The 72,089-nt window shown below is 37.9% G+C and overlaps 1 protein-coding gene and 1 long non-coding RNA gene across 3 annotated transcripts in view; both read right to left on the bottom strand.

Annotated features, from left to right (window-relative positions):
- Positions 1–3,100, bottom strand: part of LOC148127741 (uncharacterized) — a 13,745-nt gene extending 10,645 nt beyond the window's left edge. The window contains exons 1-3 of the long non-coding RNA XR_015741073.1: positions 2,996–3,100; positions 1,006–1,118; positions 561–638 (exon numbers count right to left, since the gene is read on the bottom strand). This is a non-coding gene — a long non-coding RNA (uncharacterized LOC148127741). The remainder of the gene's footprint in view (positions 1–560; positions 639–1,005; positions 1,119–2,995) is intronic.
- A 24,314-nt stretch (positions 3,101–27,414) lies between these two features.
- Positions 27,415–70,321, bottom strand: SEC63 (SEC63 protein translocation regulator). Of its 2 annotated transcripts, none has more exons than XM_026726648.2 (21): positions 70,173–70,321; positions 61,467–61,566; positions 60,139–60,253; positions 52,303–52,415; positions 51,683–51,744; positions 50,435–50,493; positions 49,260–49,310; positions 48,232–48,340; positions 46,901–46,995; positions 44,481–44,613; positions 43,392–43,484; positions 41,340–41,494; positions 39,768–39,915; positions 37,635–37,717; positions 35,975–36,034; positions 35,150–35,320; positions 34,275–34,430; positions 33,375–33,476; positions 31,636–31,734; positions 30,858–30,962; positions 27,415–27,820 (listed from the first exon to the last, which is right to left on the bottom strand). In XM_026726648.2, exons 1-21 carry the CDS (start codon positions 70,294–70,296, stop codon positions 27,677–27,679), a joined length of 2,277 nt encoding a protein of 758 aa, XP_026582433.1. In that variant the 5' UTR covers positions 70,297–70,321; the 3' UTR covers positions 27,415–27,676. The 2 variants fall into 2 exon arrangements, with proteins under 2 accessions (XP_026582433.1, XP_087769578.1); XM_087913452.1 differs by lacking the exon at positions 70,173–70,321 and adding an exon at positions 69,750–69,957.
- Positions 70,322–72,089: the final 1,768 nt, after the last annotated feature.

The raw sequence follows: 72,089 nt of genomic DNA, 5'->3' as shown, positions 1-72,089 counted from the left end.
CTCCGGTCCGTGTTTCCAGCGGGAACACGGACCGTTCCTATTGGCTGATGCCGTTTGACAGCTGGCTATAAAAGGGAGCTGTCAAATGGCATCAGCTGTTGTCTGCTGGCTGGCTACCTTGTTAGCATGGCAGCCGTGGCAACCCTTTATTGCTACAATAAAGTAAAATAAATAAATACAATAAATACAATAAAGTAAAAGCTGAAGTTCGCTCCGTGTTTGCCTCAGGTTATTCCGCTGCTCCACAACAGCCTGATAGAAGTATGATCTGCAAGTTACACCAAATCCTTTGGAAACTATATTTAGATCAATATCCGAGAAACTTGTATTGCAGTACATGAGTATTCATGTATGCATGCATGCATGCATGTTTGTGTGTGTGTGTGTGTGTGTGTGTGTGTGTTTACACCATCTTCATTGCACAGTTCACTTTCAAGGTAAGTCCTATTAGGCAAAGCATAAAGATCAGTATGCAAAGAAGTATGAAATAGCATGCTAAAGAAATTAAGGCACAAGGAAGAAAAAGAACTTTATCCATGAGGACTTTCTTTTAATCCTACCTGTAATTAATGATAACGGTGATTGATGATGATGATGAAGATGATGATGATGAAGATGATGATTGGTATCATAAATACCTAGGTAGGTTGAAGGAAGGTATTCAGAAGCTAAAAATCTTAGTATCTTTATCTTTCAAGTCCAATATATTCAAAAGTTGGGGTGTTGGCAGTTTAAATTATTGAGAAACACCCATTTTCAAGCATGACTGATTAGGAAGGAGAGACTTTTGCATCATTTCATTTTGAACATAAGCTCAGTAAGCCCCATCTCTAAGAGGAAAAGAAAAGGATTTGCAAAGGACATCATGCTATTACACTTTCAATCATCTATTTTGTCTACACAGAGACAGAACAAGCAAAGAAAAACAAGGGTGAAAATTAACTGGGAACTGTCTCTGGGGAAATGTATTAGTTAAACTAGGAAGTGGCTCAGAGAAATTCTCACTTTTATGCTGGGTAGTCATTGTTTGCTCAATCACAATATAAACTCTTGCTGTAGGCTGCTCAAACTCACATATATCCATTTGAAGTTTTTATTCTGTTCTCCATGGCGTCCATCTGTGTAGTAAAAAGTGATCTGCTTACAAATGTTTCAAACAAGTTTCTGAAAATACCAAATACATCCAGCTGCTACCTTCATACAAAGCTCTGTCTTAGAATCGATTCTGGTGGGAGATTCAGTTTGATTTTTTTTATCTAATTCAGACATATTTGTTTCTTTTTTTTTGCTCCAGTTATGGAAATTAAACTCCTGTCCTAGCAATGAATAAATAAATATAAAAAGATATTTAAGGAAAGTCAAATCTCCAAAAAAATATTCTTTAAAATAGATGCACACTCAAATAAATAGAACAGAAATATATTACAAGCATCTATCAAAGCAGATATTTTAAATGTCAGTCTTTGAGTCACAGACAGGTGATACCAAAATAATTTGGAGGAAAATCAATGAATAAAATATTAATTAACTGGATCTAAATCCAAATCATGTACTACAACTGCCCTTTATATGATATTTACCTCCAAGGGCTTCTCTAACACTAGAAATAGCCCTGACTAGGAACAGTAGAAATATTTTAATCCAGTTTCTTTCAGGATTGCCTCTGTACACTACAACTCACTACATGAGAATGTTGTTTATGTCTTTCCCAGCCTTGCTTTTCCTCCAAATTCAGCCTGAGAAATTAAAGATAGATTTCTCTCTCACACACACACATACCTTTTAAAGCATCTGCTTCTCCAGACTATTTGATTACGAATCTAAAAGCATTTTGTTCAAAAATGAAATCTGCATTTCCAGAAAAACGTCACACACAAAGAGAGAGAGAAAAATCCATACTGACACCTAAAACCCATTCATGGGTGCTTATTTACAAACTATTGTGACAAGGGGGTGGAAGAGAAAGGAAAACCAACTTCTAAAGATGCTCATTGTTCAATTATTCACATTATCTCCTCGGTATAAGTAATAGAATAATAATATGCTTTATTAAACAACAGAGGCTTTTCACTGGTCACAAAAGAAAACTGTTAAAAGCTATTTTCATTTCAAGATGTAAAATGAAATGGTTGCTAAACATACGTTGTGATAAACATTTTCAAAAGACAAAAAAAAAAAAAGAACACACAGGCAAGCACATCATTTGCTAAATCACAGATATTTTTTTTAATAAGTTCTAAGCTTCACATTCTCTGAAGCGAAAACCACCAAGCTTTAAAACAGCACAAATTCACAGAGCTTCTCACAAATTTCCGGCAAAATTTGTAAACCCGGCACCCAATGCTCAGGTATAAATAGCTCAGAGAGAACAGCTCCAAGAAATCAGTCTTAGGAGGAAATCAATTATGAGAACGTACTATATATTTTCTGCATTAAACAGCTGTCTCAAGAGATGTATACACCTCTCCGCTCATCAGAAATGGGGAAAGTGCACTTCCACGGACATGCGAAATCTTTAAAGCACTCATCTTTAAGGCGTTCAAAAAAACAAAACAACAACAACAACAACAACAACACTGAACTCACCACACACCCACAGAGTGTCAGTCTCACGGACACGTATTTTTTTAAAAAAAAAACCCGCGAAAGGGATTTTTTTTTCTTTTTTCTTTTGCCTTCGACACGGAACAGTTCCAAAGAAGATCCTATGAATTAGCTTGAAGCTGGATAAACTTAAGCTGCGGCTCGAAGCGCCTGTGAACAGAGTGAGTGCCGTGCCAGAGATGCCTGCGTGCACACAACACACATGCATGTATACATATATATATATATGCACATGCACCCTAGCCGAAGCTGAGCGCGCGAGGAATATGACAGGCGAGCCGTGCACGCCGCTCGAGTCTCAGCTGATTTTTCAAGAGCAGAGCAAGGCAATCCAACCGCCGCACCGAGCCAGCGGAGAGGGAGCTGCATGCCGTCGCCTGCCTCCCCTTACCTAGTGCTTAACGTTTTAATGCTGGATCAGCTCCTTTTACAAGCAGGTCTGTTGGCCCAAAGAGTAAAGGACTTGTAGCACGTGTACAGCCACCTTTCCACAAGCCATTCCCCCGCCCGTTAGCACGCCGAGCTTCCCCAGTTGCAAACATCTCATTAGACTAATGCATTCAGCACGGGCAGAAAACTCGATTTACCATAGCTACAGCAATGAATTTCCATTACGATGACAGCTTCTACCACATCATGTCCGGAAAAACCAGCCAACCACTGCCTTTTAAAGAAAATACACACACACACACACACACACACACACACACACACACACACACTTTACATGCAGAAAGGGAGGCCTGCGCGTAGGTTCTGCATACTCGTTGCTCTACTGCTGCTGCTAAACTAAATGGAGAAATTGTGGCGATTGACAGGCTGCATAAACGCATTTTGCACGTTGGGAATTTTTTTTAAAAAAAACAACGTTTCTTACACACCGTGACAGCAATTTGACAAGGGACGGAGTGAGCGTTTGGAAGCCCTCCTCTTTTCCTTTTTCTTTTTTCTTTCTTTTTCTTTTTTTTATTAAAAGAAAAAAGAACTATTCCTCTATGTTGTTGCCATAGTAACCAGACTGGATCCTCGTCTCTTTGTCCCAGCCATCCAGCAATGTGGCCCAGGATTGCGCTTTAGTTTTTAGACCACGACCCCAGAGAGGCAGGCGGAAGCGAAGCCGCCGCTTGACTTGGGAAAAGAAGCTCCAGCAGCCGCTCCGCAAAACTTGGGAGTCCCCGACTGGGCGGCTTCGGCAGGCCGAGCCTTCTGCGCCCCGCCCCGGTCCCACAGCTTGGGGAAGGAAGGGCGCCTCCCCCGTGTAACAGCCAAGGGACAGATCGCGCTTAAGGACTGAATCGGTGCAAACGGCGGCAGACGAGACAAGCCAGGGGGGAAATATAAACGGTGAGAGACGGCGGAGAACCTCTTCGCCTTGCCAGCCCCCTCGCTCGCTGAAGGGAAGGGCTTCCCTGGATGGTGACGAAGTCTGGAACAATTTGAGATTTAACTAGACTGTGGTTCTGTGAAAAGTGCCAGGGAGCAGCCCTGTCTGTTGCACGAGGAGAGAGAATCCCCAAAACTTCAAAGACTTCAGCTGGGCTAGTACCGGTTTCTCCTTGGATAGGCTGCCACCTGAAAATCCCAAGCTTGTGGGCTAAAAGGCTGAGGATGAAACTCTCAAAGGTGCTTTTTTTTTTTAAGAGGCAACTGGACTTTCTGGTTTTTCACTGAAGACGTTTCGCTTCTCATCCAAGAAGCTTCTTCGGCTCTGCAGCTTCTTGGATGAGAAGAGAAGAAAAAAAACCCAGAAAGTCCAGTTGCCTCTTGAAAAAACACCTTTGGGACAACAACCATGACCTGGGTGACTGAGAATCTCCATAGATAGTGAGGATGAAAGTGCATTCAAAAGAAAGCACTTCTGTATGGTGGTCACGAAAAGTCCATGGATGAACTCACAAAGCCATCAAAAATCAGGAACTGAATTGAAAGTACACACCTACACAAACTATGTATTTATGATACAGTCCTTTGGATAAAATGCTCAGCAAATGTAGGGAACCTATGGTATCCTGGATATGTAACTCCAACGCCCTAGAAAGCATCCACAGTGAGGGAAAGTTACAGGGAACAGAACTCAGCAACCTCTGGAGAATTATAGGTTCCATATCCTAGTCTTAAGCCATGGTAAGAACTGCCTCGTTGGTTCAAACCAAATCCACAATTTGTTAGGCTCCTTGAGACATGATTGATGATGGTGATGATGATAGCAATGTTTGCGCTTGTCCTCCCATCGTCAAGCAAGAAAAGGAAAGCTGGAATTGAATCCAGAAGCTCTAGAGTTGTCCTCTAGAACATCTGTCCCCATGCAACTCTGAAGCTCAACTACTTCAAACAGAGCTGGCTGGCAATTCTGAAGATAGGAAGCGTGTTGATGTTTTTGAATGCTGGTATTGGAGAATAGAATAGAATAGAATTCTTTATTGGCCAAGTGTGATTGGACACACAAGGAATTTGTCTTGGTGCAAATGCTCTCAGTGTACATAAAAGAAAAGATACATTTGTTAAGAATCAAGAATCATAACGTACAACACTTAATGATAGTCATAGGGTACAATAAGCAAACAAATCATACTAGGAAACAGTCAATATAAATCATAAGGATACAAGCGACAAAGTTACAGCCATATAGTCACAAGTGGGAGGGGATGGGTGATAAGAAGTGATGAGAAGGCTTCTGAGAATACTGTGGAGAGCCAAGATGAATCATCAAATAACTCAGAGTTCTGATTCATGGCACAAATGACCAGGCTTCTCAAAGTATCCTATTGTGACATCTCATGCAAAGACCTAACTCCCTGCAGAAGATTCTAATGCAAAAAATGGAAGGAAAAAGAAAATGACCAACAGCAAGTTGGGTGGACTTCAGCTATTGTGGCAATCAATGGACCATTGGAATATCTGACACACCAGATTAGGGTCAAATCATCATGAAGAAAATGTATATATGTGATTGTTAAGAGTTGACAATGACTTGACAGCACATAATCAAGTCCCAATCTGTCTGTTGGCAGTATCTTCAAGAAGGTTGATTACATGCTGATAAATTAAATTAAATGCCCTTTCCTGCAGAAGGAAATGGTTCATTGCCTGAAAACATAATTGGGAGTTGCAACCAAACACTCAAAATCATGCTGATTTTCCCTGTGAAGCTATCTCTTTTTCCTCCTTCTCTACCTCCTCCTCCTTCCATTTGAAATGTAACTATTTAAATTATTGCCAAGGAAATAACAATCTATATGTTTTAAAATAGGGAAATATTTAATGAGAATACTTTATTCAACATATTATCAATAAATATGTCTGTATTATTAAGTCATAATAGATAATCATTTTTCAAATGTGCACAAACTGTCATTAGCTTTGCAACAGGATAATCTGTTTTATTAAACAATTAATACTTAGCAATCTATGTACTCTTAGAAACGAGATCAAATCATTTCATTATGCTATTATAAATGAATCGTATCAGTTAATATCCATGTTATACCTAATTTTCTTAAACTGAATGAAAAGATTCCAATTGTCATAACATTTCCTTTTCAGTTCCATCTCTTAATTTAATATGTACAGTAATTTAGCCAATAATTGCTAACTGTGTTTTAATGCTGGTATGAGATTATTACTTCCAAAGCAACTTTTTTTAGTATTTCAAAAAAAAATAGACCAATTTATGGAATGTCACGTTGGCATAAGATTAAACTTTCCAGTATTATGGAAGTGTTTTAACCAAACTGCAGTAGCCACAGTCAGGAAAATCAGAATAACACAATTTCCTCCTTTTATACATACAATATGTCATGATATTACACATCCAAGCTTACAGTACTGCTTTTATTACTTTTTTTGGGGGGGGGGGGAGAAACCCATGATACAGAAATAGTCAGATTGAATGTTCAAAGTTATGTAGATTTCCAAGACCCATCAGCCTGAGTCAATAGAAATAGATAATGCAAAATATAGTCCCAAACTTTTCAAGACCACCAAAATCCTTTATATTCTTTTTTAAAAAAATCATATGCTAAAAAGTAGTTTCATTGAACCATTTAAGAAAACGTCATTTCTGATGTTATCACTACTGACAAAAATCTGTAGATGTGCCCTTGTAATGTTGATGTAGTCCATGTTTATACATTTTGTACCACTTTGCTGAAGTTTGATGCCACTGATAAAGAATTCTTTCTTTTATTAAAGCAAGTAGATTATTGCTGGACAATGAATAAAGAGAAAATGTTAATTTTGATTTGAGGTTTTCATTCTCCACACAGCGCCATTTGTCATGATTCTCCCTTGTATATTTTCTTCCTAGGAATGCTGATACTGAGTTCTTTCAGATACATAATCAAAATGAGAAAAAGAGAAATAAAAAAACTACCTGTATGATTAGAAGAGGCACACAAAAAAGATACAACAGAGCCACCCACAAACACAACACTCTACCCAATACTGAGGACAAGATGCTCATTAACCACCATGTGCTCAGGGCCATCTTAACAGCATTATGGGCTGTGATGCGTTTCCAAATTTTTTCCTACCAGTTTGCAGAGTGTGTTTCCAGAATGGTAGTAAACAAATTTGAATCCCACCACTGGTCATGAGTCACTTTTTCCAGTGCCATTGTAACTTTGAACAGTCACTACCTGTAGTAGGCATATTCAAAAAAATGAGCCAGATTTCTTACATGAATTCTGAACAACATTGTTTTTCAAGACTGGTTAGAAGTCTCCCCACATCTCCCACCCCCCAAAAAATAATTACTCAGATTTTTTTGAGATCTTTCCTTTTCCCCTAAGCTTTGCTGAAGATGCTATCTAGCCAGGTAACAAAATGTTTGGAAACCAACCCACAAGCCCGGAGAACAAACCTTCACCTTCATTCTACCATCTGAGCTACAGATATTCACCACTATTACAAATCTTTCCTATTCACAGCAGGTTTTTCTTACATAGTATAGGATAAAGATACCAAATATGACAACGTCTGCTGTATGATACAATGGACATTCCATTTGTATCATACAACCGTGATTAGTGCTAGGACAACCTACTTTACAGCCGGCCCTCAATTTTGTTAACCAAATATAGTGGAATATTTTGATTAGGTCTGATTTGTGCCCTAATTTATACAAAAGTAAATTGTGCCCCCCCAAAAATTGTCATTTTAACATTTTTGAATGGGATTTGCTTTTCCCACCTGCCTTTCAGCTTCATTTCACCAAGAGCTCTCCTCCTAATTCATTCTAGCTTCTCCATACCCCTTTTAAAGAGTGTTGCTCTTAATGAGATACAATTAATGCATAATACAATGCAACTCTTAACTCTTATGATCTGCATGCTTTGTTTCACACTTCTGGTGAATGTTCAACTGGAATCCCTAAATCCTCTTCATGTGAGTGGTCATTTGACCAAGTAGCCTCTATCTTGCATATGTACATTTGATATTTTTTTTTCTACTGAGGAAATTTCCCTGATCAGAGTTGTACTTCATCCTTTTACATGGGGCCGATTGTTCAAATGTGCCAAAATCTTTTTGAATTATAATTTTTGTGTCCAGAGTTGTGTCCAGCCAAGTTTCATAGTTCAGTGTCAGAAATGATGAACAATCCTTCAATTCCATCCTTTAGGTCACTTATAAAGATGTAGAATAGTACTGGCTAAAGGATGGAGCCCTGGGCCTCTCCATTTGATGCTCTAGGTCAGGGGTGTCCAACCTTGGCAACTTTAAGACTTGTGGACTTCAACTCCCAGAATTCCTCAGCCAGCAAAGCTGACTCTGGGAGTTGAAGTCCACAAGTCTTAAAGTTGCCAAGATTGGACACCCCTGCTCTAGGTTAACTGGACAACCATCTATGATCATACTTTGAATATGATTGTTCAACTGATTGCACATTTACTTGATTATAGTCTCCTTTAGCCCACATTTAATTTGTTTGCAAGAATATCATGAATGACTTTACCAATCATTTACCTGAGATCAACATTTATTACTTTCAAGTTATATCGATCAAGTCAGGTGATGTTGACAGTGATATCTAATATATGTTGGTGGACACAGAAGCTGTATGGCATGGCATATGCAGTTATTTTATTTTAATGGAGAAGAAAAATAACATTTTTCTGAAACATTTCCCCACCCACATATGTAGATATAATTGAATATCTAATTCCTAACCAGGTATTTATTTCCATAATTTCATAGATGACTTGCTGGCTCATGGAAGAGGGATTTGAATTAAAGATATATTAATTTAGATCATTGAATATTTAGATTTAAATCACTGAAAGCTTAGTCTGAATTTTAACAGTTTAGTCAGGTGATACACTGAAATAACTTCCTAAAGGAATAATGTCAGGAAAAGGCAGAAGACATTACAGTAAAGAGAAGGTATAGAGGCAAAAAAAGCATACTGACTTGAATTCATGTGAAACAGTAGAGACTTTTTTTTTTCTGTCAAGATTTATATTTCTTGTTGAGAAAAAATATGCCAGAACTAGACAGTGCCAAATCCAAAAATGGGATCAGACAAACCTTAAAGTGGGCAGAATTATTTGTCTTTCCTTCTATTCCTTTGTGGGCTGCTGGAGAAAGAACTATCACAATTTACTGAAAGCCTGAATGGATGCAGAGCTTCTACAGTCAAGCCAAGACGACAACAAGATGGGATGTGTAAATTAGTATTTTTTTAAAATCCCGACAGTCACAGATTTCTGCATCAAGAACTTTAGGAAGATAAAGTATAGGGGGAAAGTAAAGAAAATAGATTCTATTCCACACCCATTTTTATTCCACCCCATCCTATGGGACTCTTAACACAAAGGAAGGAAGGGGGAAAGACTATGGAAATATAATCTGATTTTTAAAAGTAGCAGAAAGTATTCCTTTCTTTCTGGTTTTTCCACCATATGTTGCTTTCCTGAAATCTTTCCTTGAACACAAAAAGTAGAGGTTACTTTAAAAACAATAATTTGCCTGTCGCACCTAGTTTGGGCCTATCATGAGCTCTACGTTTTGGATCCGTCTGTATCCAGCAGAAACTTAGGTGAATAGTTCTCAAAAAAAGGCCAGCATGCTCCATATTCAGGGGAGTATGGATATATCACCATTCTTGACTCAGACAGCTCTCCAGGTTTGCAAACCATGCTTAAGCAAATGAGTGCCTTTATCAATCCCACCAGTTTCTCCAGAACAGTTCAATCAACCATATTAGAAAACTAACTACTTACTGTATTTGAAGTTCTGACTGGGGGACAATTTAGACATTTGGTCACCTTACTTGTGGGAATTTACATGTTTGTAAATTCTCTTTTCAGATAAATTGGAATAAAAGTAAACAAATTGTGGCCAGTAAGATGAAATATGCATAGGAGACTAATTGAATAATCTATGAGTGATGAATATCCATGCAGGTCCTTTTTGTGTGTTGTTTTTCTTTTTATAAATGAAAATGTTTTTCATATGAGATCCTACCTGTTCAAATAAAATTTCATTTAGCTTTCCAGTATTGTACAGAGGCAGTAGCTGCATCACCGAATTATACTAAAAAACCAATCGGCTGCAATCTAGTCTCACTGCAAGAAGTGAAAATCCTGTTTTCCCAGGTCTCGGGCATCAGAAGAATATTTGGAGCTGTCTAAGGTCCTGTTTTCTACTTCCCTTTTCAGACATTATGGGAGAGCTGGGCTGGTTTATGGTGGCAAAAAAATTAAATCTTTTTCTACTAAGAATTTTTATTAAAATATCTGTTTTCATGATCTTTCTTTCTTTTTATTATATATTACATTACACTACAGTATATGTCACTTTCTGGGTTGTCTTCTGTTTTTATTGTCCAAATACTTGATTGGATCAAGCCTTTTTTCCTTATTCATTGGAATATCATGGCATACTGCAGTCTTGGATTCCCCTTCCCAACCCTCTTTATAGTGAGTATCCATCAAAGAACAGTTTTAGGTCCTAATTTGCTTATCTTTTATTCTCTTTGAGTGCCCTGATTTATGATCAGAGGTTTTCAGTGTTATCATTGATACTGAGGTTGATGCTCCTCAGTTCTACTGGTCTTTTGTTATCCTTGGTGACAACTTAGACTTTATCTTAGATGACTGCTCATCACACAAAGATGAAGATAAAATGGAGAATGTTGTCCTTTGGACTGATCATTTTCCCCAGCCTCCGTTGTGTTTTATACTACATATCTCCTGAACTCTTGGTTTATCTTGGTTTCCTAAACTCAGGATCTTCATAAGTGATCCACTGATTTTGCTCCCATTTACTGATCTTATGGCAAGGACTTTCATTTGATGAGCATTCTTAAGATTAGTGAACTAATTCAGGTCCTTAAAAGTTTGGAGATCATGATCTGGATTCATATCAGGATCAGGTAGACAAATTTAGAACATTTATCAGGGAACTATTGCTATCATGTAAGCATGAAATAGCCAAATCATCCATAAACCCCTTCTCCTCCATCAGCCACCACTAGATCTTGTTGTTTTCTTCTTACCTTGTGTAGTAGTATTTCTTTGAAGATGTTATTGATTATTTCATGTAACTTTTCTATTTTTCCTTTTTTATTTTGACAGTGCTGTCTACATACCAGATCCCTAGTTTTGGATGCATGTGAGGGAGTGCATAGTTTGTAAGATGCTGCATTATGGCCTCAGAGTCCTGATAATGGTGATTCCATGAGTATTTCTGTGATTTGTTGGTATACCAGACCATCAAACTAAAATAGGTAATGATGCAGAGGTTGATGAGGTCCATAATTCTGGGAATTTTAATCTCAAAATATTTGGCCAAATCTAACCATCCATTTTTGCTCACAGATTAACATAACTACCCTTTGGAAATAATCAGTATTTTATGACATTTGTATTAGTTCAAATAAAGATAGTGTCCTGTTGTAGTTTTTAGCATTTTCTCAATAAGTTGATCTGCTTCAAAAAAGGAAGAAGGTGGCAGAAATTATGAAAATAATATAAATATAATTTTCCTACAATCCCTAGTAACACTTGCTTCCCCCCACCCCCGTTAATTCATTACTTCATTTTATTTTTAACATCCTTTTTTTCCATTGAAAAAATGAAAAAAAGCATGCTGTGCCTTTAAACAATTGAATAGTAGCTACTCAATTTATTTCAATATGTTGTGGTTGGATATAGAGCATAACATTATCCTCTGCATTGACATTTATAGGTCAGGCTTTCTCAAGAACCTCCAAATCAGCTTGGTCTTTTAAACATTCAATACTGATATATTTGTGATTACATGACTTAGACTTTTTCACAACATCCAAAACTGTCATCCTTTTTTCAAATATGCTGTGTAAATAAAATGCAAAGAGGAGGAAGGTGGAAGGAAGAGGAGGAAGAAAGAGGAAGAATCTTGCAATACTTTAAAGGTTTGTAGCTTTACGGTAACATGGCTCTTCATAGATATAACTGTTAGTAAGGAAGCATTTGAGATAAGACTAAGTAATTGGCCTCAGATCACTGTGGAGCTCTGTAACCAAATGCTATTCAATGTTTACACCAATATTAATCATGGTAACAACTGACACAGTTTCAGTTTCTAACACGATAATGTTCTTTATATAGTTCCGTCACAGAAACAATAATCAACATAACATTTTAAAATCCCATTAGTTTGGCAATATGAAAGTAAGATTATTAGTTGTCTTTCATTTTAGGTTTTAAATCTGCTTGCATTTGGTATATTGTGAACCGCTGAGAGTCTCTGGATTGGATCAGAGGAAAGGAGGGAGGAGGGAGGGAGGGAGGAAGGAAGGAAGGAAGGAAGGAAGGAAGGAAGGAAGGAAGGAAGGAAGGAAGGAAGGAAGGAAGGGAAAAAGGACTGCACAGTGTGGAATTTCTTGGAATCTCACAGGGGACGTTCACACCTATTGTTTGGTCTCGGACTGTGGGGCATTGGATTGAAGAAATTGCAGAGAGATGCTATGCTTGCATCTCTGCTCCAAAACCTTTTTTTTTTTTTTTTTTGCCTTTGATATTGTAATGCTCGCACACACATGGATGTGTTTTTTACCAATTGTAGTTATTTTGCAATTCATACATTATAGTGATATTCAGCTATTTGTTTATTAACATTTAATTTATCTTTATAGTCATGTGTGGTTTTATTGGTGTTCCCGCTGATTTTGACTGGAAACCCAGCTGCTGTTCTAATCCATACAGGGTTTGTGCTTCTCGTTCAATACTCATGAAATAATGAGTTTTTTTACTCCAAAGAATCTCACCCATCAGTTTCACAGGAATGGGACATGGATGTCTTTGAGAGCAATTTTAAAAACCAAGGAGGGGCACACCTAACTTTTCTCTAAAAGTCCATGTATTTTTCGTCCTTGTGGTAAACTCATTTAATTGTGCCCAACAAACAAAATAAATTTCTACCTCCTTACCCACCTGACTCATTTATAAAAAATAAAAACAGATGAGTTCCATATGAATATATATGGTCACTGGAAACTTTTCCTTTTCCTTTTATATATTAGGTAATAGAAAATGAATGAAACAAATGGAACTAATTCATTTCAGGTTTTCATTCAGAATGAGACAGACAGACACACACACACACACACACAGAGGGAGGGAGAGAGGGAGAGGGAGAGAGACCAAAATATAGAGACTTTGGATATTTCAGGCATCATGTGATCCTTCAAGAAGTCTTCATAGAAATCATCATCATCTTGTATTAATTATCAAGAATATAAACCAGGAGTATCAATGTTCTTCTGTTAATTTTTTTGTTTCATCACAGCTTTGCAACATGTGGTATCTGCAGAATAACCTCTGCTAGCAAACAAACAACATATTCCCAAGGGTAATAAAAGAATAGCTATTGAATCCTATGGTTCTAAAATAAGCTTAATGTGTGTTTCCCTTCTTAATTATCTTCCAGAAACCCTTTTGTTTTATTTTTTTTTTCAATTTTGTAAGATTGGCCTGAAATATCCCACAAATATTTTAATTTAAATATTATTATGTTCTTTTTATAATTGATATATTTTTTTAAAAAGAGAAATTTTATATTTTAATATATACATAGAGAGAGAGATATACTGATAAAATCAGATCTGCTGATTTTCAGGCTGATGTTTGAAATATATATGTGTGTGTGTTTTCTTAAGTTTTCACGGAGATATATATAGATATATAGATATAGATATATAGAGATAGAGATAGAGATAGAGATAGAGATAGAGATAGAGATAGAGATAGAGATAGAGATAGATTAGATAGATGATAGATAGATAGATAGATAGATAGATAGATAGATAGATAGATAGATAGATAGATAGATGATATAGCATTCAGCTTTGTTCGGGTATTTTCCCACGTCATTATAGTTGTGCTTTTAAAGTTGTAGCAACGTTTCGGCAGAATCTCATCTGCCATCATCAGGTTTCTGTATTGTGTTATACCTACATATATACATACATATTGATAATGTCAGATTTGCTGACTTTCAGGCTGATCATTAAAAAAACTATCGTGTAAAGCAGTAGCTACTGGCTTAATAAAAATCCTTATGAATCAGGCCAGAGGATCTGAAGCACAAAATAAAGGGATCTATTGCATAATAAAGAAAAAAGTGGTAGCTATATTTTCATCAGTGGTTATTCTCAGAACAATTGTGCTCCTATCAAGGACATACAGGACAGTCTAAATCTGATCGATATTAGTATGATATATATATATACCTTTAATACTGTGTTCTCTCAGATGTATTGGGATTTCTTTATCAACTTCCAAAAAGTAAATCCAGAAGTGTTGCTATATGAAAGTTTCTGTAATAAATGCAAGTTGATATGTGAGTTTTGCAACTTGATGTTGGTTATCCTCCACAACTCTTGATATGGAGTTGTTGTTTTTTAAAAAAAAGCTATATACAGTATGTGAATTTTTGCATACAGCTTTTTGTAATGCATGGATATTTTTAAAAATACATTTGCCTTTAATGCATGTTTCTTTGTGAAAAGAAAAAGACAATATTCTCATCAAAAATGATGAATGTCATTTGTGCATTGCTGCCATGCATTGTGCAGTGGAATCTATGTTTAACAATTGCTCTGTTTCACTTTATCCCATTTCTTTGTCATCCTTAGATATCACTGGACAATTACCTTATATATAAACACTATTAATTAGTTAATCAATTATCACTCTCTCTTTGTATGTCTTACAGGGTGTTTTTCCCTCTCTTATCTCACTCCAGGAATACAGAGAAACATAATGGCTGGAGATTTTTCCTGCTTCAGTTGGTGAGCAGGGCTAAGTGTTTTGTCTTGCTCTTAACAGATAACAGATAATCAGAATTGGAAGGGACCTTGTAGGTTATCTAGTCCAACCCCCTGCCCAAGCAGGAGACCCTACACCATTTCTGACAAATGGCAGTCCAATCTCTTCTTGAAAGTCTCAAGTGATGGCGTTCCCACAACTTCCTAAGGAAAGCTGTTCCACGGGTTGATTGTTCTCACTCTCAGAAAGTTTCTCCTTATTTCCAGGTTAAATCTCTCCTTATTCAGTTTCCTTCCATTATTCCTTGTACAACGCCTTCTGGGCCTGCCTTCTTGACTATGGGACTATTGATCAGTCTCCTCCACTCAACCTGCAAGGGCCAGATTTCATATACTGGTAAAAACCCTATCTCCTTGAGATTGAAGACCCATTGCCTATCTCACCTGGTTTGGCACATCTGTTTTGTGAGACTCTCTTGGGCTCCCTGGGAATTAATTCTTTCAAACACTTCAATAATTCAAGCAGCAGAAATGACTATTCCTAACTCTAATGCCTTTTGCTTGCTTAGCAGAATAGTCATCACAAAATATATATGTATAATATATATTTCTCAAAAATCATCACACTTGGTGCATTACGGTTCAAAGTGCAGCTTATTTGTAATATTAGAAGTGGGGATGATTGGTTGAGTTCTCCGTGCAAAACTAAAATCTTTAACGTTATTCTGTTACAAGAAAACAGAACAATTCATCCCTTGTTTCTAATCTAATCTCTTTAAGAATAAATTGACTGCCCAGCAGTCATTTTTTGAGACTTACTAACACTAGTAAGAGGACAAAAATAGATCTTTCAGCCTTAATAAAAGTGAAGGCGGGATCCCATAATCAAAGAAGCATCTGAGTCCTTGTCTCTTGTAAAAATAGCAGTGAAGTAGAAATACAGCCTGCTCTTGCGAATACTGTTTGTCCATAACCATTAGAATTAAGGCTGAACAAAGATTTGATTAAAAGATTCTGCCAGAAGGCGATTCACACAAATCTACAAACTCCATTGATTGAATGGCTTTTGCCCATGTACAAAAACACTGTTTTCGGAATCTTTAACTGACCTGATTTGACTGTTCAGATTGATTTTTTAAATTGAATTACTGTGATGTTTCCAATTGAAACACCAGTTCCAATCAATAATTTAAGTCAGATCAGGGACGAATTGAATGTCTTGAGAAGAACTTGTGTTAAACAAGTGTTGAAAATTCATTGAGATATGTATTTTTTTTTCAGCTACCATCTTTGGGAAAGTAAAGTGTTTTTACATACAGTATAAATATGTTATCTCAAATGTTTTATTCACCACTGAAAAAGAACATATTTAATTTTTTAATTATTCAGAAATGAACAACAAAAAAGAGTAACTCAATTTAAAAAAACTAATATTCTCATCTTCAAGACTTTTTTAGGGTAGATAATAAGTTTTCAGAAACAGTAAGAAGAGAGAGAGAGAGAGAATGGCATTTTAATTGAATCTGGATTTCTAGTTTTCATTCAGTATGTTAGATAATTTAGCTGGATCTGGAATATGTGTCTTTTGCAAAGGGAAGATCAGTTTTGTCCTTTTGTTCAGATCAGTTTTCTAATCCAGTGGAGATTTTTTTATTAGTGAAATGGAATAATCCTTATGTTACTTCCAAATTTGCTTCAGAAGGTAGAGAGAACTCTGGAATGATGTTGAAGCTGATGCAAGGAATTACAAGAGGGAGGAGCAATTAGTGGATTGACTGGCATCTCTCCCACATTTTTTTATCTGCTCTTGTTTCATTTTTTTTTGGCAAGTGGAAGAATTCAGTCAGCAATTTTGTTCAGGGGACATTCTTTCTAGTGGAAAAGAAGCCCTCACTGATAAGCATTCAGTATTAATTCTTTATGTAATTCCACAGATTGATGACCCATACAGAATTGGTATGATTTTCTTTTCTCTTTCATTCATTGAACATATTTTAACATGTCTTCAAATTGATCAAAAATTTAAAAGCAACCAGATTGGAAGAATATGTTTCAGATATGTGGAAATCTTACTGTTACCAAAACAAATGCTTTGCTTCTCAAATTTCCTATTTATGGCATCTGTTCTGAATCAGTTGCATTTTCAAAAGCCCTGCATATATTCAAATAAGTACTTGCACAAACCCATTTACAGTAACTTAAGGCTTTCTGTTTATAGCAGTTTTAAAAAAACACATACAGGATCCACACATTCAGATGTTGTTTTCTGCCCAGAGACATTGTGTGCTGTCATTGTATCTTATAGAATTTGAGTCATTAACTAAATAACCTGTCTAGTGTGATCAACCTTTGCCCTGTCACAAATTATGTACATTTTCAGCCATTTTGAAACTTGATTTACACAGAGTAATTACAGAAACCTGAAAGCTAATAAATCAGTGATTTCACATGAATACAAATCAGGGCAATTAATTAAATTATGAAGGAGTAGATTTTAATAGTATTGTTTGATATTACAAAAGGGAGGAAAACAAACAAAAGTAAAGCTTTAAAATAAATGTGCCACTATGAATGAATAGTGTTTTGCAAATATGTTGCAGCTTGTAGTACTCCTCTGATCTATGTACCATTTTCCAATAATATAATTTATTGCAGTATTTTTCAAATGTTTACTCAAAGCTCTGATTGAATAAACATTGTGGTTGAAAAGCACAAATAGTATTATTGCAATATAGTTGTCAGTCATAAGATTTAATGCTCTCTTCTCTCCATCTCATTCCTCTCCACACTGTAGTACATGTACATCTGCACTGATTGCTTGAAGAGATGTATATATTTTTTGCAAACATCTTATTCATCTCTGTGATCCAATTTTTGAATCCCTGAAGCAAATTTATGAGGCTCAAATTCAGATTTAGTCACACTTCCACTCCATTCAGAGTGACAAATTCATCCAAATCTGTTGTAACATCAGAGCAAATAGGTTCCATTCAAACAAAAGCTGCAGAGATGCTTTCAAGATGAGTTTTCATTATATACCCATCATGAAACATAAATTCTCTGAATGGAATGCCAAAATGTAAAAAAGTGTTTGAAAGGATTTTAGTCTTTCAAATAGGTGTACATTTATTTATCTAGCTCGAAATTATTGCCAAACCAGGGCACAAACTTTAACAAAGAGATTCTTAATGTAAACTCTGAGCCAACTGGTGCTAATTATATAAAGTTACACTTCATATTGAATCATATTGTTGCAAACAGTGAAAAGAGGAACAGTTAAATTAAATCCTGTCACTTAAGCAGAGAATAGCAGAGACCAGGTGAGTACGGCACCAAATTCAAATGTTAAACAAAAATTATGCTGGAGGGGAGATTATGAGGTGATGTTTTTTCTTTAGAAAGTCAGGAAGGGGAATAACTTTATATTAGCTTTGTCTGTTAAAACTAGCTGATGCCCGGAATCTTTCAGCCTGAGTTGCCTGATGGTTTTGTGTGTGTGTGTGTGTGTGTGTGTGTGTGTGTGTGAAAATAAATTGTATCAGATCCATAATCTTCACATCCTAATGACTAAGGGCTGGTGAAAGGAATCCTCTAGTTCCCAACTGACAGGAATCTTTTCTAGGAGGCAACCTCTCATTATATCACTTTTCAGTAATCTCACCCAAAATGTTCCAATTCTTGTATAAGATGTCTTGCAAAGTGATCTACATCTCATATTTGAGAAGACCAAAAATCTCACAAGGTTTTGGAATATGTAAATTATTTCATAAATAAAATAATATATTTGGGAAAGGAAGGCTTCTTGAGGGATCAGATGGATGACATATTGTTGACTCTGAGGAGAAGTCATAATTATATTATAGCAATTATAGGATCCAGAAATGGCCTCATGCAGCTACTTGGTGTCACATGGAACATGAAGATACCACAGTCAACTAATCATGATGACTCTAAGTTGCCTATAACAATAGTTCTATACTAGTTGCTTTGAATCGCAGAGGTGTTTTTTGCCCTTTTGCCATGCTTGTACCTGTACCAAAAACACCTGATTGCTAATTCTGGCAACAAATACTGCATGATGGGTTAGATTAGGTCTGATCCAATGTTTTGTACATTTTTAAATAAACCAGGAATACTTTGCAGAAATACCTGGGTGCCTCTGCAGTTGGAGGATTGAGGAAAAAGGACAGGAGTCATAGCTTCCTTCCTCACATGAGGAAATAACTTATTTTTTGCCCCTCTTCTGCTAACCTTAGGACCAACAGTAATCTATGACAATAATAGAAAAACTGCTTTCAGCAAACAATATTCTGTGTCTGTACTATATGTCTTCTCACAACCCTTTGACTGAAGATGTATAGAGTAGTAGTGATCAAGGCCTTTTTTTTTTTTGCACTGTAGCTTTCAGCTGCTTGTCTCCTACACATAAACCAGTTCAAAACTAAGACAACTTAAGAAATCCCTTGGTGAACTAACTCATTCTTGGCTACAGTGATGACTAAGAGTTCTGTCTGACTTGCAAATAACAAGGCCTGCAATTGGTGGGGTCCCCTGCTTCTATTCCCCTCCAACCAGTGCCAAGACACAAGACACCAATTACTTTTCTTTCAGTGGGCATACCATTTGAGGCAGTGGTGGGTTTCAAAGTGGTTTACCACCGGTTCGGTGGGTGTGGCTTGGTGAGCATACTTTGTGTGTGCATGCACACTTTGCGCATGTGCAAGCGCCAAACACACACTTTGCACACACACAGAGGCTTTCCTGCACTCTCCCTGTGCCACGCAAAGCAGCTGCGTTTCAAAAGCAGGGAATGAAGGTCAGTATGGGAGCCCAGACAGGCAGGTGGGCCCAACAGCAGTTCATCAGAGAGAACTAGTTCCGGTGTCAGCTGATCTTTGGAGCTACCAGTATACCAGAACTGGGCCGAACTGGTAGAATAGCATCACTGATTTGAGGACGAGCAAAAGAAACAGAGAGGGGTTTCCCATTTCTCCAGTCACTTGAGCCAGAAGTGGTAATTTGGCAGAACTCTTGTCAAATTCACCCAGTGAAAAGAGGAAAGATCACAAATTGCAATCACATGATGTCTCACTTAACAACCACTCAAAAAAAGTTATAAAATTGGATGCAGTCATGTGATAACTCACTTAATGACTGCACTGCTTAATGACAAATTTTCCCAGCCCAATTGTGGTCATAAGTGAGGGACTACTTGTACAAACAAAGCAATTGGGCCAAAACCTAAGAATGAATGAGAATGGAAATCTTTGAAAATCTGCTTAGATGAATACATCATTTAATCATAAGTCTGTCCACGCGTTTATTGGAAAAGAAATCAATCAAAGGGCACAACTGATTACAAAACAGATTAATCTCCCAACAGAATAAATGAAAAGGGGATGTAAGGAAAAAAAATACAGAAGACGCTTTGAAAAACAGGAAAAGGTGTTTTGTTACAAAGTGCACTAAAGTGTGTGGTGTTACATAAATGGGATTTATAAAAAAAATACTTGATGGAGTTATGAAATGAAACAGGTTGAGGATCAGAAAAAAATTATATATAAGAAAAGAAATTGCAACAAAAAATGAGCTGAAGGAAAGGTATTGTATAAGGTGTATAGAGAGAAAACATAGTTACCAAGAGTGTAGTAAGAGAGTGATTAAGATACTATATACAGCAGGAGGCACAGAAAATTCAGAAGAGTTTTGATAGAAAAATTACTTGAAGAAAACTAAACAAATGTCTCCAGCAGAGTGAAAAGCGTTGAAAATAAAAGTGCTTAATGATTGGGGTGGAAAAAAAATGAACTGCTAGGAGTAGTGTTTTCATATTTTGTACAGTATGGAAATAATAGTGATATATCAAAAAAATGGAGTTGAAATTAATGATACAAATTTTGCTATATACAAAAAAGTCTTATAGTAATAAATAGATAATGAATAAATGCTATACTATAGGAATGTTGAAAAATAGTAAGGCTCCAGCATCTTTAATGTGTAAGTGGAGACTGTGCCTAATGATTGAAAGAATGTATATCTTGTCTCTTAATACAAGGAGAGATGTAATAAGGGTTAATGCAAAACCACAGAGAGATTAATTTGTTAAAGATTTCCTCAGAAGGTGTTTGGCAGAATTCTGATTGGAAAAATATGACAGGTGACAATGAACAAAAATTGAGAATTAAATTGAGACAGGAGTGCAAATCAATTTTTTGTTCTTCAGCAAGGTCTTGAGAATCATAATTTGTGAGAAACTTTATTACACAACTGAAGATTTAGAGAAAGTGTACATTAAAGTGAAGAGGCTGGAGTATAGAACCTTTTATGAGACTATGGAGTTGATAGTTGGTTGCTAAATTATATAAGAGCAGCATACGGTGGAATAAAATGCATACGACAAATGGAATGCTACCAAATGGTTCATCATTGAGCTGGGGAGTAAGGTATTTATAAATATATGTATACAAAATTCTGGGATTGATTGATGATTGATTGATTATTTACTAAATATGTATGCAGCAAAATCCAGTCTTATGCAAACTACAGCAAAGATAAAACAAATAAAGTATCCACATAAAATTAACTCACAGTCTCAAATAACAAGGTAGGCAATTAAAATTTCATAGGAAAACGTAAAGAAATGTAAATTACAATTACATTATACAGTGATCAGTTATCACTCCTTGAGGGGCCCCGGGAAAAAAAGTTTTTTGCACTACGTTTTGGAAGGCCATTATTTAGCTAGATAAACTTTATTAATATCTAATATTTAATACAATCTTCTTTAGTTAGAATTTAGCTTCTGCAAGAAATCTATTCTGGGGAAATAGTGCTTGGATGAATAAATTGTGTTTTCTGGTTCCCGCACTCTTCACCCTGCAAAATTGGACACCAGTCGCAACTTTTCCCAAGAGGATCTCCTTTGGTAGGATGCAGACTGAAGCAAGGAAATCCTGTGGACACCTTGTGTCTAAGCTGTATACATTTTACAAATCAAAATTAGCACTTACAATTGCATCCTGAAATCTACTGTTAAAAGGCCTACAACATAGCTGCAATGTGATCACCATAAGGAATACAAGTCAGCAAGAGAATCAGCGCGTCTTACTGTATAATAAGTGCCGTTTTGAGATAATATTCCAAAGCAAATCAACACAGGACATTGAAGAATAACGTAATTGGAAGGGACCTTGCAGGTCTTCTAATCCAACCTCCTGCTCAGCAGGAAACCCTATACCATTTCAGGCAAAGAGTTGTCAGATCTCTTCTTAAAAACTAAAAAATTAAAAACTTAGCACTCACAACTAAGTCGTTCCACTGATTGTTCTGTCAGGAAATTTACCTGAGAACTAAGAGCATTAGCCGAGTTGTCCTTCCCCAAGCAACAGCTGAGCAAAGATTCCCCCTAGCCAAACAATCCCAAACAGATTCTACTTCCAGATCTCAGCCTTGTGTCCCACCATATTTGACCATGGCTTTCCTGTAAGGTTCTCTCCAAATCTCTCCAAAACATGTTTGTACAACTACTGTTAAAGAATGCGCTGTCTGCTGTAGCTTAGGTTGATGCAGCCCTTCAATCTCCCTCCATGCTAAGAATGTCTTCTAACTGCTGTCATAGTTGGATTCTTGTAGCTTGCCAATTGATCTTTCACTCTCCTCTTGCAGGACTGGTACATTAGCTTCCAGCAACAAGCTCTTTGCAGATAACCCAAGCCCAGATCTTCCAAATGAAATGGTCACTGGTTCAGAATTCATGGTTTCCTGAACATGCCCATGATTCTGTTTTACCATATTTCAGACGTGCCCTTCCTATCTAACCTGTTTCAAAAGAGAATAAACATAATCCACACAAAATAACCCATCAAATAAAAGAACACCAAACATTTTAACACCAAAATAACATTTGCTTTCTCATTCGGAGCTCAAATTGGCTAGTCTACAGACTGCCATCTTGGAAAACAAGGGTAGGTAGATGGAAGGTTGTCGGCTCATAAGCGGAATTGTTTGCAGAAAACATTGGATAGGTAATATGACATCAGAAAAAGCATGGTATCAAAGATCAAAGTAGTTGTGTTTGACGGGCAATGGAGTGAAGAATTTTAAGATATATGGAAGCAGAATAAATAAATAACAATTAGTGCTAAGTGATCATTAAACGTGAGAACATTGATGGAGATTTTTTTTTTAAATGGAAATGCTGTTAGATAGTGGATAGTATGTGATTTTTGCTTTAGTTGTTTGTTTGTTTGCCAAAGAAGGAAAAATGCTTTGTAAAAAGCATGCTTCTTCACTCTTATTTGGGAGTTATGTCAGGAAAATATAAAATTAAGTTCCACACACTGAAAATAGTTCACTTAAATGTGTGCATAAGATATGAGTAGAATAATTCAAAAAGAAATGGGGGATGAATGTGCATGGATTAAATTGAATATGCTAAGGGGGTTATATCTTATACAAAGAACAAATTACAATTGAATTGTAAAACAAATATAGAAAGGAAGAATGAACAGGTTGAAGGGAAAGAAGATGAAAATATTGTGGTTAGAAGACAATGAGATCTATAAAATGGTGAGATTAAAAATGATGTTTAAATCAATGTATGGCTCTGGTGGAGATAATGGTTGTTTGCAAAGCAGAAAGATAGCAAGAAAATTTTAACATAAATATATTTATATTTATTTCTTTTTTTCTCTCCTATTTCCTTCCTTTTATTTTCTTTCCTTACTATCTAATCCTTTTTTTTTCTTTTGCATAAAACTTCTAACCTGAAAGGGAAATAACATAATGGGTATGCATATATGATGCATACATTTAATTTTCAGTTTTTAAACATTACGTTAGCTGAAATAGTTCAGTTATATGTTCTGAATAGTGTATACAAAAGAGGCAGATCATTGTCAGCAGGACTTTTGATTATTTTTAGGTTAGTACTAGACATTAGAGGGTTTACTTTTTGCTATATGGGTCAAGTTTAAAATTATGTATTTTAAACTCCTCTTTTAGCTGCTTTATTATTGTGTCAAGACAGAGTATAATGACTTTTAAAGCCAAATTTATTTCCCGATTATAAAACTGGCTCTGGTAGAATCTGCTGAATTTATCTGAAACAATACAATGATGCATAGTATTTGAATGTCTTTCAGGTCTGTTCTTTTAGCAAATTACATTTTGTTGTGAGTATAATGTTATGCACTTGTCTCCCCCTTCTGGAAAGGAAGGTGGCATTACAATAAAAACTAAAAACAAAAAAGATTAACCGTTTAGCATGTCAAAAAGTAGCACGTTAACAAGATTAGCCACCCCATCTCACTCCTTAATTTTAGGATGAATCAAGTGATGGAATCCATATGAGCAGGACATCAAGTGTCTTATAATGTATACTGGAGAGTAATGTGCAGCAGTGATGTTAGAAGAAAAAAAAAATTACAATCACTACATTGCCAATGGAAAAGATGTCAAGAGGTGGAGATCATCCAGAAAGGATCTGGAATATATATGTCCGCTTTAGCCCTTTATATTTCTTTCTTTTTTCTTTCCTATTTCCTGCCTTTCCACATGATGCTTATATCTCTTAACATCTTTCCAAATTGGGGAAATCATTTTTTTTAAAAAAAGAAATCTAGTCAATATTGCTTGGTACGAAGTCCCTCCAAATGTACAGGAACACATGCAGAAGGCTAGCGGAAGGTTACAACTGTCTGTTGTTTCCTATAAAAGTTATATTCTGTGGCAAATCTTGGTTTATCATGGTATAATATGGTGAAGGATCTTGAAATAAAGTAGCTGAAACAAAAGCCTGACATGAAAAAATACTAAGAACCCTGTTAGATCAGATTATGGAAAAGGTCCATTGAGTCTCCAAGATACAGTATGAGTTCCATGGTCACCAACCAAATAGAATGGAATGGAATGGAATGAAATGGAATAGAATGGAATGGAATAGAATGGAATAGAATAGAATAGAATAGAATAGAATAGAATAGAATAGAATAGAATAGAATAGAATAGAATAGAATAGAATAGAATAGAATAGAATAGGAAGGAGATGAGTGAGTACAGTTACAGCATGTTTTACAACTATTCTAAATGTTCTGAGGTTTCCTGGATTTATTATGGTCCTTGACCCTTCTGGTTCTCCTTTACTACACTTGTAGCCTACATAGCTTTTTTAGAGGGACAATGTATAAGGTTGTGTGTGATGCAGTAAATGTTACCATTTTTAAAAAATTCTCTAATATTTAGGGAAATGATATACCGGGGAAAAGTGCTTTATTTTAACTTTAGTAAAGGCACATAAAGAGAAATGCTTCATATTAAGGACATGCTGCGCAGAATCCCTCTTGTGCCTTTTTTATAGACTTTAATCTGCCAAGGGCTCCACCCAAAAGACGTATAATGTGGCTGCTATAGTCCTACCAAATAATATTTTCCAGAATTTCCTTTTCCTTTTTATGCCAGATGAAGGAAAATAACAGATCAAAGAGTTTTGCGGTTTCACTTTACAAAAAACTTTTTCTAGCTCTTAATGTCAAACATGAATATATCCTTTTTTATTATTTATTGAGAAAATATGCTACTTAAAAGAATCTTTGCCTTTAACTGAAACTGCTGCTTGGAAGAATCTGATGAATGCTCAGTAAGAGAGTTCCAGCTCACTATTTATCGTATCCTTCTTGATACTTTAAAGGAAAAAAATAAAGATCAATAAGTCAGAACTCATTAATGTGGCAAAAGCTGAAAATTCAAGTTGTTCCTGTTACATGCGAGATACAAATCATCTCTTGCCTAAAGTTAAGAAAGATACCCAGGTTTATGATTCACTACATCATAGGAACAAAAATAATATTTCCATATAAATATATAACCCGAGGTTCTCCCCCCTCCAAATTTCTTAGCAACAAGCTAGTGTTGCTTAATGACGACTTGGATTAGTCCAGCACCTATGGCTTATCTTAAAAACATATGTAGTGTTTGTCGAACATGGCTAATAGATAATTGTGAGACGGCTAGAAAAATAGACAGGGCTGTAGAGTGGAATGGAAAGAAAAACTTGATAACCATAGCAAATCATTTCCCTACCGCTTCCCAGAAAACAGCGCAAGTGTATCTTTGTAGATATCAGAAATCAAATTTGACTTGAGGGAAATTCATCTTTTGGGATATTCTAGGCTTTAAATACAATAAATAATTTACTGCTCAAACTATATTGGAAAACATTTGGTTGGCAGCACAGTTTTCAAAAGAAAATTACTTTCATATTATAGTTTGATATTGTGACTATGGTGTGCCGAAAAAGCAAAACATTGCCTCTTTGTGACAAATCTTTCTGCATAATACTTGACTGTTAGGTAATTATAATGTTGTGGATGTCAGATATTATATTACAATCTAGGTTTTAAACCCCAAACTTACCATGCCAACAGTTGCTTTTCTTAAAAAACATTTTCACATGCAGGATGTTTTTAAATTTTATTTGCAACTACTGCAATTACAAAGAGAAATATCCATGGAAGTTTGCATTGAAAGTAAGTTTATTTCATAAACAGGGTCACAAATAAAGGAGCAGCTCATTTGGCTTGTGGGTAGTTTCTGTTCTATGAAAATCTTCCTGCATGACCATTTTTTTGGTCAAGGGCTTTACAGCATTTTAGTTGTATAGTTCTTTAACATTTAATTATAAAAAAATCTTTCTACATGATTGACATCTGAATGTATTTCTACAGTTTCTAACCACATCAATGATTGTATTTATTACATGGGAAGAAACAGTAGAATTTATTGTAAGATTTTGCTTCTCCTTCACAGAAAATGTGCGATCTATATTTAATCAAAACCAGCTCTGTTGGGAATATAGTCCACATGAATATCCTCAGTATAGAGGAAAAATGAACTATTACAATGTATACTTTTATCAAATTTAGTCGAGTTTATTTTGAATAGTTCTGAATAAATACAAAAAACATATCTTAGTGTGTCAATGTGTCTGAATTAAAAGGCTTCTGACAAAATAAAGTAGACTGAAGGCCAAGACTTGTAGATTTGATATCTTTATATTTAGAAAAGGATATTGCCAATGCTTGATATAACATATGGTCCCCAAACTCTTAATATACATACAGGTTTATCAAAAGAAATACTGTATGATTTACTAGATAGTAGGTGCTTAGACATATTTTTAGCCGTTGAGAAATATAGATTTATAACCTGCATGAGAATTAGGGGCAAGAACTCCCCTCCACTAAAGGTAGATTTAAGTCTCAAAAGATAAGCCTGTGTGTGTGACAATATGGAATGCACCCCCTCCCTCAGGGTAAGATACCAAGTCCAAAGCATACAAAATAGACTGAAAACTGTAAGCAATCTTAGCTCAATGTTCTTAACATCACTGAAAAAGATCTTGCAGATTTTCCCAACGTAGAAACTCAGGTGGATGTTAATTTCAACAGAACTTGTAAAACAAATTGCTTAATACGAAATGTTGGTTTAATGATTGCTTCCATTTAATAATAGCATCTGTTACTATACTGGACCAAAAGTTGATCAAGCAATGTAGCCCACACTTTTGGACATTTAGAATAAAAGGCTTTTATTTTCAGTTGGAATAAATGCATCCTATACTTAGAGGCTGTGAAGAGCCTTAAGCATCTCCCAGGTTATATACCCAACCGACTGACAGACCTCCACTGGGAAATTACATGAAGTACTCATAACTGGTAAAACGAAACTTGAAAAAAATCTTCAGTTCATCTGCACTGTTTTTACATTTTCCCAGGTCATGTTTGTAGAGATATCCCGTATCACACAGTTCATTTGTCATACTATTTAGTCATCTTCTTCCTCCTCCTCTTCTTCTTCCTCAAAACTATCTTCGAAACCTTCGCTGTCTTCCTGGTCTTCATCTCCCTCTATTGCTGTATCCCACTGTGGATGGTTTTCTGGCACAGGTTTTGCTTCATGAACTTCCAGCTGCAGAGAGTTCAAGTGATTGGAGAAAGGAGGGATCCAGGAAGGGGAAAAATAGAATGTAAGTGTTATCCTTTGGGGGAAGTTATTAAGGCTTCTCTACATAATATTACAGATTAATTCAAGAGCACTCTGGAGTAAACTGCAAAATATTTTGCATGTATAAGTAGTTAAGCAAATTGTCCTCCATTCTCTGCAAGATTCCGTATTAATCAATTATTTTAATCAGGCATAACTTGTACATTTATGGATCAAAATATCCTGAAAAAAATTCTTGTCCCTCAGAAGAACATTATTTAATGTGGATATTTATTTCCTAAAGCAGAGTTGCTCAATGTCACAGGTACCAAAATGTTTTAAATGGCTGCTTTCTGACAAAAAGTGTTGAAAGATTTAGCTACAGGTATTCGTCCACTTATGACTACCACATACGACTAGAATTTCCATTGTTAAGCCATGTTAAGTGGTTACTGAGTGAGTCATGCCTCATTTTATGACCTTTTTTGCCATGGATATTTAGTGAATCATTGCAGTCATTAAGTGAATCATGCAGTTGTTAAGGGAATCTGGCTTCCCCCATTGACTCTGCTTGTTGGAAGCCCCTTGGAAAGGCCACCAATAGTGATCACATGACCTGGGGCACCACAGCTGATATATACACACTCTAATTCTGATCACGACCATAGGTATGCTACAATGATCAGAAGCATGAGGACCAGTCATAAACATTTTTTTTCAGTGCCATTGTGATTTTAAACAGCTGTTAAATTAATGGTTTTAAGTAGAGGATTACAGGTATTTTGTTTTATTCCAGCCACCTTTATTATCAAACAGGAATCCCATGCTATGTGTGTGCATACACTGCAGATGACTTAAATTGCTGATATTATATTGCTGATTCCTGCCTCACAAATTAAGATTTTTCAATCCCTGCTCTTAGAGTTTAAGCTTAATTTTTTTTTCCAATCAAAATATTCAAATAAACTCAGCATTATAGCCCTCTACTTACAACATGGAATTATGGTCATAAGCCATACCAGCGGGTTACCATGTGACTATGACCAATTTTATAACCTTTTTTAAAACACCAGTTTCTGGCCAAACCCCATGCTGTAAATAATCTTATGACTGCAGGACTGCGCAAACAGCCAGAACAGCTGGTTGCCAAGCACCCAAAATGCAATTACAGGTGAAACTCAAAAAATTAGAATATTGTGCAAAAGTTCATTTATTTCAGTAATGCAACCCAAAAGGTGAAATAAATATACGAGATAGACTCATTACATGCAAAGCAAGATAGTTCAAGCCGTGATTTGTCATAATTGAGATGATTATGGCTTACAGCTCATGAAAACCCCAAATCCACAATCTCAGAAAATTAGAATATTACATTCAATCAATAAAACAATGATTGTACATAGAACAATATCAGACCTCTGAAAAGTATAAGCATGCATATGTACTCAGTACTAAGTTTGGGTCCCTTCTGCAGCAATTACTGCCTCAATGCGGTGTGGCATGGAAGCTATCAACCTATGGCACTGCTGAGGTATTATGGAAGACCAGGATGCTTCAATAGCGGCCTTCAGCTCTTCTGCATTATTCAGTCTCATATCTCTCATCTTTCTCTTGGCAATGCCCCATAGATTCTCCATGGGGTTCAGGTCAGGCAAATTTGCTGGCCAATCAAGCACAGTAATCTCACATTGAACCAGGTTTTGGTGCTTTTGGCAGTGTAGGCAGGTGCTAAATCCTGCTGGAAAATGAAGTCAGCATCCCCATAAAGCTTGTCTGTGGAAGGAAGCATGAAGTGCTCCAAAATCTCCTGGTGACAGCTGCGTTGACTCTGGACTTAATGAAGCATAGTGGACCAACACCAGCAGACATGGCTCCCCAAATCAACACAGACTGTGGAAACTTCACACTGGACTTCAAGCATCTTGTAGTGTGTGCCTCTCCATTCTTCCTCCAGACTCTGGGTCCTTGATTGCCAAATGAGATGCAAAAGTTGCTCTCATCAGAAAAGAGGACTTTGGACCACTGAGCAACAGACAAGTTCTGTTTTTCTTTAGCCCAGGTAAGACGCTTCTGACGTTGTTTGTTGTTCACGAGCAGCTTGACAAGACGACTATGACATTTGAAAACCATGTCCAGGATCCATCTGTGTGTGGTGGCTCTTGATGCACTGACTCCAGCCTCAGTCCACTCCTTATGAAAGTCTCCAACACTTTTGAATGATCTTTTCCTGACAATCCTCTCCAGGCTGCGGTCATCCCTGCTGCTTGTGCACCTTTTTCTTCCACACTTTTCCCTTCCACATAACTTTCTATTAATGTGCTTTGATACAGCACTTTGGGAACATCCAACTTATTTTGCAATTACTTTTTTGAGGCTTTCGCTCCTTATGGAGGGAGGGTGTCAATGATGGTTTTCTGCACAACTGTCAGGTCAGCAGTCTTTCCCATGATTGTGATTCCTACTGAACCAGACTGAGAGACCATTTAAAGGCTCAGGAACCCTTTGCAGGTGTTATGGCTTAATTAACTGATTAGAATGGGACACTTTGAGCCTAGAATATTGAACCTTTTCACAATATTCTAATTTTCTGAGATTGTGGATTTGGGGTTTTCATGAGCTGTAAGCCATAATCATCTCAATTATGACAAATCATGGCTTGAACTATCTCGCTTTGCATGTAATGAGTCTTTCTCATATATTAGGTTCACCTTCTAAGTTGCATTACTGAAATAAATGAACTTTTGCACGATATTCTAATTTTTCGAGTTTCACCTATATGTGATCACAGGGTAGGGGAGCCTCAGAACTTGAAAACTGGCTCATATGTAGCTTTGGGAAGGTTCATCGTAACTTCAAACTGTCATTAAGCAACCAATCATAAATTGAGGAGTACCTGTACAGGACAAGATGCAGGTACAAGAGGTACACGTCAATGCAGTTGTATAGTACGTAGCAACACAAGTTCGACTAAACTTGTAGAATCCTCTCCAATCCCCAAACCCACCTGTGTGAGAAAACCTACCTTTAATGGTTTAATCTGATCCAAGCCCATGTAGGAATCCGATCTTAAATAAACGGTGTATTGGTAGTTTCCAGGTTTACCCGGTGCAGGAAATTTTAGTTCTACCTGGAAACACAAGCTCAAGTTATAAAAACAAAACAATGAAACGGCTTCAATAAACAAACAGCATACAAATTTAGAAAGTGCTAGGCTTCAATTTTTTCTAAGGCTGAATGTATTATATTCAATGAGCTACGTACTATGGCTTAACAAATCCACTTTCTGAAAATTAGCAAGAACCGAGGAAAAATCATCTTAAGGCCAAAAAAACAAAAAGTTTGAAAAAAAATTAGTGACAGCGCTGAATATAAAATGTGCTACATCTGTACAGCTGTTCTCCAATTACAACAGATTCCAGGTGATCTGTTAGTATAAAATACCTTATTTCTCAGTGTTCCTCATCAAACACTTCAACATTACACAACGTTAAATTAGGCTTTTTTTATGCAGCAGCTAAAGCCTGCAGAAGGAAAAAGGTCTTCCTTAGAATGACTCTCTTAATTTCTCTGTCAGTACTGGCTAGGCAGGTTAAGCTGAATGAGGAGCTATGAGTCAGGTAGGGTCTAGGAAAAGCAGAGGCTGAGACAATAATTGAGATCCAGAGGAGGATTAGGAGTGAAATGGGGATGACAGACCATACAACACACGGCTCCGTATTGCCTACTTTTATCAGCCAAAAAGAGCCCCCCAAACCCCCAACCCATTCCAGTTTTTAAGAACCAGAAATGAAATACTTAACCTCTTCTTGGTCTTTTAGTGTACACACGTGATATGGCATTGATATTAGTGTTTGTTCCTTCCTATCTGCTATATATAGCCACCACCACTCCTGTTTTTCCTATTAAGGAGAAGGGAAAAAGACCAGATATCAGCTATCATAATCCTGATCTGATTTTCATCAACAAAAACTGTACCCGAGGTTTCGGAATGGAAACTGCAAATTGACTTATTCCAAGAGAAACAGTCAAATTATATTGTGTTACTCCACAATTACTCCATCTTATACAAAGCAAACTTTAGCCAAAGAATCAAAGATTTCTCTTTTGAATATTTTTAGGCGCACATTACTCTTTGGCCCGGGGGGGGTGGGGGGAGGAGGAGAAGTTAAAATCATAACATGTAAGCATTAAGATATGCCCTTGAGATTATCCAGTTCAAACCTCGTTCTAGTGCAAGATTCTGTTATTGTGGAATACCGAATACCTCTGGGGAAAAATTGGAATGGAAATGAAGATAATTGTCAGGCTTGAACCACACTCTGGATTAGAACACAGTATTTGACATCCTAACAGACCTAACTAGATGTGCACCGGTGTTAAGAAATGAAAATGTACTGTAATATTTTTTCATAGAGTCGTAGTTGTTTCTATTTTGTCTGAAGCAAAACTCAACGTGGCAACGTAAACTTCCAATAGTCATTGAAATAGGCTGAATGGAACCATTAGTCATAATTTCGAGAAAATCCATAACATGGTTCCAGGTATCAGACCTGTGACCCTATGTCGGCAGAAATTGCACTACAACAAAATAAAACTTTTCTTGGTGAAGGTATTGCAGAAAGTAAAACCTTAAACATCAAAGCGTATGTTGGGTTAAAGTGGACCTGCACCCATCAAGTGGGCAATGTTCTCAGGGCACTAAATGGAGTCATGCTAGGGAAATAATATGGACATGTGACGAGTTGAACCTTAGAACCATCTTCATTATTTTAATGACCGATTAAATAAAAATTCATCTGTTTTATCTAAATATTGAATCTAAAAGGAAGATACAAAAAAATTGAAATACAGCCTTATTAACTCACAATGTGAATGGTCTACCAACCACTGCACACAGCCTATTCACTGTGACTTTACAGCTATACAGGAAGGGAAAGGCATTCCACAAGATTCAAAAAAGAACCATCCAAAATAGCAGAATCATAGTCTGATTTAAAGCAGCTTATGCAACTATTATTTCTTCAAAAGTAGCCCTATATTTAGGTTCCCATTTTGTAACAAATTCCTCCTCCCTTCAGTATTTAGATGCTTACGAGAACAGAGGAACAAAGAGAGATGAACTACGTAGATTATTAATATTAGCTCATGATCACAAATTAGAGTGTATTGTTAAAATCTAGTTTAATATTCTGCCCAAAACACAAAATAGAATACTAAAAAAATAACAAAGAAACATTAAATGATGGGAAACTTGACAGATTATAGCTTCTTCTTTAATCTGAACAAAATATACTGGGTATGCTCTCAGTATAATGTTCTTCCACATTCTAGTGAATATGGAAATGCATAGAAGAGTTTAGCTGTACATAAGAGTTTTGCACAATTCCAAGCACTGTGCTAGTTAAGACTCAAAAACTATCTTGCTTTTTAGAAGGTATTACTGAGGAGTTAAATGTTTAAGTCCCAAGCAGAATTCTGAAATTGTGCATTCACTTCATCTCCACTCATCTCAAGCTTATTTAGCTATCTTTTTGCTGACCTCAGGAAAGTAGAGAGTGTAAACAGGATGAGTTATTTTTGACTTGGTTTCCAAGAGTGCCCGTTCTTTTCGTTGTATACTCTGTTGTAATTCTTGCCACTCCTAATAGAAAAAGAGAAGTATTTTGTTTATTTGTGTCTTCCTTAAGAAAATAACTTGTTTGCAGATTGAGAAGAATATGAAACAGTGGTGGGATACAAAAACTTTTACCACCGGTTTGGTGGGCGTGGTTTGGTGGGCGCACTTTGCATGCATGCACACACATGCGCACCAAACACGCACTTTGTGCAGGTGCAGAGGCATTCCATTTCGCCTCCTGCAAGCCTGCACTCTCCCGGTCGCTTCAGCAGCTGCCACACAGCACCTTCTGTGCCACGCAAAGTAGATGCGCTTCAAATTTAGTGGATAAAGGTGAGAATGGAAGCTCAGGCAGGCGGGTGGGCCCAACAGCAGAGCGGTGGAGAGAACTGGTTCAGTCTCCGCTGCTCATCACCGCTACCAGCTCGGCAGAACTGGACCAAACCGGTAGCATACGACCACTGGTATGAAAATTAAAATAGGAATGCAATGCATTTGTATCTTAATAATAATAATTTTGAAAAGAAAAGAACCACCAATTTTAAATGCATTTTACCAATTTCATTATATGAATAAAAACATTTAGATTGGTTTACTGTATTAGGACAGAAGTAGACATGTTACATAGAAACAGGAAGCTCATGTACTTTACAAAGACTATCCAACTCTGTGTTTTAACTAATTTTATTAACTACAAAATAGTATCCCTCCCTTTAGCCCACTGAATGAACTGATCAAAATGTCTTATCATAGAAAAGGTTTTGGGTTACATCAAATGACCATCCTGGTATTTCTCCAACAGGTAATAAAAAGAAATCTTACAGCTTCGTCATCCTTGCTTTGCTTTTCATCTGGTTCTCGGTCAGAGTCTCGGTCACTGCCATCATCTTTCTCACTCAATGATTCCCGATTGGTGTCATCTTCTTCAGATTCGCTTCCTTTATCAGAAACATCGTAATCATCATCCTTGACAATTTCCTAAATTTAAAAAGGGTAACTTTATTACATTCAGACATGTTCACAGCACTCATTTATCACAGGAGGCAAATTGTAGCCAATGTTGATTGATCTTGTAAAAGCTAAGCAGGATCACACCTGATTTGTCCTAGGATGCAGATACCAGCAACAAGCCAGAAGAAGCCAGTGTCAAACTACCTCTATGTTCTCTTCTTGGCAACAATACAGGTGTGTCTACGTAATCACAGAGAATTGAACTTGAGTCAAAGGTTTCTTTGACTTTATTAGATTGTTTCAACTCATGAATATGTAGTGTTTACTAGCCTTAGCTTACTTTGGATAATCTCCTATAGCGAAATTTAAGAGATTCTCTAGTTTTTTGAAAAATAAATAAAGGCATGCTACCAAATGATAGTGCACTTGAAACAGGAAGAAGGATATGCTACAACCTTTTGTAAAATCACATAAAGAACCTCTTCCCTTCATTACTTATCAAGATTTCATAATGCTCAGCTACTATATTCCATAGGCTACAGTAAATATGGAATTTGGTCTATGACTTCTAAACAGAAGTGTTGGATCTCATAGAAATCAAATTATTTTTCAGCTTACAATCCACATTTAATTTTGCTTCGTATTATTTTCCTTTTTTCATTAAACAGCAAACACTGGTTTTTCTGAAACAAGTATTTCAACACGCCTGAAAACCAAAATCCCAATCCATTTTGATTGACACATACGTTCCCGGCAACCCCATTAGCTTGTTTTTGCTTCAGTTGCTTTGTTTGTAGCAAAGGAGCAGGAGCTGGCTTTTTTTTCACGAGTTTTTTCTTCTTTGATTTGGAAGTCTTCTTTGCTCCTTTGTTCTTCTGCTGCCATCCTTTATTCTTCGATTTATTAAGGTCTCCTTGCTGCAAAAGTAGTTAAGATTTAAAGTGGTTACACTTCAGTCCTTGATCCACCCAAGTGCTTTAAGTATCAGAACAGAAATGAATGCATTTTAATATCAAGGCATTTGTGGAGAAAAGCAACTGATCAGTGTACCACTAATATCTATGGGCATCTCTAGAGGGAACAGCTGGCTCTACAGAAACTGGCTCACAGTTATCACAAGTGCAACTCCATTGTTTCATGTATTTTTAACATACAACTATCTTCTCAGCAAAATAAATACTTTACATGTTTACGTTATAAACCCGGGGTCCCCAGGCCACTGACTAGTAGCAGTCCATAGCCTGCTAGGAACTGGGCCACACAGCTGGAGGTGAGTGGCAGGGCAGTGAGCAAAACCAAAACCATTCCCCCACCCCCACCCTGGTTAGTAGAAAAACGGTTTTCCACGAAACCAGTCCTTGGTATCAAAAAGGTTGGGGACTGCATGTTATAAGCAACGAAATCAAGATTAAATTAACCTTCCAAATGGTTTTACCTTCCAAGGATTAAAAGTTATTTGACAATCTTGCAATTTAACAACAGGACTCATTTCAAACAGGAAACCTCGATGGTTACTAAACAAACTTTAAGGAATTACAACACAACCATCCACACCTATGTTTTGAACTTACGCCATCCTCTGCAGGCTGTTCTTCAGCTGAGCAGGTTGACTGTGCCTTCTCAAACACTTCCTGAATAAAGGGAAAAATAAATTACCTTAGCCTCTCTGTATCAATATGGGAAAACAGATCAATTAAACATTAATAATGCACAGAAAGTGAAACATTGGTTCGCATTTCTCAAGATGAAGAATCTAATTATTAATAGAGGGAAATTTCAATCAGTCTAGTCATTGGTGGAAAGACTGGGCTTCTGAAATTTTTTTAAATTTAATTGTAAATAACTCTCGAAAGCAAATATGTATATGGAAGAATTAAGAAACAGAGGGTGGCTTAGATTAAGAGTTGGTTTGAAAAGCCACATCTACATTTGCAGTTGTCTGTGGAGATTCTGTCATCCTGGTCATAATTGTCTCCCAAGCACCTTTGAGGCATAATTTGCAGTTTTTACATATTTATATATTCAATTTTTATGTTGCCCATCTCACATAAGGTGACTCTGGGCTGAATAAATTTATTCTTTTTCTTTCTTTGACTAATTTAAAATGAAGGAGAAGGTGTCTTCATTATCACTGTTGTAAAGGAACTGCAAGGATATCATATAGGTAGATCTACTGTAGATTACCCAGAGATCTACTTTTTGACCATATATGAAGATGAATGAGTGAATATTTCCCAGCTGATAAATGCACATCTGCAAACTATGCTACTAAAAAAAAATAAAGACAGAAAGATTATTTTATTTCAAAAGTCAAGAAGTACAATATTGTATATCCTTCTCATAGTTATCTGCATTTCCAAAAAGGCATTAAGAGTATCCACTCTCACAAAGTGAAAAGTGAATGTAAAATCTTTTCTTCTAATGCTAAGCAAAAATATTTTAGAGATGTAAGTTGTAAGGGAGAGGGTAAAGACTGTATAACTCTCTTTAATTACGAGTAGTTTCTTTATCTGACATTGAATTGTCTATTTAGACAAGTGCTTGTAATTTTTTCATGGATACCGATGATGTCTCCCCATCCCAAATCAGCTTTGATAAGACAAGAGCTGCATTTGTGCCCTGGTGAACTATGACAGATTGATTATCAAAGCATAGTCCATGGTTCCATAAAAACTGACCCAGTAATACTTAAGACAAATGGGGTAGGGGGAACTTTTAAGAACAGCTAAGGACTAAATTATTAAGCACTCCTCTAACTATTTGCTGGAAACTTGATTGCAGGATTACTCTATCTGGAAGGGACAACTAGGCCCACAAATATCATTGATGCTGTTTTACATTTTAACAGAAACAGATGATATTTGGGGCCCTAATTGTCTCTATATGGCATAATATATTTGTCTCTTATAATTATTTAATATTTCCAATTCTCGTCCATGGAAACAAAGCTTCGGATTTGGCACAAATCAGACTGAGCTGTTTTCTGAGTCATTAGACTGGGATCTAGAACCAATCCTGTAATCAGTAAGTATGTCTAATTTGAAGCAGGGGGCATGCTTTGAGCCTCCCTTCATATACCACATAAAAAAGCCACAAGTGGGAATTTGGCATGAACTGAGGTCTTAGGGAATTCCACAAGCTTGTGCAGTTTGCTTCTTGATGCATTCAGGGATATGACAGCATATAGCATAAATAAACCCAAGAACAGTGCATACCAATATAAATACTTACTGCCATTGTCTGTCTTGTCAAGGTGACCAAAACTGTGACTAGCGATCCTACAGTGATGTTATTACTGTCTTCATCATCCAAAACTGAAATAAAGGTTCCCCAATTATATAGCTTTCTTGTGAATAGGTTTTACTCAACTTTTAAATGCATGACTCAAAAAAGCTAATTTTTTGCAGCTTGAGCTCTCATCTGGATTTTATCCAACCATCTCATTCAATGATAAAACTCAAAGGACCTTAAAGATACATCACAAGCAGCTGCAGATTGAAGGACAAAGGAAGAATGCCAAACTTTGTAAGAAGAGAGGCTTTTGATAGCTGCTCAAAGACAAATTTGTATATATTCAATTTCTGCTTCAAAGACTCTGCACAGAATCCTCTTTTAAAAAAAGTTTAAAATGCATACTTTTGAATAAAGGTGTGTAAAATGTTCCAAATCTGGACTATATCATATTTGAACCATCTCTGTTTTCAGTCTTGAAATAGTTGCTTTGCATTCAAAACAGTTTTGCATTCAAAATGTGGTGTTTCATACTTGAGCCGGGTATTTCGAATTCCAAACATTTTGAATTCAAATTGTTATGTGCACTCCTATTTTAGAACTAAGGGACTTTAGTTATCTTGGTGTATAATAAAAAATAATAATAACGAAAGAAACTAAAACTGTATTTTTAGTACTGTAGCCCCCCCGGCATCGTCTGATGACTGCCAGATGTGCAGGTCTGCTGCATTGATTATACCTGCCATATAAAGTGGCATCAGATAAAAAAAAATCCAACATTATCTGGGAAACAGGAAACAGGTTGGGAAAGGCTGGTCTGAATAATGGTCTAGGTTGCAAATGAATAGTAAAATAAAGCAACGATAACCCATCAAATCACATAAATGGAAAGACCAAGCATGGAGAGTTCATATTGAGTTCCTTAATTTAACTTTTTAGAAAATCAAACCATTTCTTCAAAAACAAATTTTTAAAAAGTAATAGTAAGAGCTTCAATTAAGCAAAGGTAAACAGGTTTAACGGATTAAGGAAAAAGAAAGACATTCAAACAAAATGTACCTTTCTTTTTAAAATTATCAAATTTCCTCACAGGAACTCTTTAACAAGTAAAAGGGACTGTATCCTCTAATGATACTGCTCAACATCTACAGCTTCATGTGTACTTAAGATTTAAAAATGAATTGAATGACTGCTGCCCATTTAGATCAACCAAACCTATTTTAATGGGTACACTAAAAAAATAATCAAATAAAATTTGATGCGTTATTTCTGGGAAACAATGAATCCTTGCTTCCTCCCATTAGATGAGAAAGATCCATTATCAAAGCAGAGGTATGCATGCCTGTACATACTGCACATATCCAACCCCCAATGAGTGTTTAAAAACTCAGAAAAGTAAACAAACCCAGGAACAGAAAATAAGACGCAGAAAAATGTTTAAGGTTTCTTCTTAAATCACTGTACAAGCAGTGAATTACTACAAATGCAATGTTATGTATGACTAATTTATAATCTATATCAGGCTGGTATTAATTCAGTCTATTCCTGAAAGCAACTCAGGCAAGAGTTTGTTTACACACCAGCTAGCATTAATTGAATATGGCTGTGTCAAAATTAGTCACGCTTTATATGAGATACACTTAGGATGCTGTGGTCTTCCATCACAGTTGCGGTGTACAGAATATTTCATTCTGAACCATTTTGAATATGAAATTTCACAACGTTCTCATTTCAAGTACAAAACTGTTGTCTTAATATCCTTCTAAATGATTCAAGCTTGAAAGCCTTCGGCTAGGAAGCACTTTATACTGAGAACAGCTTTTTCAAGCTTGAAACTCTTCCGCAGTGCTTGGAGTAGCCTGTTCCATGGCCAGAGTGGTTTCGCATTTGCAAGTAGGGCAATTTGGGAAAATTCCAACCTTGAAACATTTTCACAGCCCTTGTTCAGATTTATACATATTAACCAACATGGAAGCTTATTATGTCCTCTTTATTTGACCCTCAAATCTAAGGCAGCCAATGCAGGAGACCTCAAAATTCCTATTATGTCATTCACTATTATTATTAAATATGTAGCGTTATTCTGTTAATAGGAATCCTGATCAACTCACTAAAACAGCACACACCACCTACCCTGGGGTTTTATATCCATGGTGATATGTGGAAAACTGCCAAGGACAGCCATAACTTCTTCATATTTTTCATCTTCAAGAAAGTGTAGTAAATTGTGGCGATCTGAGGCTTTCAAACTCACCAAGTCTTGGATAGATTTAATTTTGTACTGTTTTCATTAAGCAAAACAAAATATACATTTCTAGGTATTAGACATAAATTATCAAGAACATGAGCTATATCAAACATCAAGTTTGCTCTTACTCTAATTATTACAAAAACATATTACAAAATATGTTGAGTCTCTATATGAGATTCTCTGGAAATGGAGCAATGTTTAATTAATTAAACATAAAAATCAACTGGATAATCCTCAAACTCAAAAGAGAGAGGAGACAGGAAGGTGGGAAATGAATAATGCTTCCTTTTTTCCTATCCGCGCTCCCCTAGTCAGATCAACAACTAGCCCAAAATTGTCAAACTTCAATCTACTTTATATTCCACCTTTCCATCTACTCAGAAATGTCATTTGCTAAAATACAGAAAGCTAAGCATCATTAGTTGACAGTAAATTTGCACTATAAAAGGCTGTGCAGCAGTGAGGAGCATTCTAGCATTCAAAATCAGGTTAATGTCATATGGCTGGTGATAGTTTTATCAGAATGAGTGATGAGTAGTTCTGAAACGCTTAACAAGTACAGGTAGTTCTAGACTTATGACAGATTGCTTAAGGATGAACTACAAAAAAGCTAGTTGTCTGTCTGTCTGTCTCTCTCTCTCTCTCTCTCTCACACACACACACACAGAGAGAGAAGAGAAGAGGAGAGAGAGAGAGAGAGAGAGAGAGAGGAGAGAGGAGAGAGAGAGTTTTAAATAATTGCATTTCAGACACTTTGCAACTGGCTTGCATTTACGATCAGTTGCAACATCCCACAGTGGCATGACAATTTGTGACACTGCCCCATTGGATATGCTAGATTCATTTAACAACCAATTGTTTCACTAAACAACCATTGATTTAACAACCACAGTGATGAATGTCAAAAGAACAGTCAAAAAATCAAGTCTGCTCAGATAGTGCCCCAACTTACAACCACAACAACTTGCAACCAAAATTCTGGACTCCACTGTGGTTTTAAATTGAGAATTACCTGTAGCTGTTTGCTTTTCGGGGACTTGGATCAACAGCTATTGTAAACTTTTATTTTATTACTTTGAAATATAATCCTTTTAAACAAAATTTTGTATGAATGTGTTTATTCGTTTTTTTATTTTTTTAAAAAAAATATTTATTTTTATCCTTTTATTTTATAAGACTTTATATATATATAAGCAAATATACATAATGTTCCTATTGTCCCGACAGTAACAAGCTTGTGAAATGGATTGTGCTAAAAGTGTGTGACTGGCCCAAGGTCACCCAGCTGGCATTCATGCCTAAGGTGGAACTAGAACTCATACTCTCCTAGTTTCCAGGCCAGTTCCATAACCATTACACCTAACAATCAACTGTCTCAAAGCATAAACATTTTCCAGAATGTGGTCAGATCAAATGAGTTCTAAGAAGCTACAGATTATGTCAATGTCTTCTACCTTTTTATGATTAGACACCCTTCTGAGATTATCTTCTTCAATATGTGGGAGTTGAAGGAGTGGAGACTTAAATTGCTGAAGCCCCTGGACAATCATCTGAGAAAGTTTCATGCAGTTTTCCAAAGAAGCCAATGAGGGAGCACGAAATTCTCTTTCTGAGGGAGAAACATAGGGAAATATTTATACTCAATTGTCAGTATTTATTAGCAATACACAGTACAGGTAATCCTCAAATTACAATGGTAATCGGTACCAAAATTTCCACAACTAAGCAATGCAGTCATAAACCATGTCATGTGACCACACTGCTAGTAGTTAAGCAAGGAGTGTGCATCGTTAAGCCATCACCTTCTTGCAACTTCCTGCCAACTTCCAACAACCAAAATCAGTGGGGAAGCTGGCAGAAAATTGAAAATCCCAGGCAACTCACAAACAAGTCAGTGGAGAAGTGGGGAGGCTGCTGCCAAGTGCGTGAGAGTAGCAAGTGACCAGGACGAGGGTGAAAGTGGCTGGGGAAGATGGCATGAGTGCAGCGGGACCCAGAGGAAGGTGCGTGATTGGCCTGGAGGTGCAGCACAAGGGCGAGGTTCAGAGAGAGTGTGTGAGGTTGTGTGGGTGTCCGATATGGCTTGGGGAGGCTTACCTAAGCAACTTGCAACCTTCCCTGCTAGCTTCCCCATTGACTCTGCTTGCGGGAAGGCAGCAGGGAAAATCGCACGTCATGATCATATCTGCAACCATCGTATGCGCCAGCAAGTTGCCAAGCACCCACATCAGGATCAAGTGACTGCAGGAGTGCCAAGACTGCTGGAATTTCAAGGACTAGTCGTAAACACCCAATCCTTCAGCATCTTGGCAATGTCAATTTCAAGACCTAGTCTTAACCAGCATCATTGCAATATCAGTTACAAGGACTAGTCGTAACCACCACTCCTTCAACATCATTGCAACATCAAATGGTCGCTGAACAATTTGTCATCCACTGGGGACTACCTATCGTTCACCCCGGAACTGTAGTACTAGGTACTTCAGTGAAAATGGAGAACGGACTCAAAGAAGGAATAGCTTTAAAAATACTATCAGATCGCTTGCTCTAATTTAAGAATGCCTTAATGTAATTTAATTTCAGCTATTTAAGAAAGTTAAAAGAAACATAGTCCTCCACTTGTGACCACAACTGAGCCTAAAATTTCCACTGTTAAGCAAATGTGAAGTGAAATTAAGTGAATTTTGCCTCATTTTACAATCTTTCTTGCCAAGTTGTTAAAGGAACACTGCAGCTGTTAAGGTAGTGATATGGTTGCTAAGTGAATCTGGCTTCCCCATTGACTTTGCTTGTCAGAAGGTCGTAAAAGGGGATCACATGATCCTGGGACACTGCAACCATCAATGAACATATGCCAGGAGTCCAGAGTCTGAATTTTGATCACGTGGCCATGGGGATGCTGTACAGGTTGTGTGAAAAACAATCATAAGCCACTTTTTTTCAGGGTAACTTTGTTCTAACTTAGAATAGTCACTAAATGAATGGTTGTAAGTTAAGAACTACCAGTACACTGTTACTTCTCCCTTACATGTTGTTTCCATAGAAAGGTTATAGGATTTTAAATATTACTAGACAAGCCATGAGCCCTTGGATCATCCTTTCGGAGCTATTTCCTTACCACCTTTCTCAAAGCCTTCAACAATGTCTTCCATGGTAAACCTGTGATACATCCAGAAATGTGTCTGCCTTTAAAATAGTCCATGTTGAACTGTATAGTGCAGTCAAACATTAGCACAGGGAACATTTTATGAGATTTTATATTATATTATAATATAAATATGTTTTATAATTTTATGCATACAATGTTTTATAAAATTTGCCAAATTTCAGTTCCACAGGAGTAATGAGTCCTGGATTTTGAATATATTCTGTAAATTAGACCACTTGATATACCTTGATTCAAAACATTTTGCTCCATAGTACACCATTTTACCCAGTTAAAAGTTACAGGAAAGAGAATTTTAATAGTAAAGAGGTAGTATTCACAAATATATGTTAGGACTTACCTTCCCGGCTACGTGCCATGAGTATTAATTGGCAAATTACATTTACAATTTCTTGAAGCAAGGAAGGGCACTTTTTTAAGACAAACTGTTGATCTGCAAGAAAGGGAAAAAAACCCTGAACAATTTTGTGCATAAAGTGAACGCTATACACGATTACAGTTTTTCCTTTCTTATTATATAGCTACCAAAAGTCCTGTTGTGTGTATTAAATAAGCTCCAAATGGCATCTTGCAAGCAAGCTTCTGTTTGTGCAAAAGGGCATCCCATCTTCCCTTCCCCTTCACATACCTAGAGTAACTCCACACTATCTTAAAATCTGTTGTTCAATCCTCTAGAGCAATGCTTCTCAACCTTTTCTTCACCCCAGACCTCCTTTAAATACCACGGATTATGGCCACGGACCACCAAGACTTAAGATTTAAATCATAGATTTTCTTCAAGTTTTTGCGGACTCCGACATGACATCGTCCCCCATCCCCAGACCCCCAGGGTCCGTAAACCACATGTTGACAACCACTGCTGTAGAGCAGATCTGGGGGAGGAATCCAAGAGACTGCACAGGAAGAGGGAATTTCTCTACCAGCAGCACTTTTTTCAGTGGTTGATGGACACAGGTAATTTTCATCCAATATCTATATACACAAACGATCCAATCTCAATGTAAATCAAGATATGCATAAATTCTATATTCTTGGGCGTGCACAGACAGACATTTCTTTTGCTGCCACGACTCTTCCCCTAAGCAAGAACCTCACTAATTCATACAGAAGGTGTGAAGCAACAGGAGGGGAATGGTTTGCAGAAATAACTAGTTCAAAGTATAACCTAGTTTAAGAAACATACAGATTTCAGTCACTTCTGTGAAGTTTTTGATGAAACTCAAATTTCTGTATCTGATTACTGAAAATATGTGATAAAGGCACAATTTAAGACACAAGTCCCTTTTGTGAAGTTAAAAAAGCAAACAAGTTCTTTGCCATCAAAACAAACACTAGCTTATACAAAACGAGCATGAAACTTGTAATTCAATTAGATAATTTCAAATCCTTGTTCCAGGCCTATGCTCTTATGGTTTCCAAAAGCAAATACCTTGTTCAAGTGTCTCAGGAACTTTCATTCTGGCAAGATGAGAAAGTAAGAGCACTCTGGCTTTCAAGCTATACGGACAAGTAAGCGGAGGTTCATTTTTCTTCAAATTAATGCTGCCAATTTCTCTGATAAGCTGAAAAATGAAAAAAAAAAAAAGATAATCCAACTGTAGGACACAGGTAGCCCTCAATTTATCATAATGCAGCCTGCTCATTACGGTAACAAGTGATGAAGGTTGTAAAGTGATTCATCACAAGACCAGCCTGATTCTACCTTATTTTGTGGAGGTTGTTAAGCAAATCACCATGGCTAGGTGAATTTGTCATTACTTGAACTTGCAATAATTAAGTGAACCCATTGATCACTATGGCAGATTTTTGCCGATTTGTACCGAGCACCTAAAATATAATCTCTCCTCCTCAGCTGGCCATTACTCCCTTTCCCGAAGGTGGTTGTAGCGGTGGTCAGAAATGGCCACCCCAAAGAAGAACTCGACCGGAAAAGAATGTGCAGGAGGAAGATAAGATGAAAAAGTTTTGGCTGACCGGGTCAAACAGCAAAAGCAAGAAATAAGGTACCCTGGAATTTAACCTATAAAAAAAAATAACACTGTTCCCAAAGATGATTTTCAAGCAGCGAAGGAGAGAGAAAAGGGAAAGGATTTGGGTTTTTTTCTCTCCTTTTCCTTTCCCTATACTGACAGCTAAGAGACTTAAGCAGGAAATTGGAAAAAAAAATCCACTTTGACATCAATAGGCATTTAAGCTGAAAATAAAATGTCAAAGGGATAATAAAGATTTCTGGATATTTAAAAGCTTTTGAAAGCAGGAAAGGAGAGAAAAAGAATACAAGGGCAGGATCTGGAAGGGAGGAGACTGCCTGGAATTAAAAAGAACTTACAGTAAAATCTCAACAAGACTTCTAAAAGATACATTTTAACTGAAACATGGCAACAAAATAGTAAAACCTCAGGAAGAGAAAGTGAAAAAAGAAGTAAGAAGAAACAGCTTGAGAGTATTTGGATTACTTGGTGACTTCTGGATTTTTGGTTACTGCATTTGAATGACTAAAACAATCAGGTGGTTGTTTAAAACTGTTTAAAATGACTCCATTTTTAGAAGAACTGAAAATGGAACTTAAAAAGTACAAAGAAGATGCACAAGAAGGGAGAGGTTCTTTTGGCTTCGTATTTCAGTTCTTAGAAATGGAGATTTGGAACTATGAGAAACAACAAGAAACGCCTGTAGAACAAGACGACTGGGACAAAGAAGAAGTCATCTTTAATGAACAAATAATTTTGTGGGGGGAGGAAATAGGAAAGTGGGGAAAGAGAATGAACAGTTTAAGATTTGGAAAAACAACCCCCAAAAAGAATAGTTTGAAAAATAAGTATAACATTCAAAAGCAACAGAAGAGGGAAATGCAGAAGAGAGAATCAGAAGTAGAGAGACAAGGGGGTAAAAAGGGGAGGGAGAAGAAGAGAGGGAAGAAAGAGAGGAAAAGAAGTTATAAAGGACAGAAACAAAATATAGAGAAACAGGGCCTATTTAGAGACAATGGTGAAAATCGAATTGAAAAGGGGATTCTGCAAAGGTACATAAGATAGTATTGTTATATTAGAAATAGAAATAACTTCAGAAAATATGAAACAATGTATGATCAAAATGGTAATTTAGTGGAATGTTTGTTAATAAATAAATGTAATAAAATGAATATTTAATGATTTATAAAACATAAGTGAAGAGAAATAGGGGAAAAATTAATTATGGAAAGATTATATATGTCTCCAAGGAAGTATGATATTTAATTGAAAAGAAATGTTACAGATGTTAAGACTTTAATGAATATTAATGATAGAACTGAATTGGAAAGGAATGAGGGTTTTAATTACATATATTTATAATCCTTTTTTTAAAGAATATAGTGTGTATTTTAAGAATGTACCGAGCAGAATTCGATTGGAAGTTAATGAAAACCCAAATAAAACTTTATAATAAAAAAATGATAATGCAACTGTAGGACACAGGTAGCCCTCAATTTATCATAATGGAGCCTGCTCATTATGGTAATAAGTCATGAAGGTTGTAAAGTCATCACAAGACCAGCTTGATTCTACCTTATTTTGTGGAGGTTGTTAAGCAAATCACCATGGCTAGGTGAATTTGTCATTAAGTGAACTTGCAATAATTAAGTGAACCCATTGTTCACTATGGCAGATTTTTGCCGATTTGTACCGAGCACCTAAAATATGATAATGTGACTGGGGGGGGGGATTGCAACCCCTGGAACTTTGGGATCAAGTTGTAAATACCTTTTGGGGGGAGTTCCATCATAACTTCAAATGTTCATTAAGTGACTGGTCACAAGTCAAGGACTATTTGATACAAACACACAAAGGTAAAACTTCACTAATAACAAACCTGGGGTATTTGAATATTGTCTACAGGTCTGCTTGTTGCATCTTTATTATACTGAGGGTCAAATTCAGAAGCCCCTGCCAAAACCATTATAAGTCCTGCAGAGAAAACAAATGTAATATAAGTATGTAAAAAGTATTAGAATATATACAAAGACTTTCTCAAACTTTGTCCCACAAAGATTTTTATTTACCACTTTCTCCTCAGAAACTCATCAACACCAAATAACTAAGCATAATTGAAGTACCTTAGGATTACTCTTTCACTAAAGAAGCAAGGACTAAGCATAATGACAACTATTTTCATGAACGGGTATTCAAAAATCTTACAACAGGACTTTCTCCATGGTAGCTAAGTACATTGATTTATGAAACAACATGGATGACAATTAAAAGGAGTACCAGCTAAAATTTTGTCTGTTACCATTCTTTTCATATCAATATATGTTGTTTTTGCAGACAAAATTAATATCCCATTCTTCTTCAATAACATACAGTTGTATGAGTACACTAGACTAGAATACCTATAATAGGTATCTTCTTTACATTTACTTGAGAATAATTTACCCTGTTCATCTTTCTTCAGTTGGTGCCTCATATTTCATTTTTAAACCTGAAGATTTGAAAGCCTGTATACTAATAACATCTATACAGAATTCTTTCCATCTAATCATGCAGCTACTAAAAACTAAATGAACATTTCCATCCAGAGAATGGTGTTAGGAGGCAAGAGGTGCTGGCCTTGTTCCAGATATGTGAGATGGCATTGTACTACAGCAGTTCTTGAATAAGAACAACTTCAGATTCTAGCATGACTTTTCAGTATGATAAAGCAGGGGTGGACAACTTTTTTTTAGTTTGTGAGAAGCACTTCATCCTTCTGCTGTGCCTGGAGACCACAAGAACATGGCTGATGATTTTATGGTATCACTAGAGCCACCATGACAAAGCTAATATTTCTGGATCTTTTAGAGTTGGGGGGAAGAAGGGCTCCTCAAGTCTTTGTATCCTACTTGTAACAAGTGCTGGAGAAAGAGGGTTCTCATAATTGATTCTCCCATAACAACACAATATGCTTTACAGAATGTACACAAGAATCTTCCTCGGATGAGGAAAATTTCATAAGAGAAAATTTAACCAATTCCACCTTAAATGTTAAGTCTATTCATAGATTCAGTAACTTAATCCCACATTCTTCTCAAGAAATCAAATAGCATATCTTAGAAAACTTAGTGCATAAAGTTTAAACATTCTGCAGAACGCAGGTCTACCTCTAAATAACTACAAAAGAAGCACAAATTTATATTTTAGAATTTAACTGTTTTTAATGCTTACTTTTCATATCCATATTTCTGGTTTTATACACAAAGTAGGTATAAATTTGTGTTGTACGGATGAGAATCTGATCTCCACTATAACGAATTGATCGATACCACCAAGAACCCTAAGTCATTTAAAACAAAAATATTGACATTAAGGATGCATAAATGCAGTAAATATACTATTTTCTAAAGTCTTGAACCTCTGTGATTTCAAGAGCATAATCCTATGAAAATAATGAATTACAGAAACTTTAGAAATTTATATGACAGCTGATATTACAATATCAAAAGTTGAAAGATACAAAGGATCTGTGTTGCATAAAAGTTTTATATTATGTAGTACAGTGCCAAGGGGCAGGAAAAACAGAAAACAAAGTGACTGCAAAGAAGAAAATGCAACAAACTTAAAATGCTTAAACTCTTTGCATTAAAAGGTATACTTTCAGTCAATGCTGCCCAGCAGAGAACTGAGCAGCTATTTTCATGCTTCACCACCTGTATGTTAAATAGAACAGAACAGAACAGAACAGAATTCTTTATTGGCCAAGTGTGATGGATACACAAGGAATTTGTCTTGGTGCAAATGCTCTCACTGTACGTAAAAGATACATTTGTCAAGAATCATCGGGTACAATAAGCAAGCAAATCATACTAGGAAACAGTCAATATAAAGTTAAAGAAGTATTCAAAACACATTTTTCTGTATTTTGGAATAAGCTATACAGTGCAGCAATATAAAATTTCCTCGTGAAATTCAAAATCTCTCAGAATTCCAATTCTAGTCCTTTTATTTTAGCCAGCAATAGAATTTAGATAGCATATGAACAATCTTCAAAAAACTGGAAACTACAGAGTCTGAATAATCATGGACACACTTAAATTTTACTACACAGATTTGGCACACCGATGTGTAAATGTAAGTTGCCAGGTTAGAAAATTATCATAATAAAGTTGGGATGGTTGAGTTTGTGAAAACAAGATTTGTTATGTACATAATTTGTATTTTTTGAAATGTACTTTTTCTTGATTTAAAATACTTACTACAACCACTGGAAGAATAACCATAAATGCTAATCCATAAACCAGCAAAACCTAGGAAATATGAAAAGAAATATCAGAAACATGTAATAAAATCAGAAATAAAATCAGAAATGCTCACATAGGCAGAGACATCTTTTTGTATAAAAAATACTGAAAGTTTTCAGGAAGTAGGTAATGAAGTCATATTTTAAAAGACTCCTATATTTTCCTCGCTAAATTTTCAATCTGATAAAGAGAAACTAAATGTGAAACTTGCAGAACAGCCTCCCAGCAATAAAACAAAGCCTTCAAGACTCAGCATAACTACTGTATTTTTTGTACTATAAGACACTCCAGAGACGCACCCAGCTTTTGGGGAGGAAAATGGGGGGGGGGGGATTTGCCTCCTTGCAGCAAACAGCCTGGTCAGCTTCAGCACAGCCTGATTTAGCACAAGCAGCTGATTGGTGGTTGGTTCAGCCTTCTGGAATACCGCCGATCTGCTGTTGCAAGCTGCGAGGATGCTGCTGCCTATTGCAGCCGTTACCACCAATCACCACCTCTGCGTGCCCCATTTTCGGCCTCTGCACATCCCGTTTTCAGCCTCCACAAGCTCCGATTTTGGCCTCCATGCGCCCCATTTTTGGCCCGTTGCAGGCAGGCAAGGATCGCCACTGCCATCGATCGCCACCATTCAGTGGCAACAGGCAGCAGAAGCAATCCCTGCCACCTGGAACAGCTGATTGGCGGTATTCTGGGAAGCCAATCCAACCGCTGCTTGTGCTAAATCAGGCTGTGCTGAAGCTGACCAGGCTGTTTGCTGCAAGGGGGCAGATTGCTGGGAGGCAGGGGCCGAAGGTTGGGGGCCAGTGGGTGGGCGGAGCTTCAGCAACATTCGCTCTATAAGACAGACATTTCTACCTATTTTTTGGGGGGGGGATGCGTCTTGTAGTGCAAAAAATACAGCAAATCACAGACAAAGTGAACTTTTTAAAGTGCCATTGAAAGCTGTAGCAAGCCTAGAACTGGACTAAAGCTCTGAGTGGAATAAATGCAAATTTTCCCAAAGCTGGCAACAGTTTACGCACATCAATTGACTGTCATTTTTCTCTAAATGATGGTTTAAAAAAATCTCTGCAGACTATCAACTGCACTAAGGCTTTCAGCTTATACAGCCAAACTGGGAGTTGCCTTACCAAAATAGAATTCTTCTGATCCACAATCCAAGCTGGCAATGCAATTCCAAAGCTTGTAGCTGCAAGAAACATAAATAGGTTACAAAATATGGCAATATAGTCAATATAAATTTCTTCAATAATACAAGCTGGGTAAATTATACATCTTTTCAACCAAACCTTTCTCTTATTAAAAAAAATAAAGGAAATCTTGTTTTTTAAATAAGCTTTATCTGTGGTACATATGCAGATGCAGAGCTAATTACAGGATTAATCTTCTTGATCCAATCTGCATGGGATCTTAAGATAAACATTGCTTCCCAGATTAAAATCAAGAAGTACCCACTGTATGAAAAGAAACTGTATTTATTTGTAAAAGTACAGATTATAAAGATAATTAACTACAACTTAATCTACGTGTTAAGTGACAAACTGTTCTCTACATAACAAGACAATCCCACCCATTTTGAAGGGCAACCTTGTGAGATCACTTTTAAAGAAACATCCCTAGAATCTGGAAGGATATAAGGACAAGTGCAAATATTCAGTTCTTGATGACAATATATAAACTGAATCGATTATGCATACTAAGTTTGGTTTTAGCTCTAAATAACTGGATAGCTTACATGTAAAGAGTAACTTTACAGCAAGTTCATCATGCTGCTGAGGCCAACTCAGGACATCACAACAGTGCATTAATCTCAACTTTCGTGCCTGTGTAAACAACCTCCCTTCAACTGACCTATAGGGAATGGAAGCTCTATAATTATTCCAAGAAAAGCTGTTGATTGATTTGGAAATATCAGTAGATATGAATTTACAACAGATATAACACTGAAATTGAAATATTCCAAATTCTCCAGAATGTTCTCGTAACATGAAATTTTGGCCTGGTAATGTTCAGAATTCAGTCTGATTTTGTATGTATATAAGGACTGCTATTCCCATGTAGCAAGCAAGAGTGTAAATTAGACAACATTTCTATGCAGGATTGTAATCTAAAAAGGCAATAAATATATTAAATGTTTGAGAAGCTGGATCTCTGGATAACAGGGGATTCACTAGTGTGAATCACTATTCACTGAACCTTGGAACGAAGCATGAGTGACATTAAAGTTAGCCTCATAAATACGTAGATACAAAGATAGATGACATTACTGTACAAACACCGTTATACAAAATTAAAACTGTTACTGACAGAATAAATCACAGAGCAAAAGTCAGGATCCTACATAAATTATGATTTGGTACAATCAACAATAGAATTACCTTGTGGTCCATCAGGGCTGCCATATTCTTCCCAATTTTTTCGAGATTCTTCATCAGTTAAACTACAAAATAAGAGGCAAAATTATGTTAGAAAGCTTGTTTCAAGAGTGCACATTATCCTTGCTCAAAGCAAAGCTTTAAAATTTGCCACACAAAAACTTAAAATCCCCAGGATGATCCATACCAAAATAGCACAGCAGACAGGCATGGCAGAGTATACATTCAAGAATGTCACCAAGGTGTAGCTACTATTAACAATAACCAAACAGGACAAGAAAGGAGAAAACACAGTTTGAAATTATCCCCAGTGATAAAAAGGCTCCTTTGAGTTCTAAGAGCACTTCTGATGACAAAAGGGAGAAAATAATTTATAATAAACGGATTTTGTCTTACTCTGAAGCCTTTATATGACTGGAAGTCTACTCTAAATAATTAGGTCTTAGATCTTTGCTTGTTTTATAAACCAGAATCACTACTTATATACTTAGAAGAAAACAAAATCAATTCTGTATTGTAATAACTGCTGTAAGTAGACAAACTGACTGAAACATATAGAAAATGGTATTAGTGTACATTCTACGTTGCTTACAATAACATTCCCTCCCACGAACAGAACTTACGCTGCATAAGCCTTAGCAATATTCATAAACATAACTTCATCGCCACCTTTATCTGGATGGTATTTCAGCGATAACAAACGATACTGCTTTTTAATTTCTGACACTGTTGCACCCTATTAAAATAAGAGGTTCAAATTAATTATTTGCAATACATAAGGATGCAATCACCTTCACTTACCTGAATGTAAGTTCCACTGAACTCAGTACACCTTATTTCTGATTATTCACAACAAATCTCAAATACAACATACTAATAATATACTATTTAACAAAATACCTTTGGATTGCCTAAATTATTGTAAAATTTAGTTTCATAGTTCACTTCTAAATCATCATTACACCCAGACACTAGTTTGAGATAGCTACAACTTATTGTAAACATTAGAAAGCCAGTAAAACAGGGATACTACCACATGTTCAATTTCAATTTATGAATTTCAATTTCAAATTCAATTTATGACCACAACAGGGACCAGAAAAATCTAAGTGATGTGGTCATTAAGTGAGACATCATAAGACCACACTCAATTTTACAATCTTTTAGCCATGATTATTAAGGGAACCATCAATAGTCATTAAGCGAGCCTTCATCATGTGACTATGACATGCAACCTCCTTCTGGCTTCCCCATTGACTTTGCTTGTCGATAGCCAGCAGAGAAGGTCAGAAATGGTGATCACATGGCCATGGGACTGCTGCAAGAGCCAGAAATCCAGCTTGGTTCTTGAGTGACCAGATCTGAATCACGTGACCCCAGGGTCCCTATGATGGATGTAAGTGCAAAGACTAATCGTAAGCCATTTTTCTCTTCAGCCCCAATGAAAACCAATGGTTGTTCAGTAAGCACTACATGTAGTCTCTGTTTTGGGACTCTGACAGTCCCAAAACAGATCTAATCCAATGGAAATTCTAAGATATGAGCCCTCTAATCTGCTGCTATTGTTAACACTGCTTTCTTTAAAGTTTATAAAGCAAATTTTAAATCTGGTAAGCTCCAAGGATTGAGAATTTTTTTGAAAGAATGTATAAATGCAACTTTTAAAAATTAAAAACATCTCCAAATGTTTAAACAACCACCAAATTGTTCAATGGCCTCTACTCCTACATAGATACAGGAATATAGGCAAAACTGAATTCAACTGACCTGCACCTATTAAAAATGTATCGTTTAAATGAACTATTCAACTTTCAAATAGAATGGGCGTTGGTAGAAGTTACCGTGAACGCTCTATCTATGCTGCGAGAAAGCCCAGGATGGGTTGACTTCCTATGATGTCATAGCTGAGTCTGTACTAAGATATAAAAGCCAGCCCCCGGGAGAGACCTCAGCTTTAGCAAAGATACTTGACAGACCTAAAGGTGTCTCTGAAAGCCCAAAATAAATACAGAAATATGTCTTACCCTCTCCGGACGAATCAAGGGAGAGGCTGGGCTCTCTCGCAGCATAGATAAAAAGGGCGTTCACGGTAACTTCTACCAATGCCCATTCTCCTCCATGCTGCATTGAGAGCCCAGGATGGGACATACCAAAGCTTGCATGTCCACGGGCGGGTCCTCATCTGGCTCATCACACCGACTGTGGAACCACTCGTTGAAGCACCCGTCTGCCGAAGGCTGCAGTCGCTGAGGCAAAAGCATCCAGACAGTAGTGTCTGATGAAAGGAGACGGGGATGTCCACATGGCCGCATGACAAATCTCCTCCAAGGATGCTTGGGTCGCCCAGGCAGCAGAAGTGGCCACGCTTCTGATAGAGTGCGCCGTCAGACCTCGGGGAACTGGAAGGGCCGCAGCTTTGTAGGCCTGCTCAATGCAAGACCTGACCCACCTGCTAATAGTAGAAGAGGCCTTGTGCACCAAGTGAGAACGGAAAAAGGAAACAAACATGGCTTCCGACTTCCTGAAGGAGGAAGTGTGCTTAAGGTATATTCTAAGAGCCCTTCTTACGTCTAGCGTGTGGCACTGCCGCTCTAAGTCATGGTGCAGGAGGGGGCAGAAGTCAGGCAAAACAATGTCCTGGGACCTGTGAAACCAGGTGTTAACCTTCGGAATAAATGAGGGGTCTAGACGAAGAACAACCCTATCATCGTGAAAGGAACAAAGGTCCTGTCTGATGGAAAGAGCAGCAAGCTTGGAATCCCTCCTGGCAGAAGTGATGGCAACAATGAACACTACCTTCAGAGTCAGGAAATGGAGAGACACTGTTCTAAGGGGTTCAAAGGGGGGCTTTGTAAGGGCATTAAGGACCAAATGAAGGTCCCAGGAAGGGTACCTGTGAACCACCGGAGAGTGCAGCTTGGAAACCTCTTTCAAAAACCTCCTGACTGAAGTGTGATGGGATGAGGAAGGAAGCAAACCCCATGAAAGGACTGAGGAGAGGGCCGCAACCTGCCTGCATAAGGTGTTGGGGGCCAAATTTTTCTCCAGTCCATGCTGAAGGAAGCTAAGAACTTCTGCCAACTGGGCTGAAGCAAGAGAAAGACCCTCCCTGAGGCACCATCGGGAAAAAGCCTTCCAGGTGGCATCATAGATGTGCCTTGTAGAAGGTTTGCGAGAAGCCAGGATAGTGAGGATGACCCTTTCTGGGAAGATCAGCCTCCTCTAGCCGCTGCCGCTCAAGTGCCACATGGTCAGCTTGAACCACTGGGGCTCTAGGTGGAGCAGGGCCCCCTGGTGAAGGGAGATTAGATGGGCAGGGATCCTCCAAGGAGAAGCCACCGATAGGTTGACCAGGTCCGCAAACCAGGGCCTCCTTGGCCAATAGGGTGCCAGGAGGAGCTCCACACGTTCCTCCAACCTCTTCCAAATTACTGCCGGAATGACGGGAAGCGTGGGAAAGGCATAGAGGAGACCCTTGGGCCATCTGCACCGAAGAGCATCTGTCCCCTCCGCTCCCTGGCAAGGAAACCTGGTGAAGAATCTGGTGACTTGGGCGTTTTCAGGAGTGGAGAAAAGATCCACCTCTGGTGTTCTGAATCTGAGGGAAAGATCCCTGAATAGAGACAGAGGAATGGACCATTCTGCCTGGTCGACTAGGCTCCTGCTGAGCCAGTTGGCCTGGGAGTTGCGACCCCGGAGAAGTGGCCCGCCGAGATCGATAACAGGTGTTTCTCTGCCCATAACCCCAACCGTAGAGCCTCTCTCATGAGGGCTTTGGACCTCATCCCCCCCTTGCCGGTTGACATGAGCCTTTGCGGCCATGTTGTCCATAAGGACTAGAACATGAGAGTCGGTCACTGATTGCCTAAAATGCTTGAGAGCCAGAAAAATGGCTCTGAGCTCTAGCCAACTTATGGGAAGGGTCTGTTCAGATCTGGACCAAACGCCCTGAGCTATCTGGCCCTGCATATGGGAACCCCAACCCAGGAGTCTGGCATCGGTGGTTATCACTAGCCTATCTGGGTCCCTGAACAGGAGTCCCCTCCAGATAGATGGGGAATGCCACCAATTGAGAGATCTCCGGATTTGTGGCGGGAGTGGGACCTTGATGGATGAGTGGCTGGTTCCTGCTCATTGGTAGGGAAGCAGGAACCACTGGAGGGCTTGGGAGTGGAGCCGAGCCCATGCGATGATGCCAGTACAGGAAACCATCTCCCCCAGAAGTTTGGACAGCAGCGACAGGGGGACAATTTGATGTTGCTGGGTCTGGCTGATGATCTCTGCAAGGCTCTTTCCACGAGCTGGGGACAGGAAAACCTGGCACGACATGGTATCAATGACTGCTCCCAAGTGTTGCAATTTGGTTGTAGGAGAGAGCTGGCTCTTTTTGGTGTTGATGGAAAATCCGTGGTTCTGAAGACATGACAGGGTAATTTGCAGATCCCGATGGGTCGCAAGGATGGAAGAGCAAAGAATCAAAATGTCGTCCAAGTATCATTGGATCCTCACTGGAATAGAACGCAAAGATGCCACCAATGCTGCCAGAACCTTTGTGAAGACCCTTGGAGCCGATGAGAGGCTGAAGGGAAGTGCTCGATACTGGTAATGGTTATTCTGATAACAGAAACCGAGAAACTGGCAATGATGATGCCAAATTGGGAGGTGGAGGTAAGCCTCAGTGAGATCAATGGAAGAGAGGTCGCCCTCATGAACGCTCTCTAAAATAGAATGCAGAGTCTGCATTTTAAATCACCTGCATTTTACAAATTGGTTGAGAAATTTTAGATCAAGGATGGCTCGCCAACCCCCCGAGGCTTTGGGAACGATGAAAAGGCAAGAGTAAAGCCCACGTCCCCGTTGAGATGGGGGAACAGGTTGAATAGCCCTGATTTCAAGAAGGTGCTGAATGGCCTGATTCATGGGGGCTTGCCTGCAAATGTCCCGAGACACAGGACAGATCAAAAAAAATTTGGGGTGGGGTGGGGTTAGGAAGTCCAATTGTAAACCTGACCTAATAGTGCTGAGCACCCAGGCGTCCGTCGTTGACTCCTCCCATTTGGAGGAAAAGAAGGCTAGGCGACCTCCGATGGGTGGGGAGAACGAGGGATTACTTAGAGCGACGGAAGGAACGACCTCCTCCCGCCCGAAAGGGCCGTTTACCAGTAGAAGGTTGTTGCCTGCCAGATGTTTCCACCCATTGGTCTTGGCATTGGGAGTATGGCCTGTGAGAGCGGGGGAAGCGAGATGAAGGAGGGCGATAAGGAGCAGGGCAATAGTAGGCTTTCTTCCCAGAGGAAGAGAGAATTTTACCTTTATCTCTGGTTTCGATGAGATAAGGTTCCAGAGCATCGCCAAAAAGCTTATCCCCTGCAAATGGAACTGAAGCCAGCTTCCATTTTCGGCGTGACTCCGCCTGCCAATTTTAGAGCCATAAAAGTCTTCTTGCTGCTACAGAAGATGCCATGGCCTTGGATGCAAATTTGGTAGAATTGAGAGTGGCATCCGCAGTGAATTCCACCGCTGCAATAATCCTATTAAGGTCTTGGTGAGACAGAAGGTCAGAAGCAGGCAATCTATTCTGGAGTTGGCACAGCCACCATATGGATGCCCCAGTGAAGAAGGATGCTGCTGTTGAAGCCTGAACAGCCCAAGCAGCAGCCTGGTGATTGCACTTGAGGGTCTGTTCAGAACGTTTATCATCCGGTTTCAGGATATCTTCTGGCTCCGTGGGAGTGCCAGAAGATGAGAATGAGGCCAGAACAGCAATGTCAACAGAAGGCACTGCCAGGGCATTGTCCAGAGCTGTGCTGACATTGTAGAAACACTTATCTAGAGAAGATGGGTGAGGACCTGCCGAAGGAGAAGTGCACTGTTCCTTGACCATGTCCAGGAACAAAATGGGAGAAGGCAGAACCTCTGCATGCACTACAGGCTTGGAGAAGAGCGAATCCCCTTGGCTAGAGAGATTTCCTTGTGGCTCGGGAGCCACCTTCTCTGGTGACAGCTTGGCAGTGATCAAGGCCTTGCTGAGTAATGGTCTGAAGAGAGTAGGTTTGAAGACCAATGCAGGGGATGTCTGCTCTGGGTGAGAATCCTCTTCCTCTGAAAGATTTTGGTCAAAAATCTCACTCTCTTCACACTCTGAATGAGAAGAGTAACTGTGTTCAGATGATGAAGGCCTTCCTTCCTCATCAACCTCCTCCCATTCTGGTAGAGAAGAATGGACCCTGAGGACCTGAGGCCTGTGTAAATCAGGATGAGGAGGCAAGGAACTTCTAGATTGAGAAGGGAGAAGGGCCTGAACCCTTTCCAGAGGTCAAAGAGTTTGCTTGAAGCCTTCAGCCAATCCCTGCCTAATGGCTGATGAGACTACATCTTGGATATCCCTTGGTCTATGCTCAAAGGTAGAGGCAGAAGGCCCGCTGTTGTGGGAGTGAAAGTGGCTTCAGGCCTAGATTGAGGAGAGGTTTGAGGCCTGGAGGGAGGGGGAGGAGCACAGGGCACAGACGCCTGTTGGAAATAAGGTCCAGATCTGCTTAAATCCTGAGGATCTGACTGTACAGCAAGAGCCTCAGGAGACCAGGATGGAGGATGGAAAGGCTCATAGATAACTTCTCCTCCCATGGGAGGGCTTGGTTGGGGCCCACGAGTATCACCTGAAACATGCTGTAGTTACACTCCCTTCTGTTGAATAGTTCTGTTGAACTGCCTCTCTAGAGCTGCATGTCTGCACTTCTCTGCCCTCAATTCAGCCTGAGTAGCCTTCTTAGGGGCTAGAGCCTTAGCTTTGATTTTAGCAGCCACCTCCCTCTGGACTGATTGGGTGCGTTGCCTATGTCTTTTTCTCCTATTGGGCTTAAGAGACTGTTCCACTGGGGGCCGGGGGGAGCTCTGCCTGAGCCTTATCTTGCTCCATTTGTAAAATAAAGGCTCTTGCGTTGGAAAGAAGCTGTTTAGAAATTTTTCTATTCAGCCCCTTAGGGTATAAATGGCCCCTGGGCTTACAAAATGGCCATTCACCTCGTGGTGGAAGGCTTGAATCCAAGATGGCCACTGGCTACAGGAAAACAGGCTCCAAGATTGAAGAATCGCTCCTTAGGCTATACAGAGCCCTGAGCGAAGTCAGCAAGGGAAAAACACAGCAACCAGCTACACGATCAGCTGGCTGGAGCTCTTATCAGTTTGCTGACTGTGTTTACGATCGCTCCAAACTGCAGGCGTGGGGAAGGTTTGTAGACGCTGCCCAGCTTGCCTGCACAGAGCTCTATGACACTGCTCCCAACATTGCAGGACTCTCCTGAAAGAGCAGCTGCCCAGATCCCTGGGAGCTGCTTGAAGAGAGGAAAAAAGTACTGAAGATTGCTGGTGATTGCTATCTAACAGAACACTTTCAGAGACACAGCGACCGACTGAAAGGAGCTGAGTCAAAAGCTGGGGTCTCTCCTGGGGGCTGGCTTTTATATCTTAGTACAGACTCAGCTATGACGTCATAGGAAAGAGTCAACCCATCCTGGGCTCTCGATGCAGCATGGAGGAGAATATATACAAGTTTGCATTCCACTACTAAATAATTTTGGTGATCAGCATATTAAATTATATAACCATTATAAAACTATAACTAGTTCTTTTCCTTCTATTTGCAGACAGGATATTTATCTAGATGATGTCTCTAATTACAGAAGAGGATGTGATGAAGTAACCCTAATGCTTTTATATTGTTGTGCTTTTGTTGTTTGCTAACTTCCCTTTTTTCTTCCTATTGTCCCAACTTTTTTATTAACTTGGAATGTCCCCCAATTTCTTGTTAACATGGAAGAAGAATAAAAGGTTTACTTCCTCCTAATATTAACTGGAAGTGCAAAAAAAGTCCTCACATGGACAGACAGGTACAATTGAATGCCACTTGTAATTTCAGAGACGTGCATCACTGCTTCATAGGAGGATATTTTTTAACAAAAACTTTTAAAATACATTTAATTTGTAAAGCACTGTCTTTAGGCCTGAATAGCATTTCTATGTTTTAATACCAAATAGCATTGTTTAGTAAATATGTTGTTTGCTGTGCATCCTTATTTACATTATTTTATGAAATAGTACCAGATATTCATTGTAGTTTCAAACAACTTTGTCAAAAGTTCAAAATGTGACTAACTCAAAAATGAAATACATAAAATGCAATATATTGTTCACATCTACTCTTACCTCCCATGAATTTTCAAATTAAAAAAAAAATAAACATTTCTCTGCCGGCTGAATGCTGCCTGTTGTCATGAGACGAACACGACTGTCAGAACAGATTTCCCTCCCTCCCTTTTCCATATGTCCCTAATCCGTCTTTTGAAGAAGGTTTGCGAGTGAAGAATAGACATATAGACTTAGAATGCGATATTCCATTGAGGGCCCTGGTGAAATATTTAGTGTCAAATTTAGTTTAAATACTGAAAAAGGGTGCTACTTACTGGGTCTAACTGTAGTATTTCATATGGATTGTATTCTTGATATTCTCGGTCTGTTTTGGACACTTTGTAAGCAAGAAACAAAAACAGTGCCCAGCCAGCAAGCAACACAGCTTTTCTGTAAAATTGGAAGTGAAAGAGAGAGCAATTTTAAATAGTTGAAATTTTTGGAAAGAAATCCCATGCAACCAAAATATCCAGGTACATTTAAAGAAGAATTAACATCACAGAAAACAATAACCAATATAATTTCTATCCATCTCTCAAAACCAAAGGAATTATACAAGTGTCTCTACTGGTTTCTGCCAATATTCTACAGCCCCATCCAGTATTTATAATGGGCATTCAGCTTAATTGATTATTTTTAAATAATACAACCATATAGGTAGTGCTAAGCTGAACTCCAAGATTTCTGTTCCCAAGCAAAGGTAATTGTTAAAAGAGTTCCACCTCATTTTATCACTAGAGTTGTTAAATGAATCATTCAGTTTTTACGTGAATCTGGCTTCTCCCACTGATTTTGCTTGTCAGGAGGTTATAAATGATGATCACATGACCCTGGGATGCCAGTTGCCAAGCGCCCTAATTTTGAGCACGTGACTATGGGGATGCTGCAACAGTTGTAAGTGTGAAAAACAGTCATAACCCTTTTTTTCAATTCTGTTGTAACTCTGAATGGTCACTAAATTAAAGTTTGTAAGTCAAGGCTACCTGTATACCCAACAATTCTCCCTAAGGTAAGCTGCTTGGTGGGTTGGCTTTTTGTTGTTGTTCGGTGAAGTTTCCCACTTCCCACTGAGGAATCTTCAGCCGATAAAGAATTCTAGGATTTCCACAATGTATTTTTTTTTTAACGTTGATTTACTTTTATTGGAGAATGTGACTTTTGGGGGCTGTTTCTAACTTCCAATATTATGTGGTGTAATTCCGGGTTGTGTCAGATCTGGAATTACAACAGACTTTGCCAATTTCATGTTTTCCTAAATAAAAGAAATTGTTTTGGAAGATGTACTTTGCTCTTTTCTTTTTAAATGGATTTCATACTGCATCACAGACACATCTTTCTTTTTTCCTCAAAGCAGGAAGAACTGCAAATCCCCAAACACTGCATTTTGGATGCTCAATAGATTCTTTTATGACCTGAAATTCAATCCATGACTTGGGAATCATTTTCAGTTTCTTTACAATTAAAACTTCATCAACATCTCCTAGGAGTTCCTAGTAAAATGCTGATCTTATCTCTTTACTAAATATTTCATAATGTTAAAACAATCTGCTTTTATTAAAATTCTAAAAATAACCCCGTAAAATAGAAATCCTATTATACTTACTTTATTGTAGGAATTATATTCTGCTGGGGCTTTAACAATCGCAATCGATACCACAGGCATCTTCCATAAACTTTTCTTAAATTCTTTAAACGAATTTGCTCTGCAGAAGATAATTTTAGTATTTAATAAAAATAACATATCTTACACATCAGACTTTCTTCAAATCTTAAAGGAAAAACTTCGCAAAACTACCTGTAGAGGCAAGTATTTCATGTTTCCCTCCAGCATCATTTACCTTCTGTTATACAAATGGACAGAATATGATCCATCTGTTCTCTGAACTAGCTTCCCAAACCTCCTTTTTTACTTTTCAGAACTCAGCAACATAATACAAGGTAAAAATCCCATCTATGTATTAACCAGGCACAATCTAACTTAGCTTTAAAACCCAGATAAGGTTAGGCAGGGATGCACCTGCTAACACAAATATTTTAAGAGCTACAAAAAAAGACTATACAGATGTGGTGTTGGCTTGGTAGTAGTTAAGGAAAAAACATTGGACAACATATACCTTCCACTCAGTACAGGTAGTCCTCAACTTATAACAGCTCATTAGTGACTGTTCTGCAACAACAGCATTGAAAAAAGTGACTTATGACCGTTTTTCGCACTTACACCCGTTATAGCATCCCTGGGGTCACATGATCAAAACTCAGATGCTTAGCAACTGGTTCATATTTATGACGGTTGCAGTGACCTGGGGTCATGTGATCAGCTTTTGTGACCTTCTGACAAGCAAAGTCAATGGGGAAGACAGATTCACTTAACGACCATGTCACTGACTTAACAGAAGCAATGATTCACTAACGACTGTGGTAAGAAAAGTCATAAAATGGGACAAAACTCACTTAACAAACATTTCACTTAGCAACATACATTTTGGGCTCAATTGTGGTCATTAACTTGAGGACTACCTGTATTGATTGCATGGTAACACTGGCAATTAACACTGTTAGAATTTAGTCGGTTAATATGATTTTATACTTCTGTTCAGGTAAGGGACTTAGTAGACTTATCTCCATGAACGGAAAAGTGATTTTTAGCAATTCCCCCTCCATATAGACTGTACTCCAGATCCAACAGTTGGAGGATCATTCAGAACTCCATGTAAGATGCAAGGCATCTGTAAAAACTACAATTCCCCTTTGTTTGTTAGTGAATTGATTAGATCAAAACTCTAATCAATGTCCTACAATGTAATCTATTCACAGAAAAGCACTGCAAGATCTATAATTTATAGATCTCCGAAGTTTAACATGTTTAACAGTTAACAGAATTTTTGCTCCTAAGAAGACGGTTTAGAAAGAGAGATGAACTCACCAGGATCCCTAGCTTCTGCAACACCATTATGGTTTATCCAATAGAATAGAATATGGCTTCTACATTCAAATTTACAAGCCAGAATTTATACTTTTTTCCAAAAAGCCAACCCAAACCAGCAAATACTACATGCAAGTCAAATACTCTGCCAACTAAATTATGCTGCCAACAAGCTATTCTTTTCATAGTAGAAATAAAAGCAACCTAGATTTTATTCAGTCTCCGTAAGATTGGTGAAATATGTTCTTTTATAAAATTAATTTTCAGAGTTTTTAAAGCAAAAGGGAATAAGAAACAAATGGGAATTACTTCTGAATATGCAGCAGAGTTTTATTTTTTTTACTGGGGCCAAACTTATTTTGTTAAGAATTTTTAACAATTCATACTCTAGCATGAAGTAAGAACTTACAAATATCAGGGAAAAAGCAAGCAGTCCTCTACTGAAATTTAGACCGTTATTGTGGTATTGTACCACTTAATCTTGCATCATCTCAATTTGTAACAATCCCACAGCTTTTAGTGAACCTTATTCATAGATAAGCACACACAGAACTGTGCATTAAGTTTCTTTCTTACAGTGCAATTTATAATAAATTACATTGTAGTAATAAATTGCTTTATAATAAAAAATATGGAGAATTTTTATTTTATGCTCAATAGTTTTCTGTTTTCCCATGTTAGTTTTACTGAATACAACTCCATCAACACTGAAATCTTTATACTTAAAATTGTTTCTAACAGATGTTTTCTAAAAGTGTTATTAACACAATCTTCTGAAATCTGAACAAAGGTGTTTAAAGCACACAAAAAAATACCAGGGTAGCTGACTAGAATAAGTATGGCTTAGTTGCTATTGTATACATAATAAAATTATTTCTAAGTTTAAAAAGTCACAGAATAGTGCTTTTAATTTCCAACTCAATGGTATTAATTCCACTAATACATAGGTGCCACTTTAATCTTAGTGGTTGTCTCACAATGAAAAATGAAATGAAAATTTGGTTACAAAACATATTAATATGCAATTAACTGATTTGGCAGGTGTCATGTTACCAATCCCTGCAATGAAGAATGAAGCAAGAGATCTTATTGCATCTTATCTCTTTCCCCATCAGGGTTTTCTGTAAACGTAAGGACCCCCTTAATAGAACTGTTTCTACACACTGCATTTTAATTGCCTAAAACATTTATAATAGCAGCCACATGTACAGAACACCATGGTTATTAAATACAGGTTCAAGAAGATCAGAAACTAGTTTCTACTTATAACTGAAAAATTATACCCAAATTTAAATTGGGTTAGCTTCAATCATGCTTTGCTGAAACAAACATATTCAGAAACGTGATTTGTGAAAGTGGCTTGTTATTATACGACATTAAGATAACTGGTTACTTGGGGTCCATCAGGTTACAAAGAACCAGAAATAACTGAACATATAACCAGTGTATAAGTGAGATTAACTCCTTTAACACATCCTTCTTTAAAATACATAGTGTTTAGTTTTTCAAATGCTAAAAAGCTGGCACTGTAGTCTGAATTGTCTTTGTCATTCAGCTAAGAGAAATATCAATTTATCTTCAGTGTAATAATTACTCTTCTGAGGTAGATATCTTTTTTTTCTCCACACCTGATTTCACAGATATACAATAAAATGTCTCTTTGCAGGAAGCTGGGTTTATTTAGCTAGTGTCATCTAGGCTTGGAAGTTAAATAGAGTCTGCCTTAGAAGTCCTGTTGCCAGATCTGTTCCCAAGATGGGGAAATGAAATACACACGCACATAATAGAGGAATACAATGGCATATTATATTCCCTTCTTGTTATCAAGAAGTCTATAGGAGTGCAATCTTGATTTCTGTTGAAATCATCAGAAAGTTGAAACTCAAAGGAAATTTTACTTTACAATAAAATACTATATACTATATTTTTCAAAGGTTGAACTCCAAAATTAAAGAACGTGCCAAATAGATTCCATATAAAAGCAGAAAGCTACTTTGTTTTAACTTCTACAATCATTTAAACAGGAAGGCAGAACATGGACTACTTCGATTGTAACAAACTCTGATTCAGTATTAACAAATGTTCCTGGATTTTGCGAATGCACATTTCTTCTTTCATATATGAGGCGAAATGTTCTTGTGAAGAAGAGCAGAAATTAAATCAAATTAAAGGAAATACGACTTATTGTAAGGATTAAGAATAAGAATCTACTATATTTCTAATGTGTTTTAAACAACTATGGTTAATTTATGTCAGAATATTCCAAGTATGGACATGAGGTCTAAAGAGATATAGCCTTCTTTAAGTAATGATCAGATGGTTATTTCTGAATTAGGCTAATAAAAATTTGTTTAAATACTGAAGTATAAATATGGAACATATAGCATCTGCATTTGTAATATACATCTCCATCCAAATTCAATCTCAATTGTCTGATAACATCTGTTTTCAAAGAATATACAAAATATACAGAAATACAAATTCTGATTTGGTTGACCATTAATAGATAGCTACAACAAGGCACCATCTGTTTAATCTGAGACACTCTTGCCACTTCCACTACCCATCCTAAGATAAAGTCAGCTTTCAGCAAGATAGCAGGCATAATCATTCTTGAAAGGAGCTATTTGGATTTGTACATACATAAATTTACAGTAGGTAAACTAGGCATAGTTTTGTACAATTTTTTTCTATTTTACCTATTGCAGACAGATCTAATTATGACCATGTGTGTCTTAACTGAATTAAAGTTAAACTGCTGAAATTCACTTTGTCCAGTGCAACTCAATGTTTGAAAAGTGCAATTTTCAAACAATCTTATTTATGAAGCATGCAACTGTACTGCTTCACCATTTGCACTGACTCTTTTTTCTTCTTCTTTTATTCAAAGATGTCCAATTCTCAGAAACTGCCTGGACAAATTTCTGTAGTTTTCTTGGCAAGGTTTTCCACAAGTGGTTTGCCATTGCGTCCTTCCTAGGGCTGAAAGAAAATGATTGGCCCAGTTACCCAGCTTGCTTTCTGCCTATGATAGGACTAGAATTCATAGTCTCCGAGTTTCTAACCTAATGCTTTTTGACCACTACACCAAAGTGGCTCCACACTGACTCCACTATATTTCTAAACCTTTCAAGGTGCTTATCTATATACAACTAAAATTCTCATTCCCAGAATCTTTAGCTAGGCGAAATCGGGCATCATAGGGCAACAATTGTTAAAACCAAGGTACCTTAACTGGGCTAACTTATAGAATGCATTTCAAATTCAGGGCTCTTGCAGAACTAAAACCTAACAAATTTTATAAATCATTTTATGACATAAAAATTATAAAACAGTTGATGACATAATACAAAATGTCTTAACATATTTCCTGTGCTAATGTTTGATTGGGCTATATACAGTTTGACACGGGCTATTTTCAAGGCAGATACATCTCTGAATGTATCGCAACTTTTCCAGTGAAGGCAATACATTAGAAATCGTATCACTGTTAAAGGCACACAAGAATCTTGTGAGCAAATACTCCTGAAAGAATGACCCAATGGGTCATGGGTCACCTAGCTATCTTCAAAAGATTCAGCAGCTTGGAGCCAGGTTTGTTAGATAACTTCTGATAATACTGCATATGCTTGATTACGTAGTTGATTTGTTATGTTCAGCTCATTATATAATTGTTCAAAAATTACATAGTAACCAACTTTTCACAGCAAATTAAGGGGTGGTATCTACATGCAAAAATAAGGATAAGGTATCGAAATAGATGTGGCCTATGTATCCAAAACAACAAATCCTGTTCAGACCCAGGATCAACATTTTTAAATGGATTTAATTTTTAAACCCAAAAATAATTTTATATAAAAATTGTTGCAATTTTGTCAACAGTAGTACTATTTAAAACACTGTAAAAACAGATAAACAGTACTGAGAGCTATACTACTAGCATCAAATGCAGTGTTAAAAGATAAGGTTATAATTCAGACAATATTTGGAAATAAGATCATTTTTTAATATTATTGGCGTTGATATTATTAAAAAGCTGGATCTGACAAAAATGTTTTCAATGTATAACTACTTCATATTACCTCAAGGCAATAATCACAAACTTTATACAAGAAAAACATGTTTTTCCTACATATTATGGGAGAAAAAATTCTACAAAATAATTTTCATCTATTAGGAAATAAAATAATTTTATAAAATCATCTTATACGTGATCTAGAAATACTAAATTCTTTATTCCCAAATATCCGTTCTACTTTTATACTAAGACAAAATCACAAACATAAAATATATGATAGTTATTAAATCCATTTATTCCCAAGAATTTACAGAATTATCTTGCAATGCGAGGTATAAGTAACTGCACATTACAAACACTGACAACTGCTTGTGTTTCTTTTCATTATGACAGAAAGTAAGGAAAAATATCAAAATAATGCATCTTATTTATAATATACTCAAAAACAAATTATATGGTCAGTTAAACATTGGGGTGCCATGGCAGGGACAAGACTTTTAGATTCCAATACATATCACAGATGCTTTTCTGTACGTACAAAAGCTATACTGGAAGAAAGCTTGATATCAAAATGCTATTCTATAAAAATCATTGGAAAACAAATCAGTTGTCTAGATTACTATGACTACAACCTTATGCTTTCAAGTAGTGGTTATTAAATTAATATTTTGGCCCTTAACTCTGTAATACTTAAAATCAATAATAGGAAGTTTTCCTTTTCAACATAAAATCTGGTAATTCCCCTTCAAACCAAAAATATACAGTGTTTCCTGGACAGTTTATAATCTTGACATTGATGCCTGCTTTCCATTGTCAATACACAGCCATCAACCCAAGTCAGAATTACTTTTGCACTTCGTTGGGAAAAGTTTGCATATATCTGTTCAATGCATATACATTCATGTTCTTTTTCATTCATATGCACTTTTATTTTCTGTAACAAGTAGTAATGCATGGCTTTCCAGATGTCAAACTTTTTGCAAGGTACCGGCTAAGGAAATTTGTTATATTTCTGAATCAAAACCATAAAACAAGATAATATGTCCAACCCAGACTGAAACCCAGCAGGATGATAAATTATGACATGTGGAAGGCCTTGTATTCAGGTATGAAAAATCAAGGGCATAGGTACAGGACTGGGGATACTTGATGATGGTAATTTGTGTGAAAATGGTCTAAGGGAAACTACCAGCTGAAAACTAGCAAGCATTGTATTAGATTATGTCCAGTTTATGGCATTCGACACTAGTCAGAGGGCACTCAGATTACAGTTTTCCTTTCTTTGCATGATAAAGCTGGAGAAAATTCAGGAGAGAGCTATCAAGGTGCTAAAGGGTCTGGAAATGAAGCTCTCCAAGGAACTAGACATGCTGAGTTGGCCAAAGAGATTAAAGGGAATCATAATGATCTACAAATACCTAAAAGGAGGTCATGTGCGAATGGGATGCGCCTGTTCTGTGTTGTGATGGAAAACACAGCAAGGGCCAATGGACTGAAATGAAGAGATGATTCTGGCTAAATGTTAGAAAGAACTACAAGGTAGCAAGAGATGTTAAGCAGAGAAACAGTCTCAGGTTCCATGGGGAGAGGATTCAACTACAGACTAAGACTCCCCTGTTGGGATTTCTGCAGTCAAGAGGAAGTACAAGTAGTCCACGACTTTTGACCCCAACTGTACCCAAAATATATGTTGCTAAGTGAGAAATTTGTTAAGTGAGCTTTGCCCAATTTTACAACTTTTCTTGCCACATTTATTATGTGAGTCACTGCAATTGTTACACGAATAAAACAACTTATGTGAATCTGGCTTCCCCATTGACATTGCTTGTCGGAAGGTCGGAAAAGTGGGAATCACACAACTCCAGAACACCACAACTGGTCACACATGTGAGTCAGTTGTCAAGCACCCAAATGTAAATCACAATGACCATGGGGACACTGCAAAAGGCCACGAGTGAGAAAATATGGTCATGAGTCACTTTTTTTAACCCCGCAGTATAACTTCGAATGTTTGCTAAATAAACTGTTGCAAGTTCATAAGGGGCATGCATAAGCACACCAATGTTCCTACCATCCCCATCTTAATGCTCTCTTTTATTCGTATCTATTTCATGTATTAATAATCAGGGATATATATATACATACATATACACACACACACACTCATATATACATACATACATATATATATATATATATATGTATATATAAGAAAACATATATACACATATACATACATATATACACACACACACATATATACATACATACATACCAAGACTCCCAACCAATCAAGGTGAAGAAAAAACCATTCTGACACAGCAATAGGCTGCCCCAAATTTAAATCTGAAACCACTGTAAAAGTCTGACTCACAGACGAACACAATACAGAAGCCTGATGATGGCAGATGAGATTCTGCCGAAACGTTGCTACAACTTTAAAAGCACAACTACAATGACGTGGAAAAATACCCGAACAAAGCTGAATGCCATGCATGCATGCATACATACATACATACATATATGGCATTCAGCTTTGTTCGGGTATTTTCCCACATCATTGTAGTTGTGCTTTTAAAGTTGTAGCAACGTTTCGGCAGAACTACAACTTTAAAAGCACAACTACAATGATGTGGGAAAATACCCGAACAAAGCCGAATGCCATACATACATACATACATACATACATACACACACACACACACACACACACACACACACAAACACTATACAGAAGCCTGATGATGGCAGATGAGATTCTGCCAAAACGTTGCTACAACTTTAAAAGCACAACTATAATAATGTGGGAAAATGCCAGAACAAAGCTGAATACCATACACATAAGTACCCTGGAAAACTTAAGAAAACACACACACACACATATATGTATTATTAAATGCATGCTTGACAAAACAAATAAATAAAAATAAAAAGTCGAGGACTACCTTTACATTGTGGGATTCCTCTCAGGTATGGGTCCTGCTCTTTCCCTCCCCCAATAGTTACTTAGCATGAGAACCAGGGGCTGAATTAACCATGGCTCCACCAAGAACCAACTGCCTCCACGGCACGAAGAGTAGGAGATAAACCTGCAAGGTGTTACTCCAAGCCGAGCCCGAACTCCTCGACTAACCTGAGATTTCCCACCTGCTCGGAAGGGGCAGGAGAAGCAGCACCGGGGAAGGGGGAGCGGAGGAAGCGAAGGGCCACGGGCCCTTCAATGCTCGGCGGGGAAGAGAGCAGGGGGGAAGGGGACCCCCCACCCCGCGTCCCTTTCTCGAGGCCAGGCTAGAGGCAAGTTCGAGGCGCCGGGCCTGCCAGCACCACCCCCGAAGGGAAACGCCGGGCGGGATACAGGAGGTACTCACCGGCGTGCTGGTCCCGCGGCCACAGGTAGTAGGTGGCGGGGATAACGATGAGGGCTACGAAGCTGGTGAGGAAGTAGAAGAAAGTGTTGCCGCTGTCATCGTACTGGAACTGCTGCCCGGCCATGGCTGCCCGCACGCCCCGCCCCCCCGCTCGGCTTGCGTGCTCGCTCTTTCAAGCAGCCCCAGCGGCGGCCTCTTGCAAGGAGGATCCCGCGAGAATGAGGGAGGGAGGAGGAGCGGGAAGAGCAAGCAGCCTTCGCTGGCTGGCTCGCTCGCCCAGCCGCCCGCCCGCCCGCCCCGCCGGCCGCTCTCGGCACCAGTTCACGCTTTGCTCCCCCGCCCCGCCCCCTGCCCCGCTTCGCTCCGGCAAAGCCGACACTCCTCACAAGGAAGGCGACGTGTCACTGCGCAAGCGCCATCGCAACCATTGTGACGTCGCAGTGGCGAGGGGCGCTTCCGGGTCCTAGGCCGGCTCCGAGTGGGATTGGCTGAGCCGACGGGTCCTCTCTTCGCCCGATTGGCTGGGGGAGGGTCCGGCGGGAGAGTTCGAAAGAACGCCGAAACAGGTGTGATCGTTTTCAGGTGACATCATAATAGTGGGTGGGAGAAGGTGTGGGTTTTTTAAAAAATTAGTTTCCTTCCAAACCTGCAGCTTCGTTGTCAAGAAGAGGTTTGCCTGTTTGCGAGATTTTTTTCCCCTCTACACTAGTCCTACAACACCGGTATTTTTTGCAAATTTCTAGGTATTTTTACCATTGCGAAGGTGAAGATGTTTTGCGATTGGATCGATTTGGATCTGTTTTAATAACACATTTGTATCTTATTGATATTGATGGGTTTTATTTAGTATCTTATGACTATCAATGAGTGTTGTCTCTTATCATTTATGATGATTTATAACTTGCTGCTTGTATGTGCAATAAGAGCTCATGCACTCGAGAAAAATTCCTTATGCGGCCAATAAAGAATTCTATTTGCTGCAATCAGTTGTGTAGGTTTCCACAATGTGTCGTTAAGAAACTACAAAGGCTGGTTTCTCACAGTAGTACCTATTAGCTGACTTCATTTTATTAGTCCACATCAATCGCAACAATCCCACAGATTACTACTGTGTTTCTCCAACAATACGCCCCCACCCAATAGGAAGACCCAGCATGTTTTCTAGGCATAAAATGAAATTAAGCCCCTCCCCCCAAATTTAGGCCTAGTTTAAAACATGCGAAATTGGGGGGAAGGCAGGGGGGGAACTTGCCATTAGGAGTGCCCTGTGGGCAGCTACGCCTCACCATTAGCCGCTCCTAAAAATCAGGGTGGAGCACGAAGGGCTCCTTTACCCCCACCAAGCGCCTTTGCTACAGACCCGGGACAGCAGGCGGATAGCATCGGCATAGATGTCCAGCAGCGTTTCAACCACTTCTCAGGCCTCTGTAGCTTCCACGGTTCCCACTGGTGCTGGCGCCTCTCTCGCAAGTGCCATCTCCAACAACAGTGTCTGAGTTGCTTCCACTTTTCCCCTGTCCCCATAACAACAGGAAAAAAAAGATTTTGAGGTACCTGGGAGCGCTGCGCACTGCGTTTTGGTTTAATCCCGAGCGGCTGGGTGGGCGTGAGAAGAGCCGAGCGAGCTCTCTGCTGCTGCTACCCTTGGTGCTCCAGCCTTGGGCTCTGCAAGTTTGCAAAAGTCCCGGTGCGCAGCCCATTCCTGCATTCCAAGTGCCTAGGCTGAGCTGCAGCTGTCCCTCACCAGCGCCATCTCCAACAAGAGCAGCAGCAGCGGGAACCGTGGAAGCGTTTCATCCACTTCTCAGATGGGGGAGCCGCCTCTGTAACTTCCACAGTTCCCACCACTGCTGCCGCTGTTATTGGAGATGGCACTGGTGAGAGAGGGACAGCTGCAGCTCGGCCTGGGCACTTGGA

The sequence above is a fragment of the Pseudonaja textilis genome, chromosome 1 (genome assembly GCF_049901715.1).
Source record: "Pseudonaja textilis isolate UNSWEBS1 chromosome 1, rPseTex1.2, whole genome shotgun sequence".
In the NCBI taxonomy this organism is placed as follows: Eukaryota; Metazoa; Chordata; class Lepidosauria; order Squamata; family Elapidae; genus Pseudonaja; species Pseudonaja textilis.
This window is presented reverse-complemented; position numbering and strand designations above follow the sequence as displayed.

Bases quoted from the DNA above. Each gene is read 5' to 3' on its own strand.
- SEC63 (XM_026726648.2), bottom strand. From the start codon at position 70,296: ATGGCCGGGCAGCAGTTCCAGTACGATGACAGCGGCAACACTTTCTTC. The intron at 49,311-50,434 runs GTAAGGCAACTC...CATATTTCCTAG, and splicing joins ATCAGAAGAATTCTATTTTG to GTTTTGCTGGTTTATGGATT. The intron at 48,341-49,259 runs GTAAGTATTTTA...TAAATGACTTAG, and splicing joins TTATTCTTCCAGTGGTTGTA to GGTTCTTGGTGGTATCGATC.